General features: G+C 39.8%; 2 protein-coding genes and 1 non-coding gene across 3 annotated transcripts; all 3 read left to right on the forward strand.

Annotated features, from left to right (window-relative positions):
• Positions 1 to 18,807: 18,807 nt before the first annotated feature.
• LOC141654497 (small nucleolar RNA R71) lies at positions 18,808 to 18,915 on the forward strand. Its single transcript, XR_012548055.1, has one exon. It is a non-coding gene; the product is annotated as a small nucleolar RNA R71 (small nucleolar RNA).
• A 14,952-nt stretch (positions 18,916 to 33,867) lies between these two features.
• Positions 33,868 to 36,975, forward strand: LOC141653862 (receptor-like protein 6). Its single transcript, XM_074461731.1, has one exon. The coding sequence runs from the start codon at positions 33,868 to 33,870 to the stop codon at positions 36,889 to 36,891; it is 3,024 nt and encodes a 1,007-aa protein (XP_074317832.1). The 3' UTR covers positions 36,892 to 36,975.
• Positions 36,976 to 43,021: 6,046 nt separating this feature from the next.
• Positions 43,022 to 47,019, forward strand: LOC141653035 (receptor-like protein 6). Its single transcript, XM_074460671.1, has one exon. The coding sequence runs from the start codon at positions 43,134 to 43,136 to the stop codon at positions 46,155 to 46,157; it is 3,024 nt and encodes a 1,007-aa protein (XP_074316772.1). The 5' UTR covers positions 43,022 to 43,133; the 3' UTR covers positions 46,158 to 47,019.
• The last annotated feature ends 25,070 nt before the right edge of the window (positions 47,020 to 72,089 follow it).

The following is a 72,089-nucleotide window of genomic DNA, read 5'->3' on the forward strand; positions in this document are numbered from 1 at the left end:
GGAAGACTCTTCAAGCTCACCACGGGAGAAGGAGAGATGTTCAAAGAAGAACCCGGAAGACGACGAGTTCGAATCGTAGTCGGAGTCGGAGTCGAGTCAAAGTCTAGAGAAGTCATTAGAGAGTCTACTCCCGTCGTCATCCCCACTCCCCTCGTTTCTCCTAGCTTATTTTCAAGTAGTCACGGTAGTTCGGGAAATGCCCCACCATCGTCCCTTTGCCGCCACTATCCATCGATCAGTTGGCTCATTTGTTTCAACTTTACTCAAATCTTAATATGAATAAATCAGGTTCCGCTTACTCTTTGCGTTATTTTGAGTGCAATTCTGTTTATGATGATACTGAAGATGACCAAAACCCAGACTTGACCGAAATACCTCCCTACGTAGCCAAAGAAATACTACAGGAAGGGGAAGGGGAAGGGGGACCTGTAATTGAGGACACCGAACCCATCAACGTGGGAACTGAACTAGAACCCAAAGAACTTAGGATAGGGACTACCTTGAGCTCTACCGAACGGGCCGACTTCATAGACCTCCTAAATGAATTCAAAGACGTTTTCGCTTGGTCCTACAAAGACATGCCAGGGATCGACAGGGATATCGCCGAACATAGGATTCCGATTAAGCCAGGTTTCAAACCTGTGAAACAGAAGCTTCGACGAATGAGAACAGAGTGGGCTCTAAAGATTAAGGAAGAAGTTGACAAGCAATTCAAAGCCGGGTTCATCAAAGTTTCCGAGTATTCGATTGGGTAGCTAACATAGTACCCGTACCCAAAAAGGATGGGAGAATCCGAGTTTGTGTTGACTTTAGGGATTTGAACAAAGCAAGCCCAAAGGACGACTTCCCTCTACCTCACATTGACATATTGGTAGACAATACTGCAGACCACGCATTACTATCCTTCATGGATGGATATGCGGGTTACAACCAAATCAAAATGGCCATGGAAGACATGCATAAGACCGCGTTCGTCACCCAATGGGGAACCTATTGCTATACAAAGAATGCCGTTCGGATTGATCAACGCCGGAGCTACATACCAACGCACCGCGACTACACTCCTACACGACATGATGCATAAAGAAGTCGAGGTATATGTGGATGACATGATCGTCAAATCCAAGGAAAGAGAGGGACATATTGCGAACCTTCGCAAGTTCTTCGCAAGACTACTAAGTACAACATGAGACTCAACCTCAAAAATGCACATTTGGGGTAACATCTGGCAAACTCCTAGGATACGTCGTTAGCCAACGAGGCATAGAAATAGATCCGTCCAAAATCAAAGCTCTGATCGAAATGCCACAACCTCAAATAGAAAAAGAAGTCAGAGGATTCCTGGGAAAAGTGCAATACATAAGTCGATTCATATCGAAACTTACGATGATTTGCGAGCCTATCTTCAAGAAGCTCAAGAAAACAGACCACACCATGTGGGACGACGACTGCCAAAAGGCGTTCGACGAGTAATCAAGGAGATATTGGCTAAACCACCAGTGCTCATGCCACCACAACGAGATCAACCTCTTGGTTTATATCTCACAGTAACTGAAACTGCCATGGGTGCTATGCTAGCTCAAACCGTAGGAAGTGAAGAAAGAGCTATTTACTATCTAAGTAAGAAGTTCTTGGAATACGAGTGCAAATACTCACAACTCGAAAAGACATGCCTCGCTCTTGTGTGGGCAACAAAGAAGCTACGTCACTACATGCTTAGCTACTCTGTCAAGATATTCTCCAAAATGGATCCAGTCAAATACCTCTTCGAGAAACCCGTTCTCAACGGACGTTTGGCAAGATGGACCATGATGCTCTCAGAATTTGACCTCAAATATGTGCCATTGAAAGTTATAAAGGGTCGCGCCGTCGCCGAATTCTTCGCAGAAAATCCCATCAACGACGCACAAACCATAGATACTTGGTCATTTCCCGACGAGGATATACTTCAAACTGATGTAGACTCTTGGGATCTATACTTTGATGGAGCATCAAACCTAAGAGGATTTGGGATAGGAGTGTTGCTCATTTCTCCTGAAGGTGAGCATACACCAATTGCTGTCAAACTCGACTTCGAGGTGACAAACAACGCTGCAGAATATGAGGCTTGTCTAATCGGACTACAAGCGGCAGTAAGCTTAGGCATCAAAAACCTCCGAGTGCACGGGGATTCGTCACTGATCATCAACCAAGTTACGGGATCCTGGAAAATCCGAAGTGAAAGTCTAGCACCCTATCAGGCTAGAATAGACCAAGTCGCTCAATTCTTTGATCACGTAACCTACTTACACCTACCTCGAGAAGAAAATCAATTTGCAGACGCTCTTGCGAAACTTGCATCTTTGATAAACATGCCAGATCATATTATGGAAATGCCTTTGTGTATTGAACGACGGTCGGAGCCGGCTTACGTCCATCAAATTACCAATGAAGAAGAAATCGCGCAGAGCCCCGGTTCCAAGCAATCCTGAATTTCAAGCTCAATGGTACCTATCCGCCGGATATGGACAAAAGGGGGCAACGCGCTATACGCCTACTAGCTTCCCAATACATCCTGATGCAAGGAGAATTGTACAAAAGAACACCTCTTGGTGTAGTCCTACGTTGACTTGATCATTCACAGGCACGAAAAGTAATGGAAGAAGTCCACGACGGAGAATGCGGTCCTCACATGAGCGGGCCTATGATGGCAAAGAAAATCACACGTCTAGGGTACTATTGGACCACAATGGAATCCGATTGCATCAAATATGTGAGGCATTGCCACAATCACAAATCTTCGGGAACGTACAACATGTCCCTCCTTCGTTGCTCTATACGATGACATCTCCTTGGCCATTCTCCGCATGGGGAATCGACATAATCGGAAAATAACCCCACCGAACAGAGGTCACTTTGTTTCATCCTAGTAGCGATTGACTACTTCACCAAGTGGGTAGAAGCGGCTTCCTACACCGCTCTTACGGCCAAAAATGTGGCAAAGTTCATACAAAACAACATCATCTGTCGATATGGTTGCCCGCATGAGATCATCAGCGATAATGGGTCACACTTCCAAGCCGAAACCGAACAATTGCTAGCCAAATACAAGATCAAGCATCACCACTCCTCGCCCTATAGACCACAGACTAACGGCGCGGTAGAGGTCGCTAACAAGAATGTCGTCACAATTCTCAAGAAAATGACCGACAATTACAGAGATTGGCCAAGCAAAATACCCTTCGCTTTGTGGGGGTATCGTACATCGATTAGACGCCCATCTGGGGCTACTCCTTTCTATTTGACCTACGGCATGGAAGCCGTACAACCAGATTGAGCTAGAAATACCATCTCTCGCGCATTCTCGCTAGAAAGTCAAATCCCTAAGCCGATTGGAAGAAAGATAGATACGAAGAACTCATCCTCCCGGGATGAGCGTAGGCTACGTGCCTTACATAATGTCCAAACATATCAAGCACGTATCAAACGAGCTTTCAACAAAAGAGTTAGGCCAAGAAACATCAAAGAAGGAGATTTAGTTCTCAAATCGGTTAGAGCTCTTTTACCTGTCGACCCAAGGGGAAAATTCAAACCTAATTGGGCCGGACCATATCTAGTCAAATCAATACTCCCAGGGGGTGCGGTTAGAATCACAGACCTAGATGGGAATGAGTTCTCAAACCCCACAAATCTCGACCAACTGAAACGATACTATGCCTAGGATAGAACAGAAACGCGCCTCGCGTAAACCCACGTGTCGCTCTTGTGGCACTAAATAAACGGCCCCTGGCCTATTTGAATGTCACTATGCTCTTGCATCTTGGCAAACTTGTCATCCTCATATCATCAAACAAACTAAATTCGCACCTCCAGAGTAAGCAAAAGCTCATGCTTATTTTCTATATTCATTACAAGCTCTTGCTTCGAACAATTATTCTTTTACATTTACTCGAACTACGCGCAAGGGTTTGATTTCGCTTTTTTAAGTGAATACGTAGGCAATCCTTCACGGGATTCAACCCACCGTTATATTTAAAATGTAAATAGAAGGACATTTGCATTGCATTTGAAATTCGACAAGGATAATTAAAGAAAATACCAACGGTTTCATAACCATTTAACCTTTTTTATTTCATTCATCCATTTTTTTCTAATAAAAATAGTACGACAAATAATAAAAATAGATAGGCTAGGATTCTAAAAATCCCTCCTTTTCATTACAACAATAATAATAATAATCAAATAATAATAATAAATGAGACTTGGGCTATTCCTCCATCTTTCCCTTGCCTTTGTCGTTCTTGTCATATTTCTTGTCACGACCTCGAGCCGGGCGCTCTTGCACCACTTCAGACCTAATCACCAACGGTCTTTCTCGAGGCCTGACTCTTCCGTTCTTGCCAACCACCATCTCCGCGACAGGAGTAGTCTTCGATTTCTTTGAAGGATGAATGACTTGAAAGCCGGCTTCTTCTTCTCCTTCATCGCCGATGCTTCTCTTTCTCTTTCTCTCCTCGCGCACTTTGTAGTCAACGGGCTCGCGCTTCGCCTCTTCGCTCTTCCGAAGTTGCAGCCTTTCTCCACCTCAGATAGGAATCCGACACCCACAAAGCATTGGCGGAGAAACTCAGGAACCACATGTTTCTTTGGGCCCATTTCATAGCCCACTCTCTTCGGCTCTCGGTAGTCAGCGCCATAGCAGTCAAGGGATGAGTGTCAAGCCTAGGGATCATCGCTTCAACCCGACTTGCCTCATCAACCTCTCAGAAAGAGGCATACCATAAACTCCAATCCAGGAATGCGCAAGGACCTAGTGGGATCCAAAGAAGACACTCCAAAGGATGGACTTGAGGTGCCACCACGGTACAACCCACCCGATCAAAGGACCATCATCATCTGCAGCTTGTTCTTCCAATAGTCACGGACCGAGTGAAATCCACCATGTACAACCTCGTCCTCATCGAAATCATACGGGCATGATAGGAAAGTGCATGAACAGGGGACTCGAGCAATCGGAGCTGTTCCATAAGCCAAACCTACCAAAACAGGTATTAGACACCGAAAAAAAAAAAAAAAAAAAAAAAAAAAAAAAAAAAAAAAAAAAAAAAAAAAAAAAAAAAAAAAAAAAAAAAAAAAAAAAAAAAAAAAAAAAAAAAAAAAAAAAAAAAAAAAACAACAAAAAAAGAAGGTGTCTTTACTCGTAGGATGACGGGACTCCCCAAAAATGGAAGATCGCGGTTGGATTTCCTATTATCCAAGCCCAAGATAATCTCCTCTAAGCATAGGCAAGTCGGGCTCCGCGCGGCTCCATTTGCTCAATAAGACCCAATAGACGGGGATCACCTCGCAATTCTTCGTCAACATGTCCCTGAAAGACATATACATGAAGCAAACAGAAGCCAAATGCTCTCCTTCTAGCAACATAAGAGACAAGAGGGTCGGCCCCGTTGATGAATCGATCTATAAAATCCAACATCCGCACGCCTTTCGCAGTAACAAGACGATCCACCTCGAGTCTGGTAAGTCCAAGCAAATCTCTAAACTTGCTCTTATACCCTTGAGCAAAGAGAAGGGATGGATGGGTAAATGTTCGTGGTCCCACCCGCCAATAGCAAAGCAATTTCCTCCGGAAAAGGACAAATATCACCTCCGGGAACGCAAAAACATGATAATTTGGATCCCAATAATCAAGGCAAGCATCCAAGAACGGTTTTACAACCTTAATGAGTTTCAAACTCAACAAAGACCCAAGGTTATAAGCACCCATATCGTGCTTCTCCGTGTTCGAAAATTCATTGGTCCATTCCTTCAAGCGGACCTCCAAAGTATTCATGATGATAATTTTCTCTTGAGAATTTGTTTTGAGAATTTTATGTGAGGCGACGAAGAAGAGACGGAAGAATTATATAATTTAAAGCTTCGTCGACGCTTCTATTTATACCAATTGCTGTTTCCAAAAATCCGTCAGAACTGACCTGCTTGGGAACAAAGGCGCACTGGCCGCGCGCCTCTTCAAAGGGACGCAGCTCATGCTGCGCCTCTTCCCCAGCCTCACTTCTGTGATTTCCGTGTTTGGATCTTTCCTAATCCTATAACGAATAATTTCCTATTCCTACGGGATTTTATTTCGGTAAATCCGAGAAATTTACCATGCTTCAGGTTTCCTAATTCGCGGGCACGCATTTCGAGGCGACATCGACACTTCCGCCATTTCAGCACACTTTAAATCATTTCTTTTTGACATATTTTTTATTTTAATAAAATTCAATATTTATATTTCTCCATTTTCTAACTTATAGATTTCTCTTTTTTCTTTTTTTAAGGGGGTAGCCCTCCCTACCGTCCGGTCATTTCGACAAATTTTTTGCATTTTGGTCCTTTTGAGTCTCGTTTTGCACTAATTAAAGGCCTTATGTATATATAAAATGTATGTGTTGCGTGATTTTTTCTATGTAAATTCCTAAGAAGATGACGGCGTAGACCGTTGTCTACCAAACCTGTTCAAGAACTAACTCGCAGTACAAACAACACAACCCAAGAAAGAAAGGCACTCGGGCCGTCGTATATACAACAAAAAAGCAAATGTACGAGTAATCGGGGGCTTGCGCCCGAACAAGGTACAAATGTACAGCAATCGGGGCTTCGCCCCAAACAAGTCAAAAAGACCAGTAACGGGGCTCGCGCCCAAACCGAGTCCAAAAATGTTTCAAAATCGATGTACAAAACTACACAAGCTATCATTGGCGCCCTCCGGCTCGGCAACCCTCGCCATAAGAGCAGCGATCTCGGCATCCCGAAACTCGAGCTCCCTCGACAGGCGAGCCGTCTTCTCCCGAGCCTGGGCCAACTCTCGTCCTGACTCGCGGTCACCCTGCAAACAGCAACGAATTGGCTCATGTCAATCAACTCAATTGGAAAACCAAAAATCACAAAAAAAGAAGATCGAAAAATGGGTATAAAGGTTCATACCTGACGACCTCGACCGCCGACGAGTGCCTCAATGGCCGTAGCTCGTAGCCGGTTGGCCACCCTCCATAGTGCCACGAACCGAGATGGCGCGACCTGCATTTCAAAAGGAAACTCTCAGCAAATTAAACAAACTCAGTCAAATGTGTTCTTACACGAAAACTATGCAAAATGGGATCTCTCCCGGAAGTAGAAGCATCGTCACCTGCAACGATTAAAGCAAATCCAGGCCGCATCACATGATGACAAGCCTTTGTTAAGTAGTATTTCGAGCCTTCAAGGCCCAGAAATCGCCCCTTTCTGGCCATCCTCGGCCATATTCCCGCCGAATCAATCACTCACATGATGGACAGGGTCAAGTCAAGTCCAAGTCAAAGCCTAGTTCCGAGTTCGAGTCGAAAATTCGGGCAAAGATTTCGCTATAACGGCGATTATGCCCTAGAAAGGTGCCCTGCAAAAGTTGTCACCAACCAAAATTCCGAGATGACAGGAAGTTTACCCATCATCCAAGGGTCCCTAATATCGAATTTCATCACAAATGGACAATCCTAAGGCCATCTTCGAAGCAATTTTCGATCTAGCTGTGAAACCGTCTCAAAATTCGCTCAAGGGCTCAAAACTTGATGAAAATTCGAAGTAAATACATGGTTATGTTCCTAACATTGCCTACTACTCATTTCTAGTATCAATTTGGCATGAAAAATCCATTTGGGGGAAAAGCCCCAAATTTTCGATCAAAAGGGTCGAAAACCCTAATGTTCGCGGCTCAAAATTCGACAAATATGGAAGATTAATGCAAGATTAAAACACATACCTCGATTAGTCATATTTTAAGCAAGCTTTTGAATCCAACCTTGATAGAAATGGTGAAGATTTGAGAGAGAAATTGAAGGATTTGTGTTTCGAAATAATGAAATAAAACCCTTCTGATTTCGCGTTTTTACGCAGAATTGCTGAATTGGGGAACAGACGCAGCAGGTGCTGCGCCTCTTCCAAGAGACGCAGCTCTTGCTGCGCCTCTTCCTTTGTTTCCCTCCTGGTGGATTTTCAAAAATCCGTTATGAGTTCGTTATTCGTGGGCCCATCTTTGGTGCGCCTCTTCCTCGATGACATTTTATCACTTTGGTCCGTTTCGACGATTTCCTTTCGTTCCGGCCCGCATTTTATCCAGTGCGACAGTATTTTGTAGTATTGTCCGAATTCATTTTATCCCGCGCAGCAGTATTTCGCAGTATTGCTCAATCATTTTATCCGGCGCAGTAGTATTTTGCAGTACTGCTCATTCAAAGTTTCCCCTACGACGATCAAGATGTTCCTCGTCGTCGATATGTCCCCAACAAGAGTTCGCTTGAGACCGACGCAAGCAGATTCAACTTCCAAACTTCGCCAAAGTTCGCTTGAGACCGACGCAAGCGGATTCCCCAGCGAGTTTTCTGCGACGTCCCGCTATTTTCAATATCTCTTATTCCCCGCGAAGTTCGATTAAGTCTCGGTATGATCTCTTCTTATGGTGGCGAGCCTCCTTACGTAGTCTAATGGACTTTAAACGACCCTCCCGATAGTCGACGGACTCTAAAATGTTCCCGACGACAGGTCCTGGCTCGACCCTTGAGCGCCTCGCGTCGCCATAGTCGTCAGGTTGTAATCTTCGATTGACCTGATGGCTATACTTTGACTTTCGCCTTGTCCAAGCCTCAGTCAAAGTGGGGGCTCTGTAGACACCTCGTTTCTGCACCCCTCGCAAACCACCCGGTGATGATTGGGCCGCATGTTTAATTCGCGGAACGATTAGTGACAGTTCGTAAGTTTATCGTCAAGTGATTGCTCAAACATTTATGTCAACCTCTTAGTTGTCATCTACGTGCCGATACGGTCGTTTTGGCAGTAATTAGAGTACATTCGGAGTCCGGGTCAAAAACCGTCTCCATTTCCTGATGGCTGTTAAATCCCGAGTCAGAATGTTCTGGAATGTTCCGGATATTTCTATTCCATATTCATCAAATTTTATCTTTTGGCAAACAATATCCCGTAATATTCAAAAGATAATCGAATTAAATCCGTCCTACCATAACTTAAACACGGAAATCTTTCTTAAGCAGGAGGAAACCTCCTGGGAACAGACGCAGCAGTGTGCGCTCTTCCAAGAGACGCAGCACCGCCGCGCCTCTTCCTGCACCCTTCTTTGCATGATTTACGTATTTTTTATATCTTTCCGAGATTCACTTCCAAAGAGTCTCCGAAACCCTATTCCTTCACGTGATTAGTATAAATAGGAGCTTTCGTTCCTCATATTTCTCACGCGAGTGTCCGCCCTTCTCTTCTCCCTTTGCATTCTAGACTTCGTTCTTACTAATTGGCGCCTACGTGCTTGGACTTCCGACCACGTAAGCTCGGATCTTTCCGGTACCACCTCTCCGTTGCATGACCGACCAATTTGACCACTACACTCAATCAATCTAATTAATCAACTTGTTAAATCGTTTTCCTCTTAAGAGGGCACTCTTTTCTTGCATTCGCGTCGAGCATCACTAATCGATTTTCTTAGTTCTTCTCGTTCCGTCAACATGTAAGTCTGAGGGTGTAATCTCTCCTTTTATTTATTGCACTTTTATTTATTGTATTTTGATTATTGTATAACAATTGTAAGGTTTATGTCGAAAGTACCTCATTAAAACCGATTTCTAAAACCATCTTTAAAACCTTTTTTGCGGATTTCCAGTAGACAGACGTCGAGAAAAGACGCAGAATCGCCGCGCCTCTTGAAGGAGCGCAGCACTGCGCGCCTCTTCGTGAGGGCCGCGCAGTTCTCGCTTCTTTTCTTCTTCCTCCGTCCTCCGTAATTGCATCAAAATTGTTTCTTTTGTTTTGTTCTTTAATTCTTCATCACGGAAATTTATAATTCATATGTATGTTGTATATAATTCATCATTCATTAGCATGTTTTAATCGTCAAGTCCTACTTAAATCCCTTATAATTCATATTCGAGGGTTTTCGTCATTAAATTCAAGTTCCGGATTTTAGAGATTCAATTCGTTCATATTGAGTTTCTGGGATTCGTTGTTGATAAATTTGCATCTGTTTATTTATTGTTCGTCATTAATTCATCGTCAATTCATCACGTTTATTTAATAATTCGTTAGTTAGTTTAATTATTCATTCATTAACATCGACCCTTCACATAATTAATCCGTTTATTTCCGTCTCATCCATGTTTTACTGTTTTATGACATTAATCATATGTAAATAATTCATTAATCACTTTCATCCGAGTCTAATATCGTAATCAATCCACTAATTTACCGATTAACATTCACGATTTGCAGTTCCGGCTTCACAGCCAGAACTCACCCTTGGAACAGACGCAGCAACTGCTGCGCCTCTTCCAAAGGGCGCAGTTTCTGCTGCGCCTGTTCCAGGGTGAATTCTGCCTCTGAACCCCTTTTCTGCCTTGACCTAGTTTAATTAGCTACGTATCAACTAACTAATAATCGTATTATCACCTTCTGTTCTGTTCGTAATTTATTCTTTTATTCTTTTTATCAAATCATTCGTTTTAGCGGTATTTTCGACATAAATCACCTATTCCATTGTAATTATTGTAATTTTCTTTATTGTAATTATATTTATTATTGTATTTTGTATCATTTGTATGTTTCTCACATGTAAATCAACATTAAATCCCAACTTCGACCCAATTGTTTGCCTAATTAATTGTTCACCGACTTAGTTAATTTCTCACATGTTAGGATTAATCTAATGGATGTTGCATTGCATGCATATAGCCGACGATATATCAAGTACGAATAAACTCCCTAATCATTAGTAGAGGCCGCTATCGAGGCGGGCGGGATTAGGTGTTCGATCAAAAGAGCTTCCTAATACGTACCCCTCACCCTTACCGGATCTCCGTGAGCACCCGTGTTCATTGGCATCCACGAGAGTCATTCTAGACATAGAATGCTAAGGGTAACGATTGCTTAGTGTTCATGTCACTACTTTGTGTCTTGACATGACACGAGGTATTCGAACGGTTCCAATTTCCCATAAAAATTGGTGGCGACTCCATACAAAATGCAAACGCTTGTTTTCGATCCTCACCAAGCGCCCCCGTGGGCGGCCCGCTGTCCACACACGCGGCGACCGACTCCTCGCATTCCTATTCCGGCTTCTCTCCTCGTAGCGGGAAGGACTTCTTCTCCGGCTCGGGCTTCTTCTCCGACTCTCTCCGAGTCGGGCCGCCGGTTCTCCGGGTGTGTCTCGTCGGTGGTGCGGCGGCGATGTCCTCTCCCGAGTGCGAGAAGGACTTACGTTTACCACGACCACTCTGGGCTCCTCCGGCGTCTTGGTAGGGTCTGCTTCTCCCAGTGCCCCGTTCAAGTTTCTTGGAGTCACGCTCTGGGCCCTGGTCTCCTGGACGGCTTCCGCCGCTCGTGTCGGCGTGCCTATGTGAGCTGGTGTACTCCCAATTAGGTCCAGGAGTGTCTTCAGTTTTGCTACGTCAACCACCTGTCCCATGATGGTGACCTGGTTGGCGGGAGGCGGCGTGTCCGGTATTATCGGCATTCCGAATTCCGGTTGGACTACTCCGCCGGTGGAGGGTTGCACTACTCCAGAATGGTGAAATGCATCATCTTGGTGTAGCTCGGTTTCGTCGGTCATGACTACTTGTTGTTTCGACATCTTAGCTTTTTTGGGTGGGTTTTTTTTTGTGTTTTTGTTTTTGTTGTTTGGGAATGAATGTGACTAGCTTCTAGTTTGCTCCCCAGACGGCGCCAATTGTTCCGGGTGTAATTCCAGAGCAGATGTTTGTTACCACTCGTAACTAGTAGAACGATGTCCTTGCTTGAATCCTCCTTGCGGTCTCCTGAAACGATGAACAAACTGAGGGCTCGGCTTTGGCCGAGCGTACTCACTCCGACGCTCAAGTCAGTGAACTTAGAGAGAAGTTGTTGTAACTTGGCTAAGAGTATATTGTAGAGAGATAAGGAAGATATTACCAGATGAATAGTGGTTATTAGGTCAATTTGTGGATCCTTTCCTCAATGAAGGTTGAGGAGTATTTATAGGCATTCACCTTTTGTCACGTAGTGGCCAAGTGGCCAAGTGGCTATCAGGTGAAAGGACCGTTGTACCCTCGGCCGATGGACCTGTGGCAGGCTCGCCGAGGGTCTTGGATATGAGTACGCGGATTTGTGTCTCGGCTGGCTAGTTGTCTGGCCGAGACCCAGGTGACAGGCCGATGGGCTCCATCGGCAAGACTGTCTAAGTCGTTGACTTTGCTGTGGATACCCTTGACCTTGCTCAATATGTTGACTTGGTCAGCGGTGCAGAATATGCCCCATCAGACACTAATATCGTAAGGTGGGTGTCTTTAAGCCTAAACATTTATCGTAAAATCAACTTCCTAACTCGACATGATGCATTTACATAATTTGCATATGTGACCCGACCTCCCTAGACATTTTCTTTATTATTGTTTTATTATTACATCAAACCAAACCAATCAATCAACCGTTAATCTACCAAGGTAAAATTCAATTCATAACAATTAATTAATAACTCCCGTCTCCTTTGGGTTTGACCCCTAAGTACTAAATTCATTTGTTGTCTAGGGTATAAATATTATCTTTGCATAGGTGCGCGATAGCCTATCAACTAACCTCGGGCAACCGAAATGGTAACAGCCTTTCATGCTAGGGTAGTCCTTGGTAAGGTACCTTAGTATGAGGGGGTGTTACAAAGTATCACTCGTATGAGTTGATAAGACAAAAAGTAGAATGTATAGAGAATTACAAATGATTTGTCTTTATCCTTCCATGTGGGTTTTATTTGACTCGTCAAGTTTGTGACGGATATCGGCCGTCACAATTCCAAATGAGAATTTGTGTATTTGCAATTGGGGATACAAAAGATTCAACCTTTCAAATTTGACTATAACAAATCCGAGAAAGGCAAGGCTCTAATAGTGGAGCCAAACACTCGGGTTCAACAACTCACTTGCTTATCTCTATTATTCGAAACGATGAAATAAGTTGATCTTATCTGAGATGACCAATTTAATTTTCTTACCTTGTCCAACAAAAAAAAACAAAAAAAAGGGTGTTGATTTTCGCATTACATATTTTACTCATTACAGTACACTTTTGACCATACTACCCCTCTCATTTTCCCCTCATAAGAAAGGTGTACTACACTAGAAAAAAAAACATTGCACAGTAAAACTCAAACACCCAAAGCACCTTCAACTTACCACCACCCCCTCCCTTGGCCGCCCACCGCCATCTGCCTGGACACCATCGTCAAAACCTGATAGGCTTATCGCGTACCTATGCAATAGGGGTCGAACACAAGGAAACGGGAATTACGTCGTGAATTGCTATGGGTAGATTTTTATCAAGGTCGATTACGTTTAGGTTTGGTTTGGTTGTTTGATGATTAATAACAATAATGATGTAAATTATATAATAAAAGAGAGTCTAAGGGGTTCGGGTCACACATGCAAAGATAAACATATGATCATGATAAACTTGGTACTAACAACATTGTCAATTGCTTAGGCTTAAAGATACCCATCTTACGATATTAGCATCAACCATAGACCGGGTCCTAGAGAAACTTTCGTCCATGACTAGGTCGTCCTACTATACATGCTTAGTCTAATTCAATTCCGTGCCTCTCGACTTATAGAATGAATGAACAAACTTAATCATTTGAATAAGGCCTTAAACAAAGATTAAACGTGACGATGCAAACATGTGATAGAAGCAATATGAACAATATTATTATTAACTTATTTTATCATGTTTATATATTAAATTTATGCATGGCTCCCCTAGCCCTTAGACTAGGAAATTTAGCTACTCATAATAGGATGTAAATTGTAAACTATATTGAGAGAAGTGATAAACATGATAATATGATCTAAACAAATTAGGTGATATAACATGTAAAGGAAATTATGCTAATGAAATGAGATTAATAATAAACTAAATAGCAATGTAAAATGTAAACTAGAAATAGAAATACCTTAATAGAAATAACTTGTATGGAAGAAACAAAAAGAACCAAATGCTTGAAATGTAATAATAACCAAATGTTTAAGGATTACAAGATTAACTAATTTGTAAACTAATATAAAAACTATTGAGAGAAATATAATGCTTAAGGCTATGAAGAACTAAAATGAGACGTAAAAATTGGATGCCTAAGACCTTGGAACACCTCTCCTATTTATAGGAGAGGAGAAGGAAACGTAAGTTTCCTAGATGCATGCGGCCCCGATCGGGGTTGGGTGGCCCCGATCGAGGTCGTGTGTTTCCGGGTATTTTCGCTTAATTCCTCACTTAATTGCTTGAGAAATCCTAAGTGCGTGATTAATGACCCTTAATGCACCCGGGTAAATGCTCCATCTATCATCTTTAGAGCTCCCAAAAAGCATCCTAAGCATGTTGGAATCTTATGCTTTCCACCTTGACTTGGACTTTAAACATTTGGGCTTTGACTTTGTTTGTTGGCAACATTTGCATTACTCATACTAATCCATCAATTTCTCCATGCAAAACCCAATCCAATGCTCCATGCTTAGTCCAACACTTGCTCTTGATTAGCTTAGTGAACTTGGTGTATAAAATGATAGGAAAAAGCCTCTAAATACTTAGATTCCTACAAAACCGTAACAAACACAACAATACACCTAGAACACAAGATTAGCTCAAATATATACTAATTAAAGTACGACGAACAATAGAAACCGAGCTAAAATGAGGGGTAAAAGTACGTAAATTATGCACTTATCAAACTCCCCCAAGCTAAACCCTTGCTTGTCCTCAAGCAAGGAACCATATCCCATCAAATGCAATATCCTAACAAGCTAAGCATAATGATTTAAAAACTCGAAACAACATGGGCAAGAGATAAAGCAAAACATGGATGAGATTTACATGACGGCGTAGCATAGAAAACTTTGAATGAACCTTTAAGCTCTTGCATGATCTTTTGACTTATGGACTCTCACGGGGCACTCAACTCCTTTTAAGTGAAAGGACAATTTTGTGAATGAACATTCAACTATCCTCGACTTATAAAATGTGCCCGCAATCTAATATGGTAATCAATCAAAACTAATAAGCTAAAACAATCAAATGCAAGCATGATAAAGAAGCCAAATGGTAGGAAGAAGGTAATAAACATGGGTAAGAAGGGGGAACAAATGAATTATGGTAATGTGGAGCTAAGTCAAGCTAGCAACTACCAAATTGTAAAGGTGCTCAATCCCAATTCCAACCCAATTTTGCAATTCAAACCATGAGAAAATCTTCCAAAATATATGAATAATGCTTGAGAATTTCTCACATCTTTTCTTCTTCTCTTTTCTTTCTTTTCAATTCATACTTCTTTTTTTCATTTCATTCTCATTTTTTCATGCTTTTTTCCATTTCATTTCCTTTTTCTTTCTTTTCTTTTCAACTTTTCCTTTTTTCCTTTTTTTTCCTTGAGCATTAAGACCAAGCTCACACGATTTTCAAACTTTGAAACAAATCCCAATTGAGCACCCAAACAAGACCAAACAAGCTACTAGCTCAACAAGGTAGGCAAGTTATAATTTAGCTAGGGAAAATTTGTTTGTGAAGGGGTCAAGAAGGCAATTATATTCATGTGAATGGCTCCAAAATGCTTTGACAAAAGAATGCATGCTTACCAAGAGATGACATGAGAACCATACTTGTGCGTCTTGATGAAACACACATTATAAAGAGACACCTACACTCACCTAAGAGGGACCGAATATGGATGCATCGGTCAAAAAGAGGCTCTACCTTACCATTTTGTAGCTTGCCACTAGTCAAGATCAAGCCTATTCGGTTCATTCTCCATCTCCTACCTACTATGTCAAGACATCCCCATGTAGCTAAAATCCCAACATGAAAGAATAAATCATTAGCAATAAGCCATTATTAGGATAAGCAAAGAGGAAAGTAGGCTACAAGCAAGCACAAAGCAAAAATTTCTCTCAAAAATTTTCAAATTTCTACACTACATGCAAACTATTCTATATGCAAATGCAATATCTCCCCCCAAGCTAAACATCACATTGTCCTCAATGTGCCAACTATCCAAATCACCAAATCAAACCATCAAAAATGGCTCAAAGCACAAAACAAGAAGGACTAGAGGTTATGTTTAATGGGATGCAAGATCTAAACTAAAATGCAAAGCAATTAAAACTTACTCGATTTGCCAATCTCCCCCAAGCTAGCATGAATTCGGGGGGAAGTAGATGTTTCTTTGTGATCTTTAGTGAAGAAATGTGAAGAAACGAGAAAGAAAGGAGGAAATAAGTACCGTCGGGTATGCATGAATGATAGAAAGAAATCTATCTTTTTTTCCTACCCGTATAAAGCAAAGGCCAGGAAGTCACAGAACCACGACTCTGATCGGGGCCACCAACCCCGATCGGGGTTGACCTCCTCTTCGGCTTTTTGACTTTTTCCGCGTTTGTTTTAATTCCTTCTCGTTTCTCAAAAACCACGTCCCCGAACGGGGTTGTGGCATGGGGAAGCGTGCCATATTTTCTTCCAATTCTTCTTCCTTCATTTTCACCTAAAAATCACAAAAAGAAACATCATAAAGTAGAACATTTTATTACTAATCTACAAAAAAAAAACAATAAATTGCAGAAAATTAAAAACAAAAAAAATAAAAGCAATAAAAAGCTTGGGTTGCCTCCCAAGAAGCGCTGGTTTAACGTCCCGCACGACGTAAGAAGCTATTTGATTCAAGTTTGGTACTTGAGCTTGCCACCAACCGAGCTCCATTTCATAGCTATCTTTGCATTCCGCAACCATTTGAAATTGTTCAAATAAAATTTCCTTTTCCTCTTGCCACTCCTAGCATTAGTGCCTTTAGCATCGTCACCTACAAAACAAACAACACCCATATCGTCCTCTAACGGATCCATTAGTGAGGATCCAAGCATAGTAGAGGCATAAGAAGAGTCCACAGTGCTAAATAAATAACAAGACTCTTGTAACATTGGGCTTCTAATGGTGTTGTTTTTGCTAAAGGCCCGGTCATCACCCACTTCCAACGTCAACCTCCCATTTTTCACATCAATTAACGCACCCGCGGTGCGTAAAAATGGCCTACCCAATATAATTGGGGTTTGTGAGTCCTCGGCCATATCAAGTATGAGGAAGTCAACGGGTATGAAAAACTTGCCAACTTTGACGGGTACATCTTCTAAGCCACCTAAAGGTCGCTTTAAAGAACGGTCCGCCATTTGCAATGTAATACTTGTGCATTTTAAAGCACCCATGTTAAGTTTTTCACAAAGGGAATAGGGCATGACACTTACACTAGCACCTAGGTCGCAAAGGGCCTTATCAATGGTATATTTGCCTATAGTGCAAGGAATAGAATAGCTACCGGGGTCCTTAAGTTTTGGGGGAGACTTGTTTTATAAGAGTGCACTACACTCTTCGGTGAAAGCAATGGTCTCAACCTCATTGAAGGATCGCTTCTTTGAGAGAATCTCCTTCATAAACTTTGCATAGGAGGGGACTTGGGTAAGCAATTCTAAAAATGGGACGGTGACTTGTAAATTTTTACACATTTCCATGAACTTACCGAACTTACCTTCTTCCTTGTGCTTTGCTAAACGATGGGGAAATGGTACTTGAACAACTTCTTTTGGAGGAGCATCCTCCACATCTTCCACCTTCTCTTCCTCATTGGGAACACTCGCCTTTGTTGGAATGGCATCACTCTCCTTAGCATTAGGAGAGACTTCTTCAACAATAACCTTGTCACTTTTCTCGGGCATAGGGTGCTCAACAACTTTGCCATCAAGATTGCTCTTCCTTTTTAGCATCAACAACCGGTGAGGAAATGGTACACGATCTTTAACAATAGGCTCCTCACTAGCCTTCTTTTTGTCATTTCCCCCAAGCTTAGCCCTTTTAACAACCACCTCATCATCCAAAGTCATGGATGGCCCATCATAGTTTGAACCACTTCTCAAGGAAATAGAATTAACAGTTTCATGTGGTTGCTCACCTTGGGGAGGTAGTTGACCATTCTTCCTTTGAGAGCTAGAAGTGGCTAGTTGAGCCACTTGTTGTTCCAACATCTTGACCGCGGCACTATGAGCTTGATTATTCTTTTGAATTTGAGCCAATAATTCCCTTTGCATTTGGATTATCATGCCCTCGAGCTTACCAACTCCTTGATTGTTTTGTTGGCCATTTTGTGGTGGATTTTGTTGGTAATTTTTTTGTGGAGGCCTTTGTTGATTTTGATACCCCGGTGAAGGGATATACTTTTGTTGTTGAGGAACATAGACATTTTGTTGTGGTGGGGGTTGAGGGTTAAGCACATTATTGCTAGTGTAAGACAAGTTCGGATGAAATTTCGAATTCGGGTTATATGTGTTGGAAAATGTATCCGGTGGATATGAACTTTGTCTAAAAGCTTGAAAAGCATTTACCTCTTCAATAGGGGCTCGGCAATGAGCGGCATAATGACCCGCACCTCCACATCCATCATAAACGATGATTTGGCTCGTTGAAGACACAACATTGAGTTGTTGAAGGGAATCTTTAGCATCTCTTTCCGCCAATTGTTGTTGGAGCAAGGCAATTTGAGCTAACAAAACGGAGTTGTTAGAGGATTCTTCTTTACCTTTAGATGGCACAACTCGGGAATTGACATATTGGGCATCATGGACCGCCATAGATTCGATCGTGGCATGAGCAATGTCGATGTCAATTTGATCAAACCGCCCATTGTTGGCGGAATCAAGAATCCTTCGGGACTCGGCACAACATCCGTTGTAGAATGTTATTGCTAGAAACCAATTATCTAGCCTATGATGTGGGCATTGCCTTTGAAGCTCTTTGTACCTCTCCCAAACCTCATATAAGCTCTCAAGAGCTTGTTGACGGAATCCGGTGATTTGGCTCCTCAAAGTTTGAGTTTTCTCCGGTGGAAAAAACTTTTGATAAAAAGCAAGAGCCAATGTCTCCCAATTGGTGATTCCCAAGGTGGTGCGGTCAAGGCTATTGATCCAAAGCTTAGCCTTGTCCTTCAAAGAGAAAGGGAAAATTATTTCCCTTATTTGGGCTTGGGTGACGCCCGTTTGACGGATCATGGAGCAATAGTCACAAAAGTTTTGCACATGCAAATTGGGATCCTCCAAAGGACTTCCCCCAAATTGCTTCCTCTCCACAAGGCTAATAAAAGCCGGTTTGATCTCGAAGTCCGGCGCGGTGATTTGAGTGGTTGTGATTCCGACCGGAAGTATGGCCGCGGTGGGCTTTGAGTGATCGGAAAGTCTCACCATCTTTTTGGTAGTAGATGGTGATGGTGGTGGAGTTGATGAACAAGAAACCTCCTCCTTTTCAAGAACCTCTAGATCGTCTAAGTAAGACTTTCTAGCACTTTCAACTTGTATGGGAGAAGTGGCTTCTTTCACTTCCTTCCAAAACCGTCGTCTTCTCCTAAAAGTTTTCTCGAGATCGGAATCCGGTGAAAGCAATTCTCCACTTTGAGAGGACCTGGGCATAAGACAATAATTTCTAGAGAAGTGATAAGTAACGGTCTCAAGGAACAAGTGTTCCCCAAGAAAAAGGAAAACAAGATAAAAATCGACAATTCAAAAAGCAATAAAACCGTTTCCCTGGCAACGGCGCCAAAATTTGATAGGCTTATCGCGTACCTATGCAAAGATAATTACCCTAAACAACAAGTTAATGTAGCAATAGGGGTCGAACACAAGGAAACGGGAATTATGTCGTGAATTGCTATGGGTAGATTTTTATCAAGGTCGATTACGTTTTGGTTTGGTTTGGTTGTTTGATGATTAATAACAATAATGATGTAAATTATATAATAAAAGAGAGTCTAAGGGGTTCGGGTCACACATGCAAAGATAAACATATGATCATGATAAACTTGGTACTAACAACATTGTCAATTGCTTAGGCTTAAAGATACCCATCTTACGATATTAGCATCAATCATAGACCGGGTCCTAGAGAAACTCTCGTCCATGACTAGGTCGTCCTACTATACATGCTTAGTCTAATTCAATTCCGTGCCTCTCGACTTATAGAATGAATGAACAAACTTAATCATTTGAATAAGGCCTTAAACAAAGATTAAACGTGACGATGCAAACATGTGATAGAAGCAATATGAACAATATTATTATTAACTTTTTTTTTTGGTAAAATGTGAGTAAAATATATATCAAAAATGTAGGATTTACATGTAGTGCAAACCCCTAGTTACATAAGGTGTCTATGACATAACCAATTTACATCATTAACATTCTTAATCTCCTTCTCTCGTCCCCTACTTCTGTTTCTCACACCTTCTATAACCAGCAAAGCAATCTGATTTGGGTGCACAAGGACTGCATCAAGTCTATCTGCACTTATTTCGTTGATACCAAATAGAGTAGATTGCCCCCAAGAAGAGTGCAATCTGCACCCCTCTCTGGACGTTAGTACCTCCCCTACTAGACCACCAGTCAAGATCAATCACCAAAGGGAAGCTGCATCCCGTATGCTGCTGCAGAAACATCAAAACTCTCCTACTGTACTGACAGGCAAAGTACAGGTGATTTAAGGATTCATTTGTCTGTCCACATAACAGGCAACCAGCATCAACATCCATCCCATAGCTGATCAGTTTGTCCACAGTATTAAGAGCCTCATGAGCCACTAACCATCCCATGAACTGGTGCTTTGGCAGAGCCCATTTAGTCCAGATCACCTTATTCCAGCAGACAGGAGGCCTGGTGTCCTTAGCCAATCATAACAGGCACTAGGTGTGTACCCAGTTGGTTGTACTCCTCATACTCCATCCACAAAACCATGGGCAATTTCCTGCTTAACCTTGCAAATCCTTCTCCATACCCAGCTAGAATTAGTTGAAGGAGTGTACTCAAACCAATCTCTCCCTCTGATATGATTCCATTGTACCCACTGTACCCATATGGAATCTCTGTTCTCAGCAATCCAGTTCACCAACCTCCCTACCATAGCCTTATTCCAGACTTCTTGATTCTTCAGACCTAATCCTCCTTCTTCTTTTGGCAAACAGACTTTTTCCCATGCTACCAGAGGAGCCCTCCTATATTCTGTACCATTATCCCACAAGTAATTCCTACAAATAGCTTCTATACTTCTTATGATGCCCTTAGGTAAAATAAACATCGAAGCCCAGTAGGAATGCAAAGTATCCAGGACTGATTTGACCAACACCAATCTCCCTGCATATGAGAACTTCCTAGCTCCATAACTGTGAATCCTCCCACATATTTTCTCAATGAGACATGCACAGTCTGAAATCTTCAGTCTGGTAGTTTGGATTGGCATTCCCAAGTACCTAAATGGAAGAGCTCCCTCAGTAAACCCTGATATCCTCAAAATATCAGCCTTAATATACTCAGGTACTCCTCTAAAGTAGGCATTAGATTTAGCAGGACTAACTTTTAAGCCAGAAGCTTTTGAGAAGGTAGAAAAGGACTGTAACAAAAGCATTATGGACTTAGTTTCACCTTTACTGAACAGCAGGCCATCATCAGCAAATATAAGACAATTTAACCTCTGATTTTTACACATAGGGTGGAAATGGAATTTATACTTAGCTGCAGCATACTTCAAAGTTCTGGTTAAATATTCCATACACAAGGTAAAGATTAGAGGAGATAATGGGTCACCCTGTCTTAACCCTCTCTGTCCCTTAAAATAACCAAACATTTCCCCATTGAGAGATAAAGAGAAAGATGCAGTGGTAATGCACTGCATAACCATGCTTTGGAAATCAGCTGGGAAGTTCAACATCCTCATTAACTCCTCCACAAACTGCCACTCCACAGTGTCATATGCCTTCTGCAGGTCAATTTTGAATAGACATCTAGCTGAAGCATTAGGTCTCTCATAGAGTCTAATGAGATCCTGACAAATCAGTATGTTCTCCTGAATGCTCCTGTTCTGAATAAATGCTCCTTGATTCTGGTCTACTATATGAGGAAGCACTGCTGCAAGCCTAGTACACAAAATTTTAGAGATAACCTTGTATACAACATTGCAACATGCTATAGGCCTGAATTGAGTGACATTCTGAGGTCTCTCACATTTTGGAATCAAGGTAAGAGTTGTGGCATTGATTTGTCTGAGCAACCTTTTCTGTAAGAAGAAATCCTGAACTGCTCCAATCACTTCTCCCCCAACTTCTCCCCAGGCATCCTTAAAAAACTTACTTGTGTACCCATCAGGACCAGGAGATTTAATATCAGGAATGCTGAAAAGTGCATCCTTAATTTCCTTCCCACTGACAGGCCTCATCAGAGCAGCACAGTCCTCAGGACTGCATTTAGGTCCCTGCCCTATTATTCTCCTGCGTATCCTTCCAATAGCCTGACTGGATCCAAGTAATCCTTTATAGTATTCTAGAAATGCCTCTTGGACCTGATCAGAAGTATCACAAACTCTTCCAGCTGTGTCCTCAATCCTGAAGACTCTATTCCTATGTTTTCTCTACTTAAGCAATCCATGAAAGAAGGCACTATTTGAGTCCCCATCCTGCACCCATTTATGTTTAGCTTTCTGAACTAGAAAGCTATCTCTTGCTGCAGCTAGCTCTTTCAGTAATGCAGCAGCTTCTGATTCAGCTGCTCTTTTCTGCATATCTGAAGGATCCTGGCCTAGTTGCTCCTGCAATTCCTCAATCTGCTTCTGTTTAATGTCAGCAGCTTGCTCTATATCACTGAATTTTTCCCTGTTCAGCTGTCTCAATCCAGGTTTCAGCACTTTCAATTTCTTGACCAGTTTAAACATTGGAGTCCCATCCACCTTAGTTTGCCAGGCACTTCTTACAATAGGAAGAAACTCCTTGGATCCACCCCACATATTGAAGTATTTAAAGCTTCTCTTGCCCTGCACCTGCTTGTTACTACTCACAATACATGGAGTATGATCATACATCCCCTCAGGAAGAAAGTGTGCATACAAATCTTGCAAGTGGTCACACCAATCCTTGTTAACCAACACTCTGTCCAATCTGCTATAAATCCTCTCCTCAGGTTGCTGTTTATTGTTCCAGGTATATAGGGCACCAGTAGCAGCTATGTCCAGGACTCCACAATCTGCCACACAGTCTCTAAAAGGCTCCATCTCAGATGAGGGCACATTGCCACCAACTCTTTCATTTGCTGCCAAAACACAATTAAAGTCTCCTGCTATAGCCCATGGTCCATCAATAGTCCTTGCAATTCTCTTCAGATGACCCCAAAGAGGAGCCCTATCATTAATACCATTGAAGGCATATACCATAGTCAAGTAGAAGATAGTCCTACCCACTAATGATTCTACCTTCATGTGAATAAATTGAGCATTGTATTCCAGAAATTGAACCCTAAAAGACCTAGGTTGCCAAAGAATCCATATCCTTCCTCCATTATGATACCCACTATTAGTAGTTATGCACCAATTATTAAAATTATTTACAACCTTATGAAAAGCCTTACTCTTTATTTTGGTTTCTAACAGGCCAAATAGACCTACGCCTTTATTTTGCATAAAGAAATTAATAGCCTTTTGTTTTCCTACTCTATTCATACCCCTCACATTCCAGAAACCTATACTATCCATTTAATAAAAGAGGAGGGTTTTCACTACCATTTCCAACTGTACCAGATCTGCCAGGAGATTTGCCAGGAGAATTGAGTACCTCTTTGTAAGAGTGTGCACCAAATGACTCCCTATTATATCCGTCCTTTGCCTGTTCCTGCTCATTTCCTCCCCTTCTCAAAAGTACCAGTCTCTTGATTGGAGTTTGCACCTTGGAAGGAGTAGTCACCTGCTTAGTAGTCAATGGCAAATCATTTGTAACCATCTTCCCTTTATCCTTTGCAACTGGTCTCCAAACTTTCTTGACCACAGGCTTTTCCTTATTCACTTTGTCCTTCCTGCATTGTTCCTGATCATGTCCCATACCTTGATATTTCGTGCACTTGATGGGCTTCCATTCATATTCAATTTCAATGTGGTTCACTAATCCCTGCTCATCTTTGAAAGTAATTTTAGCTGGCAACTCCTGATCAACCTCCAGCTCTACCATAACCCTCGCAAATCCAAGCCTTGTTCTCTCCACAGTAGTTGTGTCACTCTTAACATATTTACCTACAATACCTGCAATTTTTGGCAAACCCTTTCCCCAGAATTTCAATGGTAGCCTATGCAATCTTATCCACGCTGGTACACTTTTCACATCCGCTTTTGTCATCTCCATATCTCTTTCCCAACTTTTCACTATCATTGGCTTGTTGTCAAAGAGATAGTGCCCTGAAGCAAGGACCTTCTCTTTCATTTCCATAGTTTTAAACCGAACCAGGAAGATCTCATTGGGCATGAACGAGATCTTATCAATGTTATACCTCGTCCAAATTCGCCTGATAAAACCTTCTACTATCTCCCATGGTGGATTAGCACCCAATATGAAACATACTACAGCGCTGCCAGTACTCTATCTCCTCTGCAACATCCTCCTGGTCTAACTGCAACATTTTCTCACTCCCTGTTTCAGGGACAACTTCTAGTACATCATTATTCTGTTCATCGTCCTCCTTTTCCTCCTCATTCTCACTTAACTTAATTTCCTCTTCTTCTTCTACTACATCATCCTCCTTTTCCTCCTCAGTCTCACTTATGTTAATGTCCTCTTCTGTTTCTTCTTTCTCTTCCTCTGATTCAGAATCTGTCTCTACTACCAACTCTGGTATTCCTACCACTTCATGAATATTTTTAGTTTTACCTTCCATCTCAACATTAGGTCCATTCCTTATACCATTAGGGTTTTTTGAAACCAACGTACTTTCTGCATTTTCCTCCAAACTCTCCCTCTCAGACGTAGGAGGGATGCTCCTCCCACGCAGAGTCATCTCTCTTTGCCTCTGCTGGACTGATTTCCTGGCCATGAGCTCGAAAATCAATGGCGGCACGGCATGACGTGCATGGATTCTCTAGGTTTTTCTTTTTCTCTCTAGGTTTTTTTTTTTGAGTGCAAATATTAACGTTGCATTGATCTCATATTAGTATTAATTTATTTTATCATGTTTATATATTAAATTTATGCATGGCTCCCCTAGCCCTTAGACTAGGAAATTTAGCTACTCATAATAGGATGTAAATTGTAAACTATATTGAGAGAAGTGATAAACATGATAATATGATCTAAACAAATTAGGTGATATAACATGTAAAGGAAATTATGCTAATGAAATGAGATTAATAATAAACTAAATAACAATGTAAAATGTAAACTAGAAATAGAAATACCTTAATAGAAATAACTTGTATAGAAGAAACAAAAAGAACCAAATGCTTGAAATGTAATAATAACCAAATGTTTAAGGACTACAAGATTAACTAATTTGTAAACTAATATAAAAACTAGAGTAAATTAATAATTATACCCTTTTATATACCACTTTTCTATAATTACTCCCTTATGAAAACTTTTTAATAATTTACTCCCATAAAATGTTCTCGGGTCAAAAATTGCACCCATTTACGCTTTCAGACAACATTTTCCGTCAAAATTCAGATTTTCAGTTTAAAAATCTAATTTTATGACGAAACTACCCCTAATTGTGATATACTTGAGTTTCTCCCTCCATTATACATCTATCATTCAATTCATTCAATTCAATCCATTTTAATCTTACATCTCCATTATACATCCCGTCATCACCCTCAACCCCTCCTTCAACCTATAAATTTTGAAGCTAAACTTATGATTTTCATCCTCCATTTCCAAACCCACATTCTCTCTTTCATCACCATTTCCACCAACTACTGCTTCATCATCTGTTTGATTCGCTATTGCTGCTACTTCTATTTGCTTCACCTCTCTGCCATTTCCATTCAATTCCAGAACCCAGAAATTAGGGTTATTGTTACGAAGACGAGACTTCGATTGCTCGCAAACTCCAAGTGATTAATGAGAAATAAGGTTAAACAAGGAGAGTATAATGATTTTCTGATGATTTGCTCCTACGTTCTATTTTCTTCAAACTGGCCAACATAAATTATTCTACTCTTCACGTCTGAGATTTGGGCTCCTCAATTGATTTTTGGCTTGATTTGCTCACTGTCACTAATTTATTGGTTCCCTTAATTCATGCTAATCCAATATATTCTCTTATTATTGATTAACTTGTTTACTTGATTCTTGCTAGTCATACTCGAATCATGCATCATCCCGTGTTGACTTGCGTATTCTGGATGAAAGCCTCTGATTTGGCTTGTCTTTGGGTGTAACAGTTATGAACCCAGAAAAATTGGGGATTAAACCCAGAAATTAGTTGATTCAATATAAGTAAATTAGGGGGAAATTTGGGTTAAAAAGTTGTAATTGGTAGAATAGGAATAGAATTAGAAGTTGAAATGAGGGCAGAGGGATGTCTAAATATTGACCCAGGGGCAATTTTGTCATATTAAAAGACTTTTCACCTGAAAATAGAAATGGGTGCAAGTTTTGACCTGAGAACATTTTATGAGAGTAAATTATTAAAAAGTTTTCATAAGGGAGTAATTTTAGAAAAGTAGTATATAAAAGGGTGTAATTATTAATTTACTCTAAAAACTATTGAGAGAAATATAATGCTTAAGGCTATGAAGAACTAAAATGAAACGTAAAAATTGGATGCCTAAGACCTTGGAACACCTCTCCTATTTATAGGGGAGGAGAAGGAAACGTAAGTTTCCTAGATGCATGCGGCCCCGATCGGGGTCGTGTGTTTCCGGGTATTTTCGCTTAATTCATCACTTAATTGCTTGAGGAATCCTAAGTGCGTGATTAATGACCCTTAATGCACCCGGGTAAATGCTTCAACTATCATCTTTAGAGCTCCCAAAAAGCATCATAAGCATGTTGGAATCTTATGCTTTCCACCTTGACTTGGACTTTGAACATTTGGGCTTTGACTTTGTTTGTTGGCAACATTCACATTACTCATACTAATCCATCAATTTCTCCATGCAAAACCCAATCCAATGCTCCATGCTTAGTCCAACACTTGGTCTTGATTAGCTTAGTGAACTTGGTGTATAAAATGATAGGAAAAAGCCTATAAATGCTTAGATTCCTACAAAACCGTAACAAACACAACAATACACCTAGAACACAAGATTAACTCAAATATATACTAATTAAAGTACGACGAATAATAGAAACCGAGCTAAAATGAGGGGTAAAAGTACGTAAATTATGCACTTATCAAAACCCCTTGCCACCGCCGATCATTGTTCATCATATCGTCCACCTCTCCCGCCCTACCTCTCATTCCCTGTCTCAATTAAAGATCCCCCCTTCATTTCCTCTACCGCCTCCCTTACCGGTGGCCGACCCCACTCCCTCTGCCGCCCCTTTCGCCGATGACACTTGAGGCAGCCAGCGTCCTTGGCGTGTCGTACTCCAACGCTGGCAACCACCACCCCTCCATGAATACACAAACCCAATTACTTGCTTCAAAAACGCAAATTTATTATTAAAAACATATAAAATTGAAAAATAAACCATTGATCTAATTAATAATAATGCAAAATTAACAAATTAGATGGGTATTTTACAATTAAATGTGTTCATAATCGAAGAAATGTGTTGTTGAAGTTTGAAAGGAGAGATAAGTTTCTAGAGAGAGAATTAGGTTTGTTATTTTTTTAATTAGGGGTAGGCAAATGGAAATTAAGTGATAAAAGTACTGTTGGAAAATATTGTGATTTAAGAATTATTTAATGTGTTTTAATATTTGAGAAAATATATTAAATATAGTTTATTAAGGTATTTATCCTTCATTATTCTTATGAGTTATTAAAAAGATTTATATGGTCAATGGTCTTTATTATGGTGGAGTAATGGACATTAACAATCATTATTAATGTGTTTTAAAGAGGGTTGATCATATTGCTTGTAAAACGTTTGTGCAACGATTATTCATACTCCTCCTATTTAATGGGGATTAATGCACATCCCATATATAAAAGGTGTACTTGCCTATATGAGTTAGGGTGTTAAAAAGATAGTTGTATGAGGTTCTTAAACGACTTAGAAGAAAAGCTTTAGCACTATGTTTTGACACTACTCCGTATTATTTTCATTGGCTTTAAGCCGCTTACTCTATATTGATAAATCATGTTTGTCAAGTTATTTTTATACTACTTTTAAACAATTATTATTGAGCATCGGGCGATCATCGGTTCGGGGGCTCCTCTTGCTGCTACCGAAGGAGTCCAACGGGTTGTCGTATCTTGGGAGAGGAACGCACTATTTGGTAACCAGTGCAGTGGAGGCGTTATCTCTCTTAGGAAAGCGCCTAGCGCGATTCGACCCAGGCTACATCTTTCTTCTCTACTCTATTTTACATTATTGTTCTTTTATTTATGTCATCTATATTTTTGTATTTTGTTATAATATTATTTACGGTAATATTGCTCCACTTTTTCTAACAATCTAAGAGAGATAAGGATGCCATTATCGTAAATAATATTACTCCGTACATTTTTATTAGGGACCAACATAATAAGTAGTTGGATGTCATTTTGCAAGAATGTAGGATCATATTATACGTAGAGTAATCGCATGAAATTTGTGTAGTTGTTGAGGTTGTTAATGGCTTGGTCTACTTAGTGTGTGTTTGTTTTTTATTGGTTTTCATATTCTTGATTTGTTTCGCATGAAATTTTTGTTAAGTATTGTATTGTGTTATATTTTGTTAATTCTGAAGTGTGCGTTATGATTAAAGAGTACATGTAAAATTGTATAATATGAGTGGTTGATAATTTGATTTGTTTTACTTTTGTGAATTGATATTTGACATATTGTTAATCGGTGTTACTCGGTATAATTGCATAAGTGACAAATCTTGTTTTTGTTAATTCTAGTAGTTTGATCGACGAATAATTATCTATATTGTGGTGAAGCATACGCATTCATTAGCCAGATACATTGATTTGGTAATCTTTTCGATTTTAGTATGGACTTGGTAAATGTGGGGGTTGTTTTCGGTCTATAAGTTTGTATTCTTCTCCATCCTAGTGGTAATTAATTGGATCGAGTTTTGGTGCAAACATTTCAATTTTGTGAAAAATTATTATTTTTTTTTTTTTTTTTTTTTTTTTTTTTTTTTGGGTGATGAGAATTATATTATGGACAATTTACGTTTATGATTACCCAAAGAGATGATGTTTTTATTTTTAAAAGTTGATGACCGTATTTATGTGCGTGTCTTTATAATTATATACGGAGTATTATGCTATGCATTTTGTAACGTCGAGTCGTGAGCTTATTATTTCATTATGGTTATGACGTGTTAATGGGTGATTGTTAACTTGTCTATATTGTATTAGTTTTACAGCAATCACAAATGTGTTGTTTTTCTTTGGATGTTTGGCGTGATTACGTTTAATTCTATAAGTTAATTTGCTTTAATGTTAAAAGGTTTCATTATCTCAAGATGAGATGTTATAACAATGGATGAGATGTACATTCGTTGCGGTATTGAATTTGTTTGTATCATGGTTTGTTGGCTTTTAGTGTGTTTCAGTATGGCAAATGTTAATCTTATGGCCGGCTTTAATAAGATGTGGCTTAATGAACTCTTATTATATATTATTATCAATTATCAATGCACTTTATAGTGTGTAATGTTTGTTTCAACATTTATCTTCTCACCATATTTATTTGGTTACCTTTAACATGTGGATTGTGAACATTTGTGTTAATAATTGGCTAAAAGAGTTTTCTAGTATCACACTATTCACTCATTATTACTTATTACAGAGTATATATATTTTACTAATTGTGTGTTTCTTTATTTGAAAGGCATATTGAACGATCGAGTTGAATAATTATTTGTGAGATCAAAGGCCAAAATGACTATTTATTTTTATATGGTGGAAGTCCCGTTATCATGGCTATATTTATTTTTATATGTTGGAGATGCGGTATCATGGAGAATTGCATTGTGGACGGTTATTATTATACAATATTATTTTGGATTCCACAAGCATGGAAGCGGAATGATCGAAGAGTTATTGTGATATATTCTATATTCTTATATTGTCCGAGCCGCCTATATGCTTCCTATTCATTTATTATATGGTGAAAGATTTTTAGCTAAAAGCTAAAATCACAAAGTTGTGATGAGAAAGTGAGATATTTGATATTTGAGACGTGCTCTTTGAGCACGTGATGAGAAAGAGATAGTTGGGACGTGGTCTTTGAGACACGTGATTTCTCATATGAGGTTTTGTCTTTGAATATATATTCTCAAAGTGATATCACGGATCCATTTATGAAAAAGCTGGCCAGCAAGTACGTACTTGAATTATGAGAATTGAATCGTCGAGGGGAATGAGACTTATTGCCCATGTGGTAGCCATCGCAGTGGAAACCCGTCTTCAAAGATTGGAGATCCCATGAAAGAAGTTCAACGGGTAATAACGAAGCTGTGGGTGGGCTAATTAAGGAGAGCACCATTTATTTGGCGGAAATTTTATATTGGTCCGCGTCTCATTCCTATGGCGAAGTGTGATATTGTGATTTTGAGGTGCTCTCATTGATTTGAGTTGGTTGTGACGGTTTGAGGTTGAGCATTGACTCTTAATGAATCCAAAGGCATAATTTTTTGCGGGGTGGATGTCACACCTACCCTTGGAGGATTCACCTAGTGAGTGTTCGTAGTGTGGTCGCTACTATGGGACGTGGGCAACTCCCTAGAGACACTCATGATACAAGATACCTGCGCATGACCATTAACGCGCACCACTGATAGAACCTGATCGATTACCCATACCGTGTGTGTGGTGAGTCCAAGCTTGATTTAAGGGATCTAGTTCAAAGTATTTATACTACTATGATTCTTTCGAGTGCAAGCTCACTTACACTAAGTGTTGGTTCAAACCCGAAAGGTACCTACACCTATTACGCGGTATTGTATGCTCACTATTATTATTTTCATATAAAAAATTTATTTTATTTTTGGATTATTAAATCTTATTTATTTATTTGTTATTTTAAAATGTTTTGGATTCTTAAATCATGTGGGGGATTGTTGGAAAATATTGTGATTTAAGAATTATTTAATGTGTTTTAATATTTGAGAAAATATATTAAATATAGTTTATTAAGGTATTTATCCTTCATTATTCTTATGAGTTATTAAAAAGATTTATATGGTCAATGGTCTTTATTATGGTGGAGTAATGGACATTAACAATCATTATTAATGTGTTTTAAAGAGGGTTGATCATATTGCTTGTAAAACGTTTGTGCAACGATTATTCATACTCCTCCTATTTAATGGGGATTAATGCACATCCCATATATAAAAGGTGTACTTGCCTATATGAGTTAGGGTGTTAAAAAGATAGTTGTATGAGGTTCTTAAACGACTTAGAAGAAAAGCTTTAGCACTATGTTTTGACACTACTCCGTATTATTTTCATTGGCTTTAAGCCGCTTACTCTATATTGATAAATCATGTTTGTCAAGTTATTTTTATACTACTTTTAAACAATTATTATTGAGCATCGGGCGATCATCGGTTCGGGGGCTCCTCTTGCTGCTACCGAAGGAGTCCAACGGGTTGTCGTATCTTGGGAGAGGAACGCACTATTTGGTAACCAGTGCAGTGGAGGCGTTATCTCTCTTAGGAAAGCGCCTAGCGCGATTCGACCCAGGCTACATCTTTCTTCTCTACTCTATTTTACATTATTGTTCTTTTATTTATGTCATCTATATTTTTGTATTTTGTTATAATATTATTTACGGTAATATTGCTCCACTTTTTCTAACAAGTACTGTAACAAGTAAAAAGTGTACTGCTAAAGAAGACATTTATGGGAATGTGTACAGCACAAACACCAATGGTTCTCGGTAGTACTCCGTTGTTCTAATTATTTCTTCCACTCTTTTATTTTTCTGAGAAGTATTTTTTAATTAAAGACAAACAAATCACAATTTATAGGATCAATCTAGTTTTCTTACTTTATAATAAAAAAAGAAAATTATATATAACCCTTAATGTTTATGGAAAGGACTAAAGAAGAATCGTTGCTGTAAAGTAACCGGCACTTTGCTTCATTGGGTGTTTTAAACTTTTAATTACAACTAGCTGCATATACATTATGAAAATTTTCAATGAAATTTTCGTCAATCAATCACTGAAAAATATTGTACTCCGCAAAATGCTATTCACTGTAGGTACCATTGGCCGGGGACTACGATTGAGACAATTAAGTCATGGCACGCCTTAACATTGATCTCTTTTGATATACTCACTCCATTCAACTCCACTTTACAATTATGCTTTATACACAGGTATTGAAGCCATGTTTAAAAAATAACACAAATTCTCATTGAAGACATGACATATCCGTCACAAGCTGAAGACGGATACCATTTTACCTCACAATGTACCCACTTTTTCTCTCTCTGCAACACTATTCTTGTGGTCCCCTTTCTCCACTAACCCATTTTGTTACCATTTTATCTCACAAAATATCCATCACAAATGGTAACCCGTCACAAGGGAGACCAATTGAAAAAATAATAAAAGGACAACTCTTAATGTAAAGCTGCTTTATTAGCTTATTAGGAGGAAAATCAAGTTGTGTTAAGCACATAATTAAGGAGGTAGTACAAGAGTTTAAAAAACCCCACCATTTCCCCCCAAAAAGCATCAAATCAACAAGTACACTTGCTCCTTCACATAACCTAAAATCGCCTCTATAATTACACACTTCTTGGGCCAACAAAAAAACACATTACATCCTTTAAAAAAAATTACAATTTTCAGTCCAAAAATTACACAAACATGAAGTTACAAGCCAAAAAAAAAATTACACAAACATTAAATTACAATGCCGGGCAAGTGTCTTTCAGAAGATGCTAGGCAGGAAGTGGCCATTTACATACTCCAGCAGTCAAAACAAGGCAAACTCAGTCGTGATGCAATGGAGGAAGCAGCTGTGAGATTTGGAGTTAAGGAAAGAACACTCTCAAATACAGAGTATTTGGAAGCTAGCAAAGAAACCAAGATTAGTTGGTCAAATGTTAGATGTCAAAAGCAAAAGAATTGACAACAAGAATAGGAAACGAATACTACCTAACATAGAGCGAATGATATTATAGTACAAATTCAAAGGAGCAAAGGTGATATAAAAATTTAAAATTTCTCCCTCTGTAAATTTTAACACTAGGAAGTAGGAAACTCTCAAGCTCAAACTTGACATTTTTAGTTGAACTTGAGTCTTATGTCAACTATCCTAATATTCAACACAAATGTGAGGAATTTAAAGACGGCAGTGTCGCTATCCTAATATTCAACACAAATGTGAGAAATCCGTCCTCCTGTCACACAAGTAGCTGATAGAGTGGTGGTATCTGCGGTTTTATCAAGTCTTATACCCTGCAGGCCTGCCTCTCACTCCATTCAGATAGTGTCATCCACAAATTCTTTGCAAACTACGATAGACCTTAGAAGTATTCAAACATGACTACAGGAGTATCAGAGTATGTATCCAAGTGTCAGGTCCTGATATTTTACGAAAATTGAAAATTCTCGTGCTTTTGACTATATACAAAAATTAGAATGTGAAGTGTTGAATACAGGCATTTGAGATATGAATAATTGGAGTAACATAGATGGCATCTATCATTTTCATGTATTGAATGTAGAGAAAGAAATCAACCAACCTTTGCCATAACCGGCATCAACGACATTGACTTGGTTGACTTTGGGGCTTGGGTATCTACAAAACAAGCACAAATTTTCAACTCTGAATATCAACCGAAGTACTGTACTTACAAGTTACAACCAGGAAAAAAATTGCACATAAAATTCAGCATCAATGCATCACTTCTTGTACCTGTTTAGCCTACTTGTAGTATCTTTTAATGTCATAATAATACATTCCAACACTCTGTCTTCCTTTCAGCCACACTGTCCTGCTCAAGAGCGGCTAGCCTTGTTGCAGTTCAAGAACAGTTTTCATATAAACTGTAAACCTGACTCTTCTAATACCTATGCAAATACCATACCGTATGAAAAGACGAAATCATGGGTAGGAGGTGAAAGTGCAAATTGTTGTTCATGGGATGGTGTGGAGTGCAACAGGAAATCAGGTCATGTGATCGGTCTTGACCTCACAGCCAGTTGTCTTTCTGGTAATTTTCCTCCAAACAGCACCATCTTTAATCTAGCCTATCTCAGAAAGCTTATCCTTAGTTATAATAACTTCAACTATTCTCGAATCCCTTCTGAGGTCGACCAACTTTCTAAGTTGCAAGTCCTTAGGCTCTTCAAGTCCAAATTTAGTGGGCAAATACCAGCAGAAATTTCAAATTTGCCCGAGCTCAACGTCCTAGAACTTGGAGAGGACTCAACCGAGACTCAATTGCTAAAACTTCAAAATCCTTCCCTTGAAAATTTAATTCAAAATTTCACCCATCTAGAAGAGCTCGATCTAAAAAATGTTGATGTGTCCTCCACAGTGCCAGTTAATCTCCAAAACTTGACCACATTAAAAGTAATTAGCATTGATAACTGTAATTTGCATGGTAAGCTTCCACCAAATCTATTTCACATGCCACATCTTGAGACCCTCAGATTGAGTTTCAATGGCGATATTGGTGGGTCTTTTCCTGAGTTTTCGTGGCATAGTCCTCTCAAAGGGATTTTTCTATCAGGCACATCGTTGTCCGGAGAATTGCCTCCTTCAATCGGACGACTTGCTCAATTGGAAAATCTTGAATTATCCCTTTGTCAAATATCAGGATCTATCCCACCTTCTGTAGGTAACCTGACAAAGCTCTCACATTTGTACCTTGCTGACACTGATATTAGCGGTGTCGTTCCACCCTCTATATCAAATCTAACAAATCTTCAAGCTCTATATCTCATGAACCTCAATGTTAAGCCTGGACAACTGATCTCAAACTTAGCTAAGCTACATACATTAACCGCTGTTGGCCTCAGCGGAATGACACTAACATCTAAGATTCCACCTTCATTCGCAAACCTTACTCAGCTTCGTGAATTATATCTCAGCAGTACTCAAGTAAGGGGTCTACTTCCACAGTGGTTAGCAAATCTAACCCAACTAGAGATTCTGGCACTGGGAGGAAATCAGTTGGTGGGTCCAATACCGCACTGGTTTGCTCAACTAACAAACTTACAAGGTTTGATACTGTCTTACAATAATATATCAGGCAACTTTGAGATATTTTCTGGTCTAGAAAACCTCCGTTATCTAGATTTATCAGGTACCAGCCTGACATTTCCCCTCGCTTCACAGACCAATTCATCTCTTTCCAAGCTACAACTCCTATGGCTAGTATCTTGCAACTTAACAGAATTCCCAGTATTCTTGCGAGATCAGCAGAAACTAAAGCATTTGCGGCTTGATCAAAACCATATCAAGGGTAGCATTCCACAATGGTTTGTGAACACAAGTAAAGAAAGTCTCCTCAGTTTTGAGCTTGCTCATAATAATTTAACTGGTTTTGAACAACCAGTGACAACCCTACCATGGACTCGCTTGGAAGTGTTTGACATTGAAGGTAATAACTTCCAAGGAGAACTTCCTATCCCACCGGTGTCTATAAAGAGCTACGATGTCTCAAACAATCTGTTTTCAGGAGTAATACCGAAACAAATATGCATGGCTAGATCTCTAATCATGCTGGATTTGTCCAATAACAGCTTGAGTAGCCAGCTGATCCCTCATTGCATAGGAGATCAGCTTGGCAATTCATTACAAGTTTTGAACTTGAGACAAAACAAATTCCATGGCAGTATCCCCATATCTTTCACATCGAAGTGCAATATAAAGATGATAAACCTGAGTGAAAATCAATTGGAAGGTGACCTGCCAAGGTCATTGGAGAACTGTACGAGGCTTGAGGTTCTCGATATAGGAAATAATCGTATAAATGATACTTTCCCATCATGGTTAGGAAGTTTCCCCAGCTTACAAGTTTTGGTTCTGAGCCATAACAATTTTCATGGAAGAATATCTGATCAAGATTTAGGTTGTCAGTTTTGTAGTCTGCGCATCATTGATCTATCACACAATTTCTACACTGGTGACCTACCATCGAGATATCTTCGAAATTGGAGCAACATGATGGCTGTGAAGGAAGGACAATCTGATTCATATAGCACAAGGATTATATTTGTAGTGGGGGCTGGTGAAGATGAAGAGGGAGCTGTATTTTCTGAGACACTTAAATACTCGATGACCATAACAAGCAAAGGCAGTGAGAGACTTTACACGGAGATACTTGAAGTCTTTAGAGTTATCGATTTCTCCAGCAATAACTTCACAGGCCAGATTCCAGATGTCATTGGCGAACTCAAAGGGCTTCAAGCACTCAACTTATCAAACAACAATTTAGATGGCAGGATCCCGGCCTCAGTGGCTAACATGATAGATCTCGAGTCCTTGGACCTTTCTCGGAACATTATCTACGGAGTAATTCCCCCAGAGTTGGCTCAAATAACATCTCTTGAGGTCTTTGATGTTTCCTACAATGACTTAGAAGGTCCCATACCACAAGGAAACCAGTTTGACACCTTCCTAAGTGGCTCTTATGTGGGAAACTCAAGACTGTGTGGAAGCCTAATATCTAAAAAATGTAACAATGCAGAAGTTCCCGAATCCAAGCCAATAACAACGGACGAGAGCAATGAACACTCCAGATTAGTTGACTGGGTAGTTAGATCATGCGGGTGTGTGAGTGGATTTATAATTGGTATAGTCATTGGGAAGCTCTACATTACTGACAAGTACCATGGATGGTTTATGGAGACGTTTCAACGGAGGCCAAGGAGGAAAGTGAAGAGAGCAATAAGACACCAACGTCGACGTTGAAATCTGCTTGTTTACCTTTTATTCATCATGTTATCAGTTGTCATAAAAACAATACTTCTAAGTTCTAATGTATTATTTCCCTTATTCGTTCCTCTGTAGTACAAACCCCAACGTTTCTCCAAGTAACATATTTTTCGGTCAAATTAGTGTCATAAATACCATTCTAAGAAAAACAATTTCAGTCTCATAAGACCGTCTCACATTACATACTCGAAACAAACAAAAAGAAAAAAAAAACATGAAATAATGTTTGAGCTCTCATGCAGACATGCAGTCATGCTAAGTTTATCGTGAAACCGTCGCATATAAGAACTAGTGAACAATTTGTTACTTATAATAAATTCATAATATAAGTATATTACCATAATTCTTAATGTTATGTTCTTTCAGACTGTTTTGCGACTGAAATCATTTGAACTGAACTGAATCGAACGGAACGGGAACATATAAGAGAACAAATCAAGTCGGAGAACATAACAGTATCAACAACTATATCATTTATAATCTAAAAAATAAAAGAAAAAATAGAAATTTCCTGCACTAATCAGACAGAAGTCAAATCATTGAGCAAATAAATACTAATCACACAGTAAGAAATGCAAAATCATAATTAATTTGATGGAAGCATTGCCTCGTTAACACGAGAAATGAGGGGAAAATCGGGAGTACCTGGGAAATTTACTCGTTGCTCATCTTTGATTTCATCGAATTTGATGGAAGCCATTGCCCAGATAATGCATATCAATTGAATTTTAGAACCCTAATTAATCATGAAGAAGTTGCGTGGAGAGATTGATTTGGGCGAAAATTCCGATTATGTCGGCGCGAAAAAAATAATCGTAGACTTCAGCGGGAAAAAAATAAGCCCAAAACCCAACAAAAATTATCAAAATGTGATTGTGATGAAACTCATGCTTGCAGACTTGCAGTCTAGTGGTAGACTTGGTAACCTCAAAGTTTGTAAAGGCAAGAATTGCGAGGTCCCGTGTTCGAACCCACGGATGAGCAATTGCGTGCGGTTATCTCGGCGGCCCCAATTGGGGTGGTTTACATGGTCCAGGTGGTGACGCCGGAATGCCTGGGCCCGGGGAGATTAAACCCCTCGTCACCAAAAAAAGAAACTTACTTCCTCCATTCTCCTTTGATGTTCCCATTTTCCTTTTTGGTCCATTTCATTATGATGTTCCCATTTGCTTTATTTCCTTTTTTGGGCCTAAAAAATTACCAAATGGTCCTTATGCCCATTACATATTTACACTAAATACCCTGGATTAGCCCATCTAATATTTACTTACACACTAACCTATTTATCTGATGATTTTGTGATTTTATTTTGAAGGTAAAGCTGATTTTGTCCCAAAGGAAGTCGTCGATGATGTTGATTTGTCACCAACATCAAAAAAATTCAAGAAATTTTGTGATAAATACTTGGGGAAAAACAAGTAACTGTGCTTAAAGAGGTTTATCTCTTAAACTCTTTTTTTTAACTGATGTCCATTTACGGTTTTTGTTGGGCATTCGGTTCTGGCTGTGTTATGGAGTTTGTTGGGTTTTTGGTTATCTGTTGGTGATCTTTGGATTTTTTCCGATGCAGGATATTCTCTGCATTTTGGTTATTGTTACTCTAATTCTCTATGATGTTCCCATTTTCCTAGTTTGTGCCTGACTTTTTCGCATTTGGCTTTAAACATGACATTTGTGTATGTGTTGTTTAACTTTTAAGGTTACTGTCCTATATTTGCTGCCACCAAGGGGAATTTCATGTTGAGATACTCTCTAATTTAGTTGAATTTCCATGTTTTATTTCCTCCTGATGAGGCACTTATATGTAGTCATGTTACTCCATGAGGCACAATTGCTTGCTGAGGGTAATCTTCTTTGTCATCACTAAACTACAAATGTCATGCTTTACTTGCCTTTGCTGCTGTCATATTTAACCTCAGTGAAGGTCTTTACTTGACTGAGAGGTTAAATATTGTTGTTGCCTTACTTGTAAGGACAATACACATATACTCCTAAACAGAGTGCTCCATGTATCCCATGTTGAAGTGCCCTTGTTCATAGGCGTATATGGTTATTGATCCATATTTGATGCCACCAAGAGTCTTATCATGTTGAGACACTCTTTTTGCATTTTCTGAGTTTCCATGTATTCTCTTGATGAGGCACCTATATGTGATCAAGTTACTCAATAAGGAAAATGTGTTTGCTGAGAGTAACCTTCTCGCATTCATTTACATTTTGATGTTTGATTTATAAGCATTTAGTTTTGCATTTGCTGCTGTGATGCTGAGAGTAAAGTTCAGTGAAATTTTTTTCCATTTCCATTTTCCATTGCATACATTGCATACATACTTCACAACACAAAATGGAGTCTTACAAAATGGAGTCTTACAAATTTCTTGAACTAAATAAAATAAAACAACCTTCACTTTGTGATGTTTGATTTTGGCAAACTATCATGTCAAAATCAGCCTTGATGATAGTTTGTCAAACAAACAACCTTCTTAGTTGTTCAAAAGGGGAATTGGATACCTAGGTCTAACATGAGTTGTTCCAATTCACCAATCATACCACATGTAATTAAGAATTGAATGCATTCCTTCACTAAATCTTCATTTACTTGCAAATCTCTTGGAAGTGTCCCTTGCCTCCTTTGTGCAGCTTTTGCCAAGTGTGGTAGTGGGTAGTTATTGTGCCCCCTTTTTTGCATTATTTCAACCATACAAGCTTGCAAGCTTAGCCAAACATTATCTAAAGTTTCAAAAGTTTCATCTTCATATGCTTGAGTCACATTCTTCACTAATTCTTCAACTGTCTTAGCTGGATTTTCATCTTGTAAAGATTGAATGGATCTAAAGAAACCTAAATCCAATATGTTTAAATCGGAGAGTTTTTGGTTGTTGTTCTAAAATGATGTTGAAACCATCTCAAGTGGTCGCTTCTTTGAATTCTTTATCTTTCCCACTTATATGAGGCTTGGCATTATCTTGTTGTATGCTTATATCCTTTGATGCGATCTTTGGCCATTTTTGTTTAATGGTGGTATCACTAAGTTGATTAAAGCTTCTTTTGTCACCTTCTTTGTGATAGATTCAATTGGTTTTGTTACTATTGTTCCTGTTTTGCCCTATTCTTGCTCTTTCTTTTTTTGGTTCTTGGTAAGTAAAGGGCCATATACCCGACTTCCCATCAAACAAAACTTCTCCATTCTCTTTGTATGTTGGCCTTGAAACAATGACTAAGAACATTATCTTTGTTATGTACCTCTTGCTTTTACAACTTCTGTAAGGAAGAGCTTCATTGCTGCCAATGTAGTATCGACACTTTGGATTGGTCATATAAAACCACTTTTCATCAATATGAATGATATGGCTCATATCCTTGAACATGACACACCTCAATATCCTATCAAACACTAATTTACCAATGACAAAATGCAACCTGATGATTTTATGGTCATTACTCAATGCTGGATGTATTGAATTGGTATGAGACTTTATAAGACCTTCTTTTACCCATCTATGACATGTTGATGGGGCATGTCCTATTGCCTTGCCTAGTCTCTTCGGTGTTGTTTCTCTTTTCGACATCAAGTGCCATGATAGCTTTGAATTGGACAAGGTATTCTTTCTTTTCCCTTCTTTCCTTTTATTTTACTCCTCACATTAATAGGCACATGCCCCCGCTTCCTCGGTTTTTAGTCTGTCGTCAGATTTTGTGAATACATCTTCTTGACACATTGAACATGGCAGAAACTTCATTCATCTTACCATGTTCTGGTTTATTGTTTTTGCAGCTCTCAAACAGAAGACACACGATTCTATGCCTCTCATCGTCTGTCAAATTTGGTTTTTTCATTGTAAAAGTAGTTTTGAAGTGTGTAATTTCAGTAGTTGGTTTACTGTTTTTGAGACTTGTAAAATATTTGGGGTGTAATTTGGTTTGTGTTTGATGATTTGTAATGGCAATCAGACTAGTGTAAGATGTTTGCCTATTTGTAACCTAATTTTAATGATGGGATGTAATTTGGTGGGAACTTTAAAATTTCATGTGAAATTTTTCCCCCCTTTTTTGTAAAAAACCGGGAAGAGTACTTGTCTACTTCATTTCCAGATTTTTTTATCAATTTCCAACTTCCAATGCAAATTAGTGATTTTGTTTAATTCTTACCCCACTTGTTTACAAATCTGTTTTTTGCCTAATTATTCATGCTAATCACCTCTCCTTGGTTGTTGTGCCATTTGCAAATGGGAACATCAAATAAAAATGGAGGAAGTACTAGTTAAAATACAAAAAAAAAAATTGAAAGACGTTCTTTCAATAGCGTTATGAAGAGACATCTCCCATGATGAAGGAAAAAGTTTAATTTCTATTTTCCAGGTTAGGTTTCCCCCCAATAATTTAGTGGGAGACCTGCTAAAGTAATAAAATGGGAAACTATTCACTGAGTATTTCAGCGACTTGACCGAAAGTCTAAGCAACCTAATCCAAAAGTACGAAAAAATAAAAATAAAAATTTGATACTCTAGCAAAGTCTCAGATTTTGGTAGAGTACCAAAAATTTAATTTTTTGTTTTGGCTTTTTTGCTTAATTTAATATAGATAATCAAACAAAGTGGCTTAGACTTTGTTTTTTGATTTTCTATTTAATTACAAGTTATTAAAATCACTGAGGTATCCAATGACTAAACTCAAACTTGCGTGTATCCATTTTGGATAATTTGGTCACTTAAATTTAATGTCACAATTGTTCACTTGTTCATGTATCTTACAATCGGTATATGTTCTAGTACTTCATAGTTCATGTGGTCTCAACTTAGTTACGGCAAACCAATGCATTGTTATACGCTACTCCCGACATCCAAAATTCTAATCATGTCTATTTTTAATAAAAATGAAAAGTAAATAAATGATAAAGATGAAAAGAATATTGTCATTTGAAATGAATGATAGATAATATAAAATTTCCTTAGCCTATCTCTGTCATACGAAGTATATATTAAAGATCATGGAAAGAATTCGAATTTCCAATGAAGTTTTCCCAACACTCGTAAAAAGAATATTGTAATATTGTTTTTAGCACAAGGTTATGTTACCGGGTGTATATCTAACCCCCTAATCACCATCGGCCGAAGATTATGAGGCATTAAACCTTGACACGCCTTAGGCCCTTAACAACGACCTCTTTTGATAGTTTTTGGGCTGTCATTATTCAGAGTTTCAGACAGTACAAAATTCAAATAGAGACGGATTACATACGACATGAAAATTATCTCTCCCTCGCAAATTTTAATACCATCACATCTTCGAGCTCAAACTTGACATTACTAGTTAAAACTAGTAGGTCTTATATAAACTCAACTAAGTGCCAATTGGCGTGATGATGTTGAATGTATAGAATCCGTCCACCATTGACAAGTAGCTGAGTGGTGTCTATCGTTTTATCAAGTCTTCTGCCCGGTCTCTTTCTCCATTCAGATAGTGTCATTCACAAATTCTCGGCAAATTCTAGCCCTACATAACACATTAGCTGCCACACACAACTACTCGCACAAGCCCCGTCTATCATACACATGAACCAGTGGCGGAAAGAGAGAAGACAAACCTGTCATACACACGAACCAGTAGCGAAAGGAGAGAAGACAAAGTTAGCTTCCAACTGTCCTGGAACATGTCTGAGAATTATATTAGCTAGCTTCCACACTCCACAGTTCCACCTGCCCTGGAACATGTCGGAGAATTATACAGTGTTTTATACAAAGTTTGAGAATTCAAAATGGAAGTTGGGTAATCTTACCATGTTACATGATACAAGAGAGTGATTTCATGACTGAACCAAATCATCTGCTATTCAAGTATTCATGCTCTGTTACTGTCAAGTGTCGAAGACAGGCATCTAAATAAAAGACCAACGTCAATGAAGCTGCACCATTAAATAAAAGACAAAGATGAAACAACATATTCAATAATCCGCGAAATTTCCAACCACTGAAACACATTAACATTCAGCAGAGACGTACTCAAATTGTGTTGGTAAATGAAACAAAACTGATATAGCGACATTCATTTGATTGATAGCTTGATGAAATAGTCCCACCTATTGACTTGACAACAAAGGTGATAGCATACGTTTTCAGATCCTCCAGCCCCTATTAAAGAAGCACATTTTTCATCTTCTATATCCATGGAAGTATTAAAAATCAGAAAACTCGCACAAAAAAAATACCAAGAACTCAAGAATGCATCTTTTCTTGTACTTCTTTAGCCTTTTTGTAGTATCTTTTAATGTCATAATTATACATTCGAATTCTCTGTCTTCTTTTCAGCCACTGTGTCCTGATCAAGAGCGGCTAGCCTTGTTGCAGTTCAAGAGTAGTTTCCATATAGACTGTTCACATGACTCTCCTTATAGCTATCCGGATATCATACCCTATGAAAAGACGAAATCATGGGTAGGACGGGAAAACGCAGATTGCTGTTCATGGGATGGGGTTCAGTGCGACAGGAAATCGGGCCACGTGATCGGTCTTGACCTCACAGCCAGTTGTCTTTCCGGTACTTTTCCTCCAAATAGCACCATCTTTAACCTGATTTATCTAAAAAAGCTCATCCTTAGTTATAATTTCTTCAACTATTCTCGAATCCCTTCTGAGCTCAACCAACTTTCTAAGTTGCGCGTCCTCAGGCTGTCTAAGTCAAAATTTAGTGGCCAGATACCAGCAGAAATTTCAAAATTGTCTAATCTCGCAGTCCTAGAACTTGGAGACGACTCAATGGATAATAAATTGCTAAAACTTCAAAATCCTTCCCTTGACAAACTAATTCAAAATCTCACTTATCTACAAGAGCTCGATTTAAAAAATGTTGATGTGTCCTCCACTGTGCCAGTTAATCTCCAAAACTTGACCACTTTACAACAGATTAGCATTGATAACTGTAATTTGTATGGCAAGCTTCCACCAGATCTTTTTCACTTGCCACATCTTGAGACCCTGAAATTATGTTTCAATGGCGATATTGGTGGGTCTCTTCCCGAGTTTCAGTGGAATAGTCCTCTCAAAAGGATTTCTCTATCTGACACATTGTTGTCCGGAGATTTGCCCAATTCAATTGGAAGACTTGCTCAATTGGAAGAGCTTAAATTATCCTTTTGTCAAATATCAGGATCTATCCCGTCTTCTCTAGGTAACCTGACAAAGCTCTCACATTTGTACCTTGATGACAATGATATTAGCGGTGTCATCCCACCCTCTATATCAAATCTAACAAATCTTCAAGCTCTATTTCTCATGGACCTCAATGTTAAGCCTGGACAGCTGATCTCAAACTTAGCTAAGCTACATAAATTGACCGCTGTTGGCCTCAGCGGAATGACACTAAGAGCTAAGATCCCACCTTCTTTCGCTAACCTTACTGAGCTTCGTGAATTATTTCTCAGCAATACTCAAGTAATGGGTCTACTTCCACAGTGGTTAACGAATCTAACCCAATTAGAGATTCTACATCTAGATGGAAATCAGTTGGAGGGTCCGATACCACATTGGTTTACTCAACTAACAAATCTACAAGGTCTGCTATTGTCTTACAATAACTTATTTGGCAACTTTGAGACATTTTATGGTTTAGAAAACCTCCATTATCTAGCTTTATCAGGCACCAGCCTAACGTTTTCCCCCACTTCACAGACCAATTCATCTCTTCTCAACCTACAACTCCTATTTTTAGTATCTTGCAACTTAACAGAATTCCCAGTATTCTTGCGAGATCAGAAGAAACTAAAGCATTTGCGGCTTGATCAAAACCTTATCAAGGGTAGCATCCCACAATGGTTGGTGAACACAAGTAAAGGAAGTCTCCTGAGTATTGACCTTTCTCATAATAATTTGACTGGTTTTGAACAACCAGTGACAACCCTCCCATGGACTAACTTGGAAGTATTTAACATTAAGGGTAATAACTTCCAAGGAGAACTTCCTATCCCACCAGTGTCCATAAAGAGCTACGATGTCTCAAACAATTTGTTTTCAGGACTAATACCAAAACAAATATGCATGGCTAGATCTCTAATCATGCTGGATCTGTCTAGCAACAACTTAAGTAGCCAGTTGATCCCTCGTTGCATAGGAGATCAGCTTGGCAATTCATTACAAGTTTTGAACTTGAGAGAAAATAAATTCCATGGCAGTATCCCCATATCTTTCACATCGAACTGCAATATAAAGATGATAAACCTGAGTGAAAATCAATTGGAAGGTGACCTGCCAAAGTCATTGGAGAATTGTACAAGGCTTGAAGTTCTCGATATCGGAAAAAATCGTATAAATGATACTTTCCCATCATGGTTAGGAAGTCTTCCTAACTTACAAGTTTTGGTTCTGAGCCATAATAACTTTCATGGAAGCATATCTGATCAAGATTTAGGCTGTCAGTTTTGTAGTCTGCAGATCATTGATCTATCACACAACTTCTACACCAGTGACTTACCGTCGAGATATATTCGCAATTGGAGCAACATGATGCCTGTGAAGGAAGGACAATCTGATTCATATAATACAAGGATTACTTTTGTATTGGGGGTGGGTGAAGTTGAAGAGGGGTCTGTATTCATAGAGAGATTTCAATACTCTATGACTATAACAAGCAAAGGCAGCGAGCGACTTTACTCAAAGATACTTGAAGTGTTTAGAGTCATTGACTTCTCCAGCAATAACTTCACAAGCCAGATTCCAGATGTCATTGGAGATCTCAAAGGGCTGCAAGCACTCAATTTATCAAACAACAATCTAGATGGCAGGATTCCAGCCTCAGTGGCTAACATGACAGATCTCGAGTCCTTGGACCTTTCTCGGAACAAGCTCTACGGAGTCATCCCCCCAGAGTTGCCTCAATTAACATCTCTCGAGGTCTTTGATGTTTCCTACAATGATTTAGAAGGCCCCATACCACAAGGAAACCAATTTGACACCTTCCTAAGTGGCTCTTATGTGGGAAACTCAAGACTCTGTGGAAACCTAATATCTAAAAAGTGTCAGAATTCAGAAGGTCCGGAATCCCCACCAATGACAAAGGACGAGAGCAATGAGCATTCCAGATTAGTTGACTGGGTAGTTAGATCATGCGGGTGTGTGAGCGGATTTATAATTGGTATGGTTATTGGGAAGCTCTACGTTACCGACAAGCACCATGAATGGTTTATAGAAACGTTTCAACAGAGGCCAAGGAGGAAAGTGAAGAGAGCAATAAGACAGAAACATCGCAGTTGAAGTATACTTCTAATGGTCAATGATGGTTACTAAATTTAAACCTAAACCTCATATGAGTTGGAATTAGAAAACTAAATGTACGGTTAGGGACAGGTTCAAGGATGGCTACAACAATGGTCAATGGTTTGCTAACTCTAAAGGTTACTCAGTTAAAGAAGGCTATCAATGGTTGAGGCACAAATATCAGAAAGTTGGTCAGGCAAAGCAGATTTGGAATGGATGGTGTGTACCTAAACATAGCTTCTTGCTAACTCTAAAGGTTACTCATGTTCAGGTGTGCTTTGAATGTTAATGAGAAACTGTTTAGACTTGGCATCTGTGACAATGAGATTTGCTGCATCTTTGGTGTTGACAAGGAGTCCATTGCTCACTTGTTTCAGCATTGTAGATATAGCAGGCTTTTGATGGAGAGTATGGCCTCTATGATTCAAGTTAATATTCCTACAGTCATTTGGGTTGGCAGAAGGAAGTGGTCAGCTTTGAAGAAAAACATTGTCTTTGTGTTTTCATGGCTGTTTATTACAGTGTGTGGATGTAAAGGAATTTAGCTCGAGTAAAAGGTAGTATCCAAAGGCCTGAAGTTGTTCTGAAATCAATCAGCAGAACTGTCCAGATCAGAATCAGGCAATTTCTGAGGGGTCTGTTCCAAGTGCTGATGAAGACTGGATCAATTCAATAGCATTCATGTAGCAATTTAACTTTTTTTTCACACAACCAAATAAAAAAAAAAAAAAAATAGTATACTAATGTATTATTTCCCTTATTCATCATTCTGTACAATCAAACCCCAATGTTTCTCCAAGTATCATTTTTTTAGTCAATTTACAGCAACTTAATCCCATCTTGGGAAATACAATTTCAAGGAAATCTCCTATGAGACCGTCTCATATGCAACACAACATATAACACACTCGAAACAGACAAAACGAAAAAAGAAAAACATGGAAATAAAAATTTAAAAAAAAATAAACAAAAAAAAACACTCATAATATTAGAGACTTAAAGCTCTCATGCTAAGTTTATCGTGAAACCCGTCTCATATAAGAACTAGTGCACAATTTGTCACTCCACTTGGTACAGTTACCCCTCACAATTAATCCATAATATAAGCATATTACCATAATTCTTAGTGAAGTAATAGCTAACAAACCCATTAACTGAGTTCAATTGAGACAATTGCAGGCAAAACCAACAATCAAATACGCAGTATATATAAGCTAAAAAACAAAGAAAAATCACGACTTTCTGCACTAACCAGATAGAAATCATCATGCAAACAAAAACTAATATAATAGTAAAAAAGTTTGTGGTCGCATGAGCTATTAACAGCCAAATGTGCGGTAACATCAGATCTAGGTTTACATGGAGAGGACAACTCTTGTGCACAGCAATTCGAATTGGGAAGGATCACTTCAAGGAACCCAATTTAAATGCTGGTGAAGACATAAAATGCGGGTTACTTGTCGTAGGCAAAAGTGTGTTCGATGAAACTTCATCAAGTGTCATGTTCGTTCGGACTGTTGTGCGACTGAAATCATTTGAACGGAACTGAACTGGAATATATAACAAAACAAATCAAGCCCTGACACGATGAAATTCACCATCTAAAAATCCCGACCTGAAAAGAGTATCTATTCATTTCATGTACAATCATAGAAGTTTATGTATTGTCCATCCACGGTTATTTAGTGGAGTTGATACAAGCAAGAAAGTTACAGCACTTGAACAAATACCAGTAATCAGTCTTTGTAACCAACCACATTCTATGTTATCATACTCAATTAGAGGTACTCCCTCCATTCAACTCCACTTTGCAAGTTTGTTTTATCACGTTTGTCAACGCAGCTTTTACGCGATAAATATTTTTAGCTACGTATTTGCAAAAATTATAAAAGTTAGATACTTTTAATGTCTTTCTTAAAGCATTTAATCAAATAAGATCTCACATGAATATATTTTCACTTATGTATCGAGAGAAAATTGAAATTGAATGTCCGCTTGTAAATAGTGTGCAAAAGATAAACTTGCAAAGTGGAGTTGAATGGAGGGAGTATTTGACATGAATGAATTTTTGGACATTGGGCTCCGCTATAATAGGAAACATTCTTATTTTTTCGGCTTAAATAAACGTGGATCCGAATGCCAAGTATCAAATAGAAACTCCAAAGTAATTAAAGAATATTACCAGAAAGCAGACTTTGAAGTATGAAACATATCCACCTTTGCCAAGTAGCTGAGTCAAGTCTCTAATGTTTCACTTTCACCAAGTCTTCTTCCCCATCTCTCACTTCATACTTAGATGGTAACATCCACAAATCGAGTAGATGAATCCAATCGCGAAAGTGGTTGGCCCTTCAAATAGCTAAAAGATAAACAAATAAAGTAGATGAATTAATATTAATGAATATGCAAATTTTCTGACCCTCAAAACAAATCAAATAATCAACGATGTTTGCGGATTATATTAATGAATGGAGCAAAATAGAAATAACGACGCTGATTTGGCTGACCCTTAGGTACCTATTAAACAAGCCCAATTTTTTATCTTTTCATATCAATCAAAGTATTAAAAGCACGAAGAAATTTCCACATAAAAATCATCATCAAAGTATAAACTTTCACTGTTCAATGACCCAAGTAGGCCTAACTCGACAACTATAGCATGAAATTTTCCTAGTCAAAAAAACGTGTTCTTGATAGTTTACATCATGGAAGAAAAAGAAACTGTTAAGGATGAAGTAGGTTTCTCCTGATGTTACAGGTCCTTTGTGTCTTAGTTTAAAAATTAGAGACGGTCATTTAAGAGAACCATTACTATATGACTCATTTACTAACATGGAAGAAAAAGAAGTACGAGTGGACCAAAAACTGATTACAGCCCTTCTTAATTACTTGGCATCTACAATAAACCTTTAAATTAACAGGACGATACTTTAAGCTAATTTTTCTGAAATATTCGCTCTAATCACTCCAAAGTCCAATTCCATACATTTGATTAAAATATTCCTCACATATATTACCCAAATATATGGAATTGGAGTGAACAGAGGGAGAATATATTTATGGGAACACATGTTTTCTAGGCAATGCTAATTCCTAGAACAAAACGAACATGAGTTTAAGTATAACCATAACAGACAAAGGCAGCACGGGTAATCACAGTAATTAATTGAAAACCTCAACTTTCAGAGACATAGTTGGGAAATATGGACAACAGAAATCAAATGGTATTTACCATCAAATAAATCTTCAGGACCCTCCCCACATCAAGCTTTTCTACTATGCATAATGTTTTTTGGTCAGGTCTAAATTCGAGTTGGTAGGATGAGATAAGGCAGCACTTCCTCATAAATTTTAGCAACGCTACATGTCTAAATTCATCGAGCTCGAATTTAAGACGTTTGGTTAAGCTTGTCGGTCTCATACCAACTCAGCCAAGTGGTACTGGATAATTTTCTAATACTGAAGGAGTGAAACCAATTAAAAATTACCTGAGTCAAGTCTCTCTTGTTTGATCAAGTCTTCATAAAAATGCACCATTAAAAATTACTTGGACATATTAACATTCATCAAAGATTTTGGTTGAAGAGACTGACCCACATGTCGTCCTCAGTCCTCACTGCAACAGTGATACAATACATTTTCAGATAATGGACGCCTATAAAACAAGCCTTTTCATCTTCAATATCTCTCAATCAAAATATTTAAAACCCGGAAATTTTCCAACTCCAAAACACTAATAACCCATGCATCATTTGTTGTACTTGTTTAGCCTATTAGTATCTTTTACTGTCATAGTAACACATTCTAGCTTTGTGTTTTCTTTTCAGCCATCATGTCCTGATCACGAACGGCTAGCCTTGTTGCAATTCAAGAATAGCTTCCATATAGATTGTTCACATGTCTCTACTTACAGCAATCCACATATCATTCCATATACGAAGCTAAAATCATGGGTCGGAGGCAAAAGTGTGAACTGCTGTTCGTGGGACGGTGTGGAATGCGACTGGAAAACGGGTCATGTGATCGGGCTTGACCTCAACTCCAGTTGTCTTTATGGTACTTTTCCTCTAAACAGCACCATATTCAACCTAGCATATCTAAGAAAGCTTAACCTTAATTACAATGACTTTAACTATTCTCAAATCCCTTCTGAAGTTGGCCAACTTTCTGAGTTGCAAATCCTTGGGCTCTTTGATTCAACATTTAGTGGCCAAATACCAGCGGAAATCTCAACATTGTCCAAGCTCTCTGTCCTAGAGCTTGGAGAGAACCATGGAGAAACTGAATTGCTAAAACTTCAAAATCCTAGCCTAGAGAAGTTGCTACAAAACCTCACTCATTTAGAAGAGCTCTATCTTGTAAATGTTGACGTTTCCTCCACTGTGCCAGTTATCCTACAAAACTTGACCACTATAAAACAAATCAGAATTTGTGATTGTAATTTGAAGGGTAAGCTTCCACTAAATCTTTTCCGCTTGCCACATCTTGAAACCCTCGAATTGAGTTATAATGGTGACATTGGTGGGTCTCTTCCTGAGTTTCAATGGCATAGTCCTCTCAAGTGGATTTCTCTATCTGGCACATCATTGTCCGGAGATTTGCCTCCTTCAATTGGAAGACTATCCCATTTGGAAGTTCTTATATTATCCGATTGTCAAATTGCAGGATCCATCCCATCTTCTCTGGGTAACCTGACAAAGCTCTCTAGCTTGTCCCTTAAGGACAATGATTTTAGTGGTGTCATCCCACCCTCCATATCAAATCTAACAAATCTTGAGGGTTTATATCTCAAAAATCTCAATGTCATGCCTGGACAACTGATTTCAAACCTGGCTAAGTTACATAAACTGACCACTGTAGGGTTTACTGGAATGAAATTAGGAGGTACGATTCCAGCTTCTTTCGCCAACCTTACAGAGCTTAGAGAACTCTATCTCAGTAATACTCAAGTAGTGGGTCAACTTCCACAATGGTTTGCAAATCTAACCCAATTAGAGTTACTGGACCTATCTGGAAATCAGTTGGAGGGTCGTATACCAGAATGGTTTGCGCAACTAACAAATCTACAGGGACTTGACCTGTCTATGAATCACTTGTTTGGCAACTTGGATACATTTACTGGTTTAGAAAATCTCCATTATCTAATTTTAACTAGTACCAGTCTTACGTTTTCTCCAGCTCCTCGGACTAACTCGTCTCTTTTCAAGCTACAACTCCTATGCCTCATATCTTGCAACTTAACTCAATTCCCAGTTATCTTGCGAGATCTGCATCAACTAAAGTACTTGCGGCTCGGACAAAACAACATCGCAGGTAGTATTCCACAATGGTTTGTGAACAAAAGCAAAGAAACTCTCGTGAGACTTGGGCTTTCTAACAACAAATTGACAGGTTTTGAACAGCCTGTAACAGTCCTCCCATGGACTCGCTTGGAAATATTTGACATCGGAAGTAATAAGTTCCAAGGTCAACTTCCTATTCCACCGGTTTCTATAAAAAGTTATGATGTCTCAAACAATTCATTTACGGGAGTAATACCAAAACAAATCTGCATGGCTCGATCTCCAATTACCCTCGATTTGTCCAATAACAACTTGCGTAGCCAGGTGATCCCTGACTGTATTGTTAACAAGCTTGGCAATTCCTTAAAAGTTCTGGACTTGAGAGGCAATAATTTCCGTGGCAATATCCCCAGATCTTTTACATCATACTGCAACATGAAGATGATTAATTTGAGTGAAAATCAATTGAGAGGTGACCTGCCAAGGTCATTGACTAACTGTACAATGCTTGAGGTTCTCAATATAGGTAAAAACCACATAAATGATACTTTCCCATCTTGGTTAGGAAGTCTCCCCCGCTTGCAAGTTTTGGTTCAGAGACATAACAATTTTCATGGAAGCATAACAGATCATGATTTCGGTACTCAATTTTGTTGTCTGCGCATTATTGATCTATCAAACAACTTTTACATGGGTGACTTACCATCAAGCTATTTTAAGAATTGGAAGAACATGATGGCTGTTAAAGAAGATCAGTCCAATTCATATAATACAACGATGGTTTTCCAATTGCAGATGGGTGGAAGAATACATTCATTTAGTGAGGAATATATATACTCAATGACTATAACAAGCAAAGGCAGCGAGCGACTTTACTCAGCAGTACTTGAAGTCTTTAGAGTCATCGACTTCTCCTGCAATAACTTCACAGGCAAGATTCCAGATGCCATTGGCGAACTCAAAGGATTTCAAGCACTCAACTTATCCAACAACAATCTTGATGGTAGGATCCCTGCCTCATTGGCTACCATGATAGATCTCGAGTCCTTGGACCTTTCCCGGAACAAGCTCTATGGGGTCATCCCGCCAGAGTTGGCTCAATTAACATCTCTTGAGGTCTTTGATGTTTCCTACAATCATTTAGAGGGCCCCATACCACAAGGAAACCAGTTCAATACCTTCCTAAATAGCTCCTATGAAGGAAATTCAAGACTGTGTGGAGTTCCACTTTCCAAGAAATGTCAAAATGTTGATGCTCCAGTTCCCCCAAAAACAACAATTGCTGAGAGTAATGATAACTCTAAGTTGATTGGCTGGATTGTTAGATCATGCGGGTGTGCGAGTGGATTTATAATTGGCATTGTCATTGGGAAACTCTACATTACTGACAAGTACCATGAATGGTTTATGGAGACATGTCAACGGAGGCCAAGGAGAAAACTGAAGAGAGTAACAAGACAGCAACGTCCACGTTGAATCTGCTTGTGTAATGCTTTTAGTAAGTGTTAAGCAAGATGTCTCTGGTGAATTACCCTTTATTCACCATGCTATCAAATAAAGTATACTTCTAATGGGAATCTGGAATATAGGATTGTCTTCTATCCCTTATTCAACACTATGTACTATGTACTATAAAACCTAATGTTTCGGCTTGTAACAATATGTATCGACAATTTTCAACATTTTAGGATCCTATTTTCCATCCTAGGTTACACCTATGATACTCCGACACTTCACTTTGGCAGCGTGTCGCGTGTCTAACACTTCGACACTTCATTTAGACTAATAAATTGAAAACTTCGCGAAAATTAACCGTATATGACACTCCGACACCGTTTGGTGTCCGACGCTTGCAGCCGAGTGAGAGTAACTTAGGATTATACAATTTCTCACTCCACAATAAGATTACACTAATGCCTGAAGGGCTCGCGCAAATTCATAAACTGGATTCAATTGATACAATTTTCAGTGAAAACATAGATAACAAATTCATAAACTGAATTCAATTGATACAATTTCAGGCAAAATCAACAATCGTATATAAGCTAATCAAATAGTAAAAATCGCAAGCTCATAACCCTAATTAGTTGGGATAACTGGAAATTCACGATCATAACCCTAAAACGGCTAAATGTGCAGCAAATTTAAATTAAAACGAGAAATGGGGAAAATAATCGGGAGTACCTGGTAAACTGAATCGTTTCTCATAACCCTAATTAGTCATAAAGAATTGTGCGGATTAATCAATTTGGGCGAAAATTGATTTTTGTGCGACGATCAAACATTCCGCCTAGTATAATGCAGAAGAAAATATTGGCGGGAAAAAAACCCTTTTTTGTTGGTCTTTTTTTTGACAAAGGTCCTTTTTTGTTGGTCTTGATCATTTTTTTCCCTTTTTCATTTTTCATCAAAATTAACAAGTCTCCCTTAGGTAACTCATTTTCAAAGAGGAAAATTTTTCTTTAGCTGTTAACCTCTATAATACAGACATACAGTTAGGAATGTTGGTAAATTAGGTTTTTCAAGTACGGAAAGAGAGGGATTCAAACCCTCGGTAAACAAAAGCCTACATAGCAGTTCCAATGCTACGCCTTGAATCACTCGGCCATCTTTCCTATTATTTTATTATGACTCAAAAACCGAAAAAATAGCGAGACATTAAAATTAAAGATTAATACTATATTCGATTCGATATTCGATTTTTACTTGGATAGGTATGATCAACAAGAGAATTCTATATATTCTCGGCATTCCTTCAACACATGACCAGCAGGCTGCCACTTCCCTTGCCCTTTCCCTTGTTCTCAATTTAGCGGCATGTGAGTTGAAACTCTCTCATTACAATCAGGCGTGGGGTTATTGTACTCTTGTCTTAAACTTTGATCGCTGCAATGTGAAAGCCTTCTATCGTAGAGGTTTAGCCTTTCAAAAATTGAATTTCCTTGCGGAGGCCCTTGACGATTTTAAGCATGCCTTGAGACTAGACCCGAATAATAAGGATGTGAGCCGTGAGCTTCATTATATTGTTGATTGTCTTGCTTTGAAACTCAACAGAATGCGGACCGCTTTTCATTTTGACCCGTTGGGCAAAGACAAAAAAGGTAAGAAACCTCTTCTTGAGGTTGTTGCGGATACTAAGTTTCAGCCCCCTGATGAAGTGTGTGAAGCTTCCTGTAGTAGGGGGTCATTGATCAATGGGATGGACTGTGATATTAATAAAACTAGTAGGAGCTTAGATGTGGTTATGGAGTCCGACTCCAATGCTAAGACTTGCCCTCTCTTGCCTGGGCATTGTGATAGTCAACCTTCCGCTGCCAAACCTACCAAATATAGTTTCTCCAACAAAACACAAACCCACAAAAAATTGTCCCTCTCTTGCAAAGACTATGAAAAATTGATGTTAGGGCAGAATCTGCAATTTTATCATCCAAAGTCGGGGGCTTATATGAAAGTTCGCCCTATCTCTACTAAACCTTCTATCTTGACGGGAACTCCCCATGAATCGTTTTCTTGGGACGCAGCAGTTTCCTCCTCTTCTCCATTGACCGTGAATCTTTCTCCGGCTATGGATTTTAGGCCGACTGACAATTTGGAAATTTCTGATGACGAGGCAGTTACTCATCTGGATGTTAAGAGACCACGTTTGTCCCAAAAGGAGAGTCCAAGTATTAACAACACATGTTGTAAAGTGGCTTTGCTTGATAGCACTCTTACGGAGGATTCTGTGATAGCCGTATCTTCTCCTTTGCCGAGTCCTACTCATTTTATTTTCTCAGCATTGGAAATTGCAGGTCGTCAATGTAGCAAATCTAGACAATCTGGGAATCATCCTAGTGCCAGCCACCGTATGGATCGAGCTCAGTTAAAGAAGAAGTCTAATGTGTTGGTTAGAGGTTTTGTTTTTTGCAGGTTTACCAAGACGCTGGAAAAGGCTATGAGCTATAAACGGAAACAGGAATGTTCAATTCACTTTGATACCCTTTACCATTCTCCGCTCAAGAAGCGTCGTCTGTGTGTGACTGGATCTTTTTGTACTTCTACTTATACTAGTTGCTTATCTACTAGTTTAGGGTCTCTCTTACCCCCCCGGTTTGTTTTATAATAGGTTTGTATGTACTCGTATATTTTGAAGTTTATAAAAAACAGTACACTTTTGTCTTAAAAAAAAACAAGTCTCCCTTCTCCCTCGGAAACTTTCAACCGATCAAATAACACCTATGTAGATAGATAAGACAAAAGAGATTGTTACTCCTTAAACACTGGTGTTGTTTGGGCGTATAGAAAATGACTTTTCCTTTTTAAAAGGAGTTTATTTAGAAGTTACTTTTCGGAAAAGTTTTAGTTGTTTGGCCATACTTTTGTAAAAGCGGTTTCTCACAAAATTTATATGTTTGGCCTAATTACTTTAATACAACTTTTGTTTACTTATTTGGTTCTTTATGTAAAAAGTAGAAGTAGAAGTAGTAAATATCTACTTCTACTTTTGGGGGTGAATAATCAGTTTTTGACTTTTTATAAGTACTTTTAAAACTCTCTAATTTACCATGTTTGGCCAAGCTACTACTTTTTCAATTACAAAAGCACTTTTTAAGCTTGGCCAAACAGTACCACTCTTGCTTTTGTCATATCTACCCACATGAATAATACTTAATCTGTCGCAAGCTTGTGACAATATATCTATCACAAATAAGAAATTGTGCAAAATTAAAAGCGGCCAAGAAACAATAATTACTACGTAGTCTAGTTAGTAGAAAAAAAAATATCGGTGTAAAATCATTTTACATAAATATTGTTGTAAAATCCTAGTATATTATTAACTAGTTTTTAATCTATGTAAAATTACACGAGTCTGCTCATATGTATTTTTTGTTATAATAGATGCCTAAAAGATAATTAAAACATTTAAAAATAGACAAATAGACAAATGGATTTACGTGATTCACTATCGTTGTGAAGATACGTCCGCCAACAGAAAGGAGAGATGTTTTATTGATATAAGGAGTTACAGATTTTGGATTCAAATTAAAAAAGGTATGTTATGCATAGATGTTAGGTTGAAGTTAAGAGAGTATATATAAGAACAGAAATTATTATTTAAGTGTGACTTAATCTTAAGATCGGTCAAATATGTCAAATAAAACAAAAGTAAAATGTCTAGGGAAAGTTAGATGCTTGTCTTATCCATGCAAATTAGATACTATTTGACTAGTTTTAACCTTAAGACAGATATATTAATATGAGAAAACTCCCTAAAATCTAATCAGAATATAGTAAGCCCATAAATAAAACTCTTACCCAAACAGATTTTCAGGAGAGCCCTAATCAGATACCAACCCCCCCACGATAGTCGTTCGAAGCTGCAGCTATTAGATTATTCAACAAATCTCCATCTTGACTTAAATTCTCTCACAATCAAACAAATGTACCAAATGTACCCTCATAGATGTTAGACGTACCATATTCCTTTTATGACTCGGGTTATTGCTCATAAGTCACAACGCAGCAATCACAAACTCCTCACAATTAGCAAGCCCAAACAATGTTGGAACTTGTTGTGCGGAACTGGCATAGCGAACATATCAATAGTACCCACCGTGTTCACTTTAGTTATGTGCTCATTTTTCATAAAGTGATATCTCACAATTCACATTTATATGCTTATTAGTCCTCTCATGAGTCATGATCTCACGTGATGGGATTGATCTTTAACCAAGCATATTGCACTTAGATTGTCAAAATAAACAACAGCTTGCTCCTAATGGAGACCCATTGTAATACTATGGATTTTATTAAGTTGTATACTCGACCGAGTAGAGCCTACTCGGCCGAGTAGTGTTAATTGTGGAGTTTGTTTTGGTTCTGCCGAGGAATACTCGGCCGAGTATGGAGAATACTCGACCGAGTAGAGGATACTCGGCCGAGTATAGCTTTACTCGACCGAGTATCCGGTCTAGCGAGTGTTATTTTAGCTGTTTGATGCGGGAGTGTTTAGGGTTATTTTATATTCAACGTCAGTTTCTAAAACGTCATTTTCAACCCTAATCATTTTACGATTACTTTAATCACTCCTTAATCATCCCTTAATCTCGTTGTGTGTGCAAATCGCCGTGGTCCTTGCGTGTAGTCTCTTATTCTACTGTTGGTAAGTTTTATTCCCTTGTCATTTGTATTCTTTTGGGGTTACTGTATATATGGAATTGGGGAATATGGGGGATTGTGCAATGTGTAATTGTGTTATGTGGTTATTGTATAGGAGAAGACTTCATAGAGGAGCCTTTCTGATTGTTCGGTTTTCGTTCTACTGTTGATTGCTAAGGTAGGGTTTTCCCTACTCAGTTTATTGTTCATTGTTTAAGACATGATTGTTTTGTAACTATTGTTATCTGCTGATCATCGGAGTGTGGGCGTTGTTGTGACGGTGTTGGTGTGGAAATGTTGTGACAGCTGGGATGCTGTGTGTTTGTGATTATGGTGGAGTCACTTGCGGGAGTGGCTTCACACCCTAGTTCGCCCTCCGTGGAACCCGCCACTGGAGGGGATGTGCACATTAAGGGACATAGATTGTTAGTCGCTCGTTGATGAGTTGGACTAGGTGGGATCGGCTGCGGTCACCCACTGGCGGCGAGGATTACCTTTTGCGATGGGTAATCTGGCAGGGCTACACACTTCGGTGCGTAGTCGGTTACTGTGTGAGATCGGGAGACTGGGGTTGGAGGATGATCAGCTGGTTACCGTGTTTGTTTGTCTTATAGTGATTGAGTAATACTGACCCCGTTGTTGTTTGTGGAATCTGCCGCGATCCATTCGGGGATGGTGAGCAGACTTGACAGGTATTGCTATTGGTGAGCTTGGGGCAGTCATGGGAGAGTTGTCATCACCGGTCGTAGCATCACCGTCCCCGAGTTTGATTTCTTAGTTGTCAGACATTTGTTTTATTTTATTGGAACAGTTTGGGATTTGGTTGATGTAAACTTGATACTTTATGGTACTTTAATAAATGTGCTCATTCAGACGCTTTTGATATGTACTAACCTCGGGCAACCGAGATGGTAACACGATTTCATGGTAGGGTGGTCTTGGTAAGGCACCTTGGTATGAGCGGGTGTTACAAAGTGGTATCAGAGCCGAAGATTCCGGCACCTAAACAAATGAATCTAATGAACTTAGGGAGTCTAAATAAAATGAACCCGGGGAGAGTTGTTTGGAGCTACCGCAAAGACTCGGGAGACGTCCCGGAGTCGCAATTTGGCCCTCATTAACTCGAGCCGGTCACATGGGAAGTGTGTTGAGAGTTGTGTTTTATATGTGCATGTATGTGAAGATTCATGGTGATAATAAGTGATGGTTGGAAATTTGTATGTGGAATTTGTTGGAGCTTGTGTCCTCCACAATTAGTGTGACAACATATATAAATCTCTTATAAGTTCACAAGGGTATACTTAGTATTTTATCAGTTGATTAACGTTTATTAATAACGGTTGGCTTGCTAGAAGTTTGACGTTATTATCATACTGATGGCGGTGATCAACTGGTCCCTAAAAGTCACACCTAAAAGATGTGTTTGAGAGATGTGATTATATGAAAATATAATCACATTGATGCCTTATATGACTAAAAGGTTAGTCCATGTATTTGACTAAACAGTTAGTCAATGTGATGATGAGACAATTATTTAATACAATTAAATAATATTAGATGAGACGAATTAACTGTTAATTCGTAAATTGAATATAAACTGTTATATTTAATTAATGTATATAATGTTAGCTTAAACGAATTAAGATGTTAATTCGTAATTAAACGTAACCAGTTATATTTAATTAGCAAATTATAAATATGTTATATTTATAGTTAATGTATATATTATGCGAAATTGTCATAATAAAATGTTGACAGACCGGTATTAATAAATCGACTACAAATTGTTGTGTGTGGACTTATTAATACATGTCGACATAATTGACAATTAATATGATACACATTATATACAATTTGAGAACAACCAAAAATAAGAAGATTTTTCTCCTTATTTTTGGTGGTTGGTGAAACCGAAAATAAGAGGAAAAAGAGGAAGAAAATATCTTCCCCTAATTCCTCCCTTGGACGGTTTTAAGAGGAGGAAAGGGAGATCATTTTCTTTCATTCTTTTTTGACTTAATTCTCACATCACACAAACCCTAAAAAAAATTCTTAAGAAATTAGGGATCTATTCTAGCAAAGAAAAGAGGCATTTCTCAAAGCATTTTGGGTGCAACGATTAGGAGAATATCGATCTCGATATTGTTCTTAGGCCATATTGCTAGGACCAAAGGTTGATTCTAATCTCTACTATTTTGTTTATGCAATTTCATTTATGACTAGCAATTTCATAATTATAATTTCGTTATAATCCGAATTTCTTGATGAAGTATACCGATATTTCTTACAGAATTTGTAAGTATGGTGAATGGAAAAGTTGTAGAAGGGACGAGTATGTGAAATTTGGTGAAGTGAATTTAGCATGTGAATGATTGGTATGATTGTATGTTTATAACGTGGCATTTAAGTTCCTGTTGTTATATGTTTGTTGAGGGAATAGAAAGCATGATAGGGGACTTGTACTGTTTTAACCTGTCTTTGGTATGGCTCGGCCGAGCAGGGCAGGTACTCGATCGAGTAGGGAGTACTCGGCCGAGTAACCAAGCACTTAACCGAGTGTTGTTTGGCAGTGAGTAGCAATGGCTACTGTATGTGTTTACTCGACCGAGTAAGTAGGTGTACTCGACCGAGTAGTGACTACTCGGCCGAGTATTGTTTGTACTCGACCGAGTATGCGATCTGGGTATTTAACGTTGGCTACTGGAGTCGATTACTCGACCGAGTATTTGGGATACTCGACCGAGTATAGTCTTATACTCGGCCGAGTGTTCCTTTGGCGGAAGATTGATACATTTTGAGCCGTAGGCTTTTGTGCTTACGTTTCTTTGTTTCTTATCAGCTCAAAATGCCGCCCAAAAGAACCCCCGCACAGATCCAAGCTTCTGAGATGACTCTTGATGAGCTTGCTCGCATGATTGAGCAACAAGAGGCTCTCCTTGAAGCTCTCAAAAATGTGGGAAAGGGGAATGAGAAGCCGGTGGATGCTACTCAGCTTAGCATCATCATTGCTCGCTTCAACCCTCCCACATATGAAGGGGTGGGGGAACCAAAGCTGCTCGAGAAGTGGCACCGTGAGATTGAAGCTCTCATGGAAATGGTTAAGTGCCCCGAAGACATGATCGTTGAGCAGGTAGTATACTACCCGAGAGGTGAAGCGCTTGTTTGGTGGCAAAACGTCAAGGAAGATGCTAGAGCCTATTACCAGTGAAGGTCCGGGAGCTATCGTGTGCAGGATGAAGAGCGCTATGAGAGAGTAGTTTGTGCCGGAGCATATCCGACACAAGATGAGATCCGAGTTCGATTCCTTCACCATGTCCGAGGAGATGACGATCACCGAGTACTATCATTGGTTCTAGAGCTATCTCGTTATGTTGAGGACATGCGGTGGGACGAGGGGTTTGGCTCTCCGTTTTGAGAGGGGTCTATCTGCCAAGATCGTGAGTCGTATGCCAGTTGGGGTTGCTACTGACCTTAAGGAAGTGTACCTAAGAGCGGGCCAAGCTGAGAGAACGGTAGATCTCTCAAGAGAGATCAATGAGAGGACTGCCGCTGAAAAGAGGAAGGCCGATGGAAGCAAGCGATCGGTCGGGCAACAAGAAGGGAAACTTCAACCATGCAAAGGCTTTTTCAGGTGGAGCTGGTTTCTTGGGGGGATCTCGTGGCTGGGGAAAGAATGGAGGTAGGAGTGTGAGTGACAACTCTAAACTTACATGCTTCAACTGTGGTGGTGTCGGCCATAGGAGACGGGAATGCACGAGTTACAGGCCCGGCACTGGTTCAGGAGCTCGGCAAGGGAATTTCTCTCAGGGGCCAACTCAGAGTTTTGCTAGTAACCGACCGGGAGGTTCATGGGGCAACAGAGGTGGACAGGGCAACCAGGGCAGTTATCACCGCAGTGATGGTGGATCATATCAGCGTCAGAACAACAACACCACCCAAGATTCAGCAGCCAAGCCAAGTACCTCCAATGCTTCGGTTCAGGGTGGAGGACAAAAAAACAGTGGGAAGCTTTTCATGATGGACAAACAGGAAGTGCAGGATGATGCTCATGTAGTTACCGGTACCTTTCTTGTTCATAATGTACCATCCTTTGTTTTGTTTGATTCAGGGGCTACACATTCTTTTGTGTCTAAGAGTCATGTCATGTCCATGGGTTTGGGGAAGTTTGAGGTTGTAAAAGATGATGTGTTCATACCTTCAGAGGAGTCTGTGTCATGTCTCAAGTTGTATAAGGGAGTGTCTATGGTGGTTGGAGGGATAGATTTACCGGTAGACTTGTTAGAGTTTCCTATGGATGGGTTTGAGGTGATTGTCGGGATGGATTGGCTGGGTAAGTATGATGCCAAGATAGATTGTCGGCAAAAGAGAGTGTCCTTAAAGGTTCCTAAGGGTGTTAGGGTGTCCTATAGAGGGTTTGTGGTAAAACCTAAGTGTAAGTTCATAGCTGTGATGACTTTAAAGTCATGTATGAGGAAGAAGTGCCCCTTGATTCTCTGTCATGTGAGAGATCGCCGAGTAGAGCCGCGGGCATTTCTTTGAGATACCTGTGGTGGGAGAGTTTGATGATGTCTTTCCTGAGGAGATACCGAGTTTGCCGCCCAAGAGGGATGTGGATTTCAGTTTGGAGCTTAAACCAGGGACATGTCCGATATCCAAAGCACCTTACCGTATGACACCTAAAGAGTTAGCTGAGTTGAAGAAGCAGATACATGAGTTGCTAAGCAAGGGTTATATCAGGCCTAGTGTGTCACCGTGGGGAGCCCCGGTTCTTTTTGTAAAGAAGAAAGATGGGAGTATGAGACTGTGCATTGACTACAGAGAGCTCAATCGTGTCACGGTGAAGAACAAGTATCATTTGCCTAGGATTGATGACCTGTTTGATCAGCTAAGTGGAGCAGGTGTGTTTTCTAAGATTGATCTGAGGTCGGGCTATCATCAGCTGAGGATAGCAGATGAGGATATTCCTAAGACAACGTTCCGATCTCGGTATGGTCATTATGAGTACGTGGTGATGCCTTTTGGGTTGACCAATGCACCAGCAGCTTTCATGGACTTGATGAATCGGATCTTTACACCGTTCTTGGACAGATTTGTGGTTGTTTTCATCGATGATATCTTAGTCTATTCTAAGACTAAGGAAGAACATGAGGAGCACTTGAGGATAGTCTTGCAGACTCTGAGAGAGAATCAAATTTATGCCAAGCTGTCTAAGTGCGAGTTCTGGCTGGAGGAGGTAGCTTTTCTGGGTCATGTGATATCTAGGAAGGGGGTGTCTGTGGATCCTAGTAAGATTGAGGCCGTAACCAAGTGGGAATCACCGAAAAATGTTGCTGAGATTCGGAGTTTCTTAGGCCTTGCTGGCTACTACATGAGATTTGTGAAAGACTTCTCTACCATAGCTCGGCCTATGACATCTTTGATGAGGAAAGAGACCAGATTTGTTTGGGATGAGAGTTGTGAGACAGCGTTTCAGACTTCAAAGGAACGCTTGACCACAGCTCCTGTGCTAGCTTTGTCGGAGGGATGTAAGAACTTTGAGGTATATACCGATGCTTCAAAGAATGGTCTTGGTTGTGTTTTGATGCAGGCAGGGAAAGTCATAGCTTATGCTTCGAGGCAGCTAAAGCCATATGAGGAGAATTACCCTACTCATGATCCGGGAGTCAGGTGCGATTGTTTTCGCTCTTAAGATTTGGAGGCATTATCTTTATGGAGCAACCTTTAAGGTGTTTTCTGATCATAAGAGCTTAAAATATATCTACACTCAGAAGGAGATTAACATGCGACAGAGACGGTGGATGAAGCTTATCGGAGATTATGATATAGAGATCATCTATCACGAGGGTAAGGCTAATATTGTTGCAGATGCTCTGAGTAGGAAGAGCGTTCATTCGCTATGTACAGCCATGTCCTTGCTGAAGCTGAGGGATGAGGTGTCTAGGATGGGGATCTTTATGTTAAGGAAGGGAGATACCATCGGGGATTTGACGATCGAGCCAGAGTTATATGAGAACATCAAGAGTAAACAGGAGCTTGATCCTGAGATTCAGGAATGGAAGTCAAGAGTAGAGAGTGGGACAGTTTCCAGGTTTTCTATCCATACAGATAGGAGTGTCCATTTTGATGGGAGATGGTGTGTTCCTGAGGATACAGAGTTGAGGAGAGTGATCTTGACGGAGGCTCATTGCACTCCTTATTCGGTTCACCCGGGTGGTGACAAGATTTACAAAGACCTTAAGAAGACTTTCTGGTGGCCAAACATGAAGAAAGAGGTAGCTGAGTTTGTGGCCAAATGTTTGACCTGTCAGAGGGTCAAGGGTGAACAAAGGAGACCACAAGGTAAGATACAGTCTTTGGAAGTACCCGAGTGGAAGTGGGAGTCTATCTCTATGGACTTCATTGTGGGATTGCCTAGGTCACAACAAGGTAATAACATGATCTGGGTGATTGTTGATCGGTTAACCAAGTCAGCTCACTTTGTTCCTATGAAAGATACTTGGTCTAAGATGCAGCTGGCACTGGGTTACAGGAGGCATGTGGTGCGGTTACATGGTATACCCAAGGATATCGTTTCTGATCGTGATGCGAGGTTCATATCCAAGTTTTGGCAAGAACTGCAGGAGTTGATGGGTACAACCTTGAAGATGAGTACAGCCTTTCATCCGACAACCGATGGTCAGACAGAACGAACCATCAAGACCTTAGAGGACATGTTGAGGCCATATGTGTCATGGAGTTTGGGGGAAGCTGGGAAGACAGGCTTGGCCTGATTGAGTTTTCATACAACAACAGTTATCATACGAGTATCGGGATGGCACCTTTTGAGGCTTTGTATGGTCGGAAATGCCGAAGTCCAGTTTGTTGGGATGATAGTTCTGAGACAGTGGTTTTAGAGCCACATCTGGTACAAGATATGGTTGAGCAAGTTCAGTTAATTCGGCAAAAGATAAGAGCAGCTCAAGATCGTCAGAAGAGTTATGCCGATTTACACCGCAGAGACATTGAGTTCGCAGTAGGTGACAAGGTCCTTTTGAAAGTGTCACCTATGCGAGGTGTGATGAGGTTTGGGAAGAAAGGTAAGCTAAGTCAGAAGTTTATAGGTCCTTATGAGATTTTGGACCCTATAGGCGAGGTAGCCTACAGATTAGCTTTACCACCAGCTTTGGATAGAGTCCACAACGTTTTCCATGTCTCCCAGCTTCGGAAATATGTGAGTGATCCATCGCATATCCTTGAAATGGAGAACATCGAGCTTGATGAGTCTTTGTCCTACGCCGAGGTCCCTAAAGAGATTCTTGATCGCAAGGTTCGTAAGACAAGGAATGGTGAGACGGTCTTACTCAAGGTTCTTTGGTCTAATCACAATGTGGAAGAAGCCACATGGGAACCCAAGGAAGCTATGCGAGAACGTTTTCCTAAACTTTTTGATCAGGTATGTTTGGTTACGGGGACGTAACCGTTGTCTTTTTAGGGGGGTAGGAGATGGTCGCGGTTGTGTTTTGTCTTATTTTGAGTCGGGTTGGTGGGTCTTGTGGTGTCTTGTGTAGTTCTTTGGGTTGATAAATGTTTGTGTGGAAAGTCTTTTTGTGCTTTGTGGTGTGTCTTTTGTATTTGTGATGTTTTGTTTTAGGTTGGAGTGTGAACTTCGGGACGAAGTTCTTTTTAAGGGGGGAAGACTGTAATACTACGGATTTTATTAAGTTGTATACTCGACCAAGTAGAGCCTACTCGGCCGAGTAGTGTTAATTGTGGAGTTTGTTTTGGTTCTGCCGAGGAATACTCGGCCGAGTATGGAGAATACTCGACCGAGTAGAGGATACTCGGCCGAGTATAGCTTTACTCGACCGAGTATCTGGTCTGGCGAGTGTTATTTTGGCGGTTTGATGCGGGAATGTTTAGGGTTATTTTATATTCAACGTCAGTTTCTAAAACGTCATTTTCAACCCTAATCATTTTATGATTACTTTAATCATCCCCTAATCTCGTTGTGTGTCCAAATCGTCGTGGTCCTTGCGTGTAGTTTCTTATTCTACTGTTGGTAAGTTTCATTCCCTTGTCATTTGTATTCTTTTGGGGTTACTGTATATATGGAATTAGGGAATATGGGGGATTGTGCAATGTGTAATTGTGTTATGTGGTTATTGTATAGGAGAAGACTTCATAGAGGAGCCTTTCTGATTGTTCGGTTTCCGTTCTACTGTTGATTGCTAAGGTAGGGTTTTCTCTACTTAGTTTATTGTTCATTGTTTATGTAACACCCCCATACTCCAAGTGCCTTACCAGGACCACTCAGGTATAAGGATGCTACCATCTCGGTTACCCGAGGCATGATAATCATAAGACAATAACGAAACAACATTTAATAGTATAACTTTAGTGAAAAGTACAAATCAAGCCAAATCCCAAAATACGGGTACAAGTTCTCAAACCAACTGTCTAATCAACTAAATGCAAAGTTTATTAAACTACTAAGCTACAGCGGAAGACTTCTATCGTCGACAAAGTGGCACATCCCAAAGAATCCCATGTGACTCAACTCAAACTCGCTCATTCATCGTTCACCATCCCCGAATGGATCACCGCAGGTTTTACAAACAACAACACTGGGTCAGTACTAATCACGCAATCTATATATAACAACAATACGATAAACAGATATCTCACACCGTCACACACACAATCACATCAGTCCCACCAATCTCAATCACCGACTGTCCACTAGACCAACCCTGCCAGTGGGGGACCGCAGCCGTACCCACCAAATCCCCGCTCATCACATTGAGCGATTTCCCTGTTCATTAATGTGCACATCCCCTTCCGTGGCGGGTTCCACGAAGGGCGAAATTAGGGCGTGAAGCCACTCCCGCAAGTGACTCCACTCAGTCGAGAACACGTCTCGAGAACCAGAGACAAACAATCACAATCAACAACCGTCACAATACAATTACTATATTATTCAATCAACCACAACACATCAACATCACATTATGGGACTAATCACGAGTAGGAAATCCTACGGAAAGCACAACTATCGACGGTCTCAACAATTTTGTATCAAAAAGCCTCTTCTACAAAACCTCCTCCTATCATACAAACACATAAACACTACCAAATCACAATCTACACAAAACCCCCAAATCCCCATATTAGGGTTTAAACAACTTAAAGGAAATACTATAAAAACGGTACATAGGTCTTACCCTCGACGCAAGGATCTCAACGGTATAACGAACGATGAAATCCGACCTTCCAAACTCCGGGATTTGCTAACAATGCGATTAAAGTAAAGAACGTACTTTGTTATCTCTCTTGACAGTAATTTAGGTTTTGAAAAGTGTTTAGAACAATGACGGAAAAGATTATATACCTTAATCGCATAATTAACAAAACCCGAGAAATAACTCCCCGTAAACCGGCTACTCGATCGAGTAGCTAAGGTACTCGATCGAGTGCCCCCTTACTCGATCGAGTATCTTAGTTACTCGATCGAGTACCCAACAGGTCAGAAACTATTTTAAAACGCAACTTACCCTTACTCGACAGAGTAAGGCCTACTCGATAGAGTACCCAGAGACTCATAAATACAGAGTATTACAGTCTTCCCTCCTTAAAAAGAACTTCGTCCCCGAAGTTCAAACCACCACAAAACAAAGATACACCCACAACACTTCCGACTCAACAACCAAAACAAAACTCGACATAAAACATGTTACTAACCCAAACTCATCCCGACAAACATACCGACACAACATACAAAAGGGTACAAAAACTCTTAAAAACTCTTCGCGATCATCTCCTACCCCTCTAAAAGAAACAAGGTTACGTCCCCGTAACCATACATACCTGATCAAAAGGGAAAGGGTAACGCTCTTTCATGGCCTCCTCTGGCTCCCACGTAGCTTCCTCGGTCTCGTGGTTAGACCAAAGGATCTTAAGCAAAACTGTCTCACCACTCCTAGTCTTCCTAACCTTTCGGTCAAGAATCTGCTTAGGAACCTCAAGATATGATAAGGACTCATCTAGCTCTAAGCTCTCTGCCTCTAACACATGTGACGGATCACTCACATACTTCCACAGCTGCGATACATGAAACACATTATGCACTCTCTCTAACGCAGCTAGTAAAGCCAGACGATATGCAACTTCCCCAACTCGCTCTAAGATCTCATAAGGCCCGATAAACTTCTGACTCAGCTTGCCTTTCTTCCCAAATCTCATTACCCCACGTATAGGAGACACTTTCAAAAGAACCTTGTCCCCAACCTGAAACTCTATATCTCGGCGATGTAGATCTGCATAACTCTTTTGCTTATCCTGAGCTGCTCTCATCCGTTCCCTGATCATCTTGATCTGTTCAACCATCTCATGTACCATCTCTGGTCCTAAAACCCTTTGCCTCAAAGACTATCGTCCCAACAAATCGGACTCCTACATCTCCTCCCATACAAAGCCTCAAACGGTGCCATACCAATACTAGTGTGGTAGCTGTTGTTGTAAGAAAATTCTATCAAATCCAACCTCTGTTCCCAGCTACCACCAAATTCCATCACACAAGCTCGTAACATATCCTCAAGAGTTTTGATCATTCTCTCTGTCTGTCCGTCTGTCGCAGGATGAAATGCTTTACTCATCTTCAAAGTTGTTCCCAACGATTCCTGCAACTCTTTCCAAAACCTTGATATAAATCTCGCATCTCTGTCAGACACTATGTCCTTAGGGACTCCATGTAACTTAAGCACGTTCTTTCGATAGGCCATAGCCAATTGTGCTTTAGTCCATGTATCTTTCATTGGAACAAAGTGAGCTGACTTTGTCAGTCGATCCACTATTACCCAAATCATGTTGTTACCCTGTTGACTCTTTGGCAAACCCACGATAAAATCCATAGAAATGGACTCCCACTTCCACTCAGGTACCGTTAAAGACTGAATCTTACCTTGTGGTCGTCGTTGTTCCCCTTTAACTCTCTGGCATGTCAAACAACGGGCCACAAACTCAGCTGTCTCTTTCTTCATCCCAGGCCACCAAAATGTGTTCTTTAAATCCTTGTACAACTTATCTCCACCTGGATGAACTGAATATGGTGTGCAATGTGTCTCTGTCATGATAGTCTTTTTCAACTCCTCATCTTTAGGGACACACCACCTACCGTCAAACCTCAAACTACCATATGTATGAATAGAGAATCGAGACACTGTCCCTTTCTCTACTCCAGCTCTCCACTCAACCATCTTAGGATCCAACGCCTGTTTACCTCGAATATCCTCATAAAGATCAAGCTGCACTGTCAAATCTCCCATGGCATCTCCTTTCTGCATCATATGTATCCCAAACTTCGCTACCTCATCTCTCAACCTCATCAAAGATAGAGCTGTACACAAAGAATGTACACTCTTCCTACTCAAAGCATCTGCAACAACATTGGCCTTCCCTTCATGGTAGATAATTTCCATGTCATAATCGTCAATCAGCTCCATCCACCTCCTATGTCTCATGTTCAATTCCTTTTGAGTGAAAATGTACTTGAGACTCTTGTGATCAAAAAATACTTTAAAGATTGCTCCATAAAGGTAATGTCTCCATATCTTGAGAGCAAACACCACTGCACCCAACTCCAGATCATGAGTAGGGTAGTTCTCCTCATAAGGCTTCAATTGCCTAGAAGTATAGGCAATCACTTTACCGTTCTGCATCAACACACATCCCAGCCCATTCTTTGAGGCATCTGTATAAACCTCAAAGTTCTCAATCCCTTCAGGCAATGCTAAGATAGGAGCTGTGGTCAAACGCTCCTTTAATGTTTGGAACGCCGTCTCACAACTCTCATCCCAACGAAACCTGTTCTCTTTTCTCATCAACACTGTCATAGGTCTAGCTATCTTGGAGAAATATTTCACAAACCGTCTGTAGTACCCAGCTAAACCCAGAAAACTTCTGATCTCAGCAACATTCTTTGGTGCTTCCCACTTTGTCACTGCCTCAATCTTCGCCGGATCCACAACTACTCCCTCCTTAGATATCACATGCCCCAGAAAAGCAACTTTCTCTAACCAGAACTCGCACTTGGACAACTTAGCATATAACTCATGCTCCCTCAGAGTCTGCAACACAATCCTCAGATGCTCCTCATGCTCCTCCTTAGTCTTGGAGTAGACTAAGATGTCATCGATAAACACCACCACAAACTTATCCAAAAATTGTCTGAAGATCCTATTCATCAAATCCATAAACACTGCCGGTGCATTAGATAACCCAAACGGCATCACCACATACTCATAATGGCCATACCTCGACGTGAAAGCTGTCTCCATCTCTCTAATCTTTACCTGATGGCACCCCGACCTCAAATCAATCTTGGAAAAGACTGATGCACCACTCAACTGATCAAACAAGTCATCTATCCTTGGCAAATGATACTTGTTCTTCACTGTCACTCGGTTCAGCTCTCTATAGTCTATGCACAATCTCAAACTCCCATCTTTCTTCTTCACAAAAAGAACTGGTGCTCCACACGGCGATACACTTGGTCTAATGTATCCCTTCTCTATTAGATCATCTAACTGCTTCCTAAGCTCCTCCATCTCCTTAGGACCCATCCGGTACGGTGCCTTAGAGATTGGCCCCGTCCCCGGTTTCAACTCAACTGTGAAATCTATCTCTCTCTTCGGTGGCAACCCCGGAATCTCCTCCGGAAACACATCCTCAAACTCTCCCACCACTGGTATCTGATCAACTGTCGGACTCTCTATCCGGTCATCTCTCACATGGCACAAGATCAAAGGACATCCCTTCCTCAGATAAGACTTCAAAGTAACAGCTGCAATCAACTTAACTTTGGGTTTGACCAGAAACCCACGATAAGACACACTAACGCCCTTAGGACCTCTTAAAGACACTTTCTTTTGATGACAGTCTATCTTAGCTTTATACTTTCCCAACCAATCCATCCCAACTATCATCTCAAAACCGCTAAAAGGAAACTCTAGCAAGTCTACAGTTAGATCAACTTGCCCAACTATCATAGGTACATCCTTATATAACCTCCCACATGATACAGACTCACCCGAAGGTATAAAAACTTCCTCACTAACAGACTCATATACCCTCAAACCCAACCGTTTAACATGACTCGAAGATACAAACGACTGAGACGCCCCCGAATCAAACAAAACAAAGGTATGAATACCGTTAACAAGAAAAGTACCAGTGATAACGTGTGCATCATCTTCAGCTGTTTTCTTCTCCATCATGAATGACTTTCCATCGGTCTTCCGTCCACCTCCCCGGACAAGGTCTTTGGTGATGTGGTCGGCTTAGCACCCGACCCTTGATTGTTGTTGTTGTTCGTCGGTGGTTTCTGATAAGAATTATCATCGTTGCGGTTACCTCCACTCTGATAGATCTGACTTCCCCGGTTTGACCATGACCCAGTCGGTCTATTGCTCGCATAGCTCTGCGCAGGTCTCTGGAAAGTTCCAGGTGCACTTGTGCACTCATGTCTCTTGTGGCCTACGCCACCACAACTATAGCAGGTCATTCCCCAACTATCACTAACACTTCCACGGCCACGCCCAAAGGAAGCCCCAGCACTGAACCCTGACCCAGAAGAAAACCCTCTAGTTTGATTGTGGTTGCCTTTCTTGTGACTAGATTGGCCACCACCCTCACTCTCATACTTTATTTTCTCAACACCCACTCTCTCCTGAGCCATCTCTACTAACCTCTCAGCTCTTCCAGCTCTCTCATAAGCTTCCTTAACGTCAGTAAGGATTCCCACGGGTAACTTATCCATGATCTTAGGGGTCAAACCCCTCTCAAACCTCAGCGCCAAGTTCTCCTCACTCAAACCCATATCCTCAGCATACCTAGACTTCTCATTAAACTGCCTGTAATACTCGGCCACAGACATGTCAGATGTCATCTTAAACCCATCGACCTCCTCTCTCAACTTACTCCTCACATGCTCCGATACAAACTATTTTCTCATAGCCTTACGAAACTCTTCCCAAGGTATAGCAGGTAAACCTTGGTTCGCATACAACTCCTTAGCACTCACTTTCACCGTTTCCCACCACTTGCCAGCTGCTTCCCTCAGGTAGAACGCAGCTTGTTCTACTCTCATCTCATTAGGACAGTGAACCAAATCTAGTATGTTCTCCATCTCTCTATGCCAGTTATCAAGAAGGTTAGGCTCCCCAACCCCCTTGTACTCTTTCGGGTTAAACCTCGCTATATAGAGGCTGATTTTAGAGTGATGAACCTCCTTCTCCTTATCCTTATCCTTATCCTTTCCCACCGTCTTTAAAGCCTCCGTAAGAGCATCCTGATGCTCTAACATCTTAACGATATCATCTATGTTCATAAGCTCAACTCTCGCATACAAAGCATTCTTCTTGGGCGGCATCTTGAAACTATATCAGAAAAGGAGTGGATATAAACATACGTACCAAAACCTCAAAACACGAAGGCAAGCTGCCCAGGACATACTCGATCGAGTTCCCTAACCTAC

The sequence above is a fragment of the Silene latifolia genome, chromosome 4 (assembly GCF_048544455.1).
Source record: "Silene latifolia isolate original U9 population chromosome 4, ASM4854445v1, whole genome shotgun sequence".
Taxonomy (NCBI): domain Eukaryota; kingdom Viridiplantae; phylum Streptophyta; class Magnoliopsida; order Caryophyllales; family Caryophyllaceae; genus Silene; species Silene latifolia.

Excerpts from the sequence above, each read along its gene's own strand:
- LOC141653862 (XM_074461731.1), top strand. The coding sequence starts at position 33,868 with ATGCATCACTTCTTGTACCTGTTTAGCCTACTTGTAGTATCTTTTAAT.
- LOC141653035 (XM_074460671.1), top strand. The coding sequence starts at position 43,134 with ATGCATCTTTTCTTGTACTTCTTTAGCCTTTTTGTAGTATCTTTTAAT.